The 69,060-nt window shown below is 35.7% G+C and overlaps 3 protein-coding genes across 3 annotated transcripts; 2 read left to right on the forward strand and 1 right to left on the reverse strand.

Moving 5' to 3' along the window:
• Positions 1-20,854: 20,854 nt before the first annotated feature.
• On the forward strand, positions 20,855-21,587 carry LOC144547700 (uncharacterized). Its single transcript, XM_078296404.1, has 4 exons — positions 20,855-20,928; positions 21,029-21,107; positions 21,236-21,331; positions 21,492-21,587. The coding sequence occupies exons 1-4, from the start codon at positions 20,867-20,869 to the stop codon at positions 21,585-21,587; spliced, it is 333 nt and encodes a 110-aa protein (XP_078152530.1). The 5' UTR covers positions 20,855-20,866.
• Positions 21,588-23,576: 1,989 nt separating this feature from the next.
• Positions 23,577-25,083, forward strand: LOC144548123 (coumaroyl-CoA:anthocyanidin 3-O-glucoside-6''-O-coumaroyltransferase 2-like). The gene has a single exon (XM_078296814.1). It carries the CDS (start codon positions 23,615-23,617, stop codon positions 24,971-24,973), a length of 1,359 nt encoding a protein of 452 aa, XP_078152940.1. The 5' UTR covers positions 23,577-23,614; the 3' UTR covers positions 24,974-25,083.
• A 29,671-nt stretch (positions 25,084-54,754) lies between these two features.
• Positions 54,755-56,113, reverse strand: LOC144547932 (coumaroyl-CoA:anthocyanidin 3-O-glucoside-6''-O-coumaroyltransferase 2-like). The gene has a single exon (XM_078296617.1). It carries the CDS (start codon positions 56,111-56,113, stop codon positions 54,755-54,757), a length of 1,359 nt encoding a protein of 452 aa, XP_078152743.1.
• Between the last annotated feature and the right edge of the window lie 12,947 nt (positions 56,114-69,060).

Below are 69,060 nucleotides of genomic sequence, written 5' to 3' on the forward strand. Positions count from 1 at the left end.
GGCTTATGTTGTATTCAAATAAAATTAACTACATTAATAAATTTATTATAGCATCATTCAAAACTGAACTCCCATTTCTTCCTTTATCATTTGGTTAACAGTTATTTCATTTCTACAACAAATTATTATCCTATTAATTTCTATTAACCCATCCATTATACATTATACATACGTACTTTCAATCTTCAGTTTCCGTTCTACATCAGTTAAGATATATCATTATTATAGACTAGACAAGAATTTCTTAAATGATACTAATAACTTGATTCGATCTCACTGACGTTCACTCGACAGTTAATGGATTATTGGCACTGCATAACCATGCTCTGATACCAACTTTGTCACACCCCTGATCCGGAGGTGCGACAATTCTACCGTGTCTATTTACCATTCAGTATACGTAACACAAGGCATGGATCTTTTTATGCATTACCAATAGCATCCATTATATTTTTAGCACATCCCAAATAATTAACAAGAATTACCTGACATTTATAGTGGATAATGCTAGAGATATATTCTTTTCACCCTGTCAGATACAATAAACTCAAATCCCATACCTTTACGTGGCTCTGCTGTCAATTATAACCCAAAAGTGTTTCTCTGACTTCGCATAATGAACCTGTAACCCACAAGGGGAAACAAGTGAGAAATAACAATTTATTTCTCAGTGCTAATTGCCACTTAGATTATTGGTTTTGAAGGAAATCCATATTCATAATGAAATCACCACACGAGAAACAAACAGTTCATTTCATAATGACGAATGCAAATGCTCAATAACAGTATCCAATTGAATAACAAAAATTACATAAATAAATCAAAACTCTGAGAACGTTAGTACTTATTTTTTTATAACCACTAAGTCTGGTAATGTTTGGTTTCCTAACTTTATAATTTCTAGTCTGGTAACACTGACATATATCATAACATGTATCTGTCGTGTATGGCTTATACTGTTTTAACCATCTTGGCAATTTGTTAACATTAACCATACGAAATCACTATCACCATATATACTGTCATTATCGGAAAGAAAATAAATGATAAGACAGTTACCACAGTTCATTAATCTTACCGTCACAATAAATATTTATTCAATATCTCTTATCCAACCGGTACTGGGTTTAGTTGGGGCCATTCACCATATGCGCATAAGGGTCCTGGAGTAAAATCTAGTAGCTAGCTAGACTTTACGATATATTAATCCTTTTTCTCCACTATATGGAGGTTCAAGGATTACAGTATACAATTTTTTTAATCAATTCGGTCACTGTGATTTCAATCAATCATTTGCAATAATAATTAATAAATCAATCGATAACAATATCAACATGACAGTCAACAGACTTACCTGTAATCCAGTTTCAATTGTATTGGGCTATGCATATGATGCAACAGTTTAATAAATGCAGTCAATCAAATATTCAAAATGCACAGCGAGTTATAATTTAATTCCTAGTCATGAATCTCAGACTAATCCAATAACCTCGCACATGATAATGTAGAATACGATGTGATTATAGCCAATTTATCATTATGTAAGTGCATCCGACAAGTCAGCTCGATTTGAATGGTCAACTTCATATCTACGATCTAAAAGAATTTCCGATTCAAAATTAATAACTCAATATCATACAAACTGATATTAGTTCTAAAGAATATACAATATAGAGAAATAAATTAAGGCTCAGGCCGTAGAGTGGCCATATATCATAGACAAAATACACATATATGTTGCAAAGCCTGGTACCCATTTCTACCACTAGTGGAAAAACAGGAATCAGGATCGGCTTATCTGGATCGGGTGTACGAACCAACCGATACTAATACCTATCTGGATCGGTTCTATCACTAAAACCGATACAAAAAGCTAATGAAAGCACAGCACATGAACTAATTAGATCGGTTCTTAGCTTAGAACCGATCCTGATAGTATCTGGATCGGTTCTAAGCTAAGCACCGATCCTAATTATCAACTATCAGGATCGGTTCTAAGCTAAGAACCGATCCCGATAGTGCATATTTAGTTTTTTCCCAAAGTCTGATTCTTCACAGAATCATTTTTCTTTCTTCCTCCATTGCTTGGCGCAGCAGCTATCTTACTGGGCATTGATCAGCTATCTCACTCTTCTTTTCTCAGGTTCATTAATTGATTAATCATCTCTTTTCTCAAATTTGATGTTAGATCTAGCACCATTTAGGCTCTAATTCGGCTCATTTTATAAACCCTAATCTATCTTTTAGGTTTTAATACATTTTTATATTTTAAGCTTTTCTTTATATGTGAAGATGAGCAAATTCATGATATATATGAACTTTTGATATAACTATATTAGCACATGCATGCTATATATGAGCTTTTGATATATACCCATATATACCCTAGCATGCATCATATATATGTTATATAGGATTTGGCTAATATGCTATATAGGATTTGGCTAATATGCTATGGGTTGCATAGAGGCCTCCCGTGCTACGGCTCAATATTTGAGTTTTCAAAATACTAACGGTCGATCTGAACCATTCATCTTGTTCTCCATATTAATATGTGTTTGGAGACCAAATTTTACATTTTTTGGAAATTGTTTGCTATTTTTTTATGGTCCAGATTTGTCTGAAAAACAGCGATTTTCAATAAATCTAAAAAAATAGTAAAAAATTTCCAAAAAATGTAAAATTTGGTCTCCAAACACATATTAATATGGAGAACAAGATGAACGATTCAGATTGACCATTAGGATTTTGAAAACTCAAATATTGAGTCGTAGCACGGGAGGCCTTTATGCAACCCATATATAGCACCGTAGCCAAGTCCATGTTATATATATATACATCTCTTATTTAGGTTCCGATGGTTTAATTTTGTAGTTTGGCTATTATTGAGAGATTTGGTGGAGCGATCTTCATCTCACTCGGTACGGCATCTAAAAAAGTTGTAAGTACAACATAAAACTCATGTTTAATTAGTTTTGTGCATAAATGTGTATTTCGATAGCTAGACTAAATAGATTTGTAGTAAGTATGTAGCTAGAGTATTGTCTTAAGAGCCATAACCGCATGATTAATACCTTTAGGTCATGATACCCGTTCAAAATTAATCCATTAGGGATTAATTTTGAATAGTCCCCGTTTTGGGACTGCTCTTTGAATACTTTGTCTCAATTAGGATGTGACAACTTGTTAGTCGTGTTTTAGTATTTAAGAAAATTTCGGTAGCATTTCTCCTTATTAGTTCCCCGAATACTCGGGGAACTAAGGGGAAATGCTGCCGAAATTTTCTTAAATACTAAAACACGACTAACACGTGGTCACTACTGAGACGAAGTATTCAAAGAGTGGGATAGGATGGTAACCAGACCCCATGTAAGCCTTACTATGAATAGAATTTAGTACCCCAACCTTGTTCTAAATTAATTGTGTTCTACTATAATTGCAGATGGACCGCAGTTGGATGTACGAAACATCACGTCTATCGGATGAATATACGACAGGTGTCGAGGAATTTATCAGAGTTGCTATGGAAGATATGGCGAATAAGGGGAGTACAATGATGTCGTGTCCTTGTCGTGATTGTAACAATGGTAAAAAATTTTCCAACCCGAACCAAGTGAGGAGCCATTTAGTCCGTCGTGGATTCAAGCAAGGATATAAGTGTTGGATATGGCATGGTGAGAGTTTTCCAACCGACATAGGTACTGGTACTGAGCATCAGGAATGCCATACCGTTGGAGATGAGGGGAATGACTTGCGGGGATTGGAAACTGACGTAGGTACTCGTACTGAGCAACAGGAGTATCATACCGAAGAAAATGATGATATAGTGGTAGATAAATGTGATAATTTTGATCAAATGTTACGTGATATAGAAGAGGATTTTGATAATGATAAGCAGTATTGTTTGTTTGAGAATTTGTACGAAGATTCTAATAAGGAATTGTATCCTGGTTGTTTTAAATTTTCAAAATTGAAAGGTGTATTAAAATTGTATAACCTTAAAGCATCTAACGGTTGGAGTGATAGAAGTTTTACTGAGCTATTACAAACTTTAAAAGAAATGCTTCCGGAAGGAAACGAGATACCACCCAATGTTTACGAAGCGGAGAAAATATTGTGACCAGTGGATTTGGAAGTTCAAAGAATACACACGTGCCCAAATGATTGTATATTATATCGAAATGAGTATGAAGACCTTCACGAGTGTCCAAAATGTGGTGCATCACGTTACAAACCAAAGCAGATTGCCAGTGATAAAAGTGATGATTTTAAACCGAATAAAGGACCTCCTGCAAAAGCATTGTGGTACCTCCCCGTAAAACCGAGATTCAAACGTTTGTTCTCAAATGCTAAAGATGCGAAATTAGTGAGTTGGCATGCCAAAAACTGGAAGAAAGACGGGAAATTACGGCACCCCGCTGATTCTCCTCAGTGGAGGAATATTGACAGAGAGTTTTCTGAATTCGGACGTGACCCTAGAAATCTAAAGCTTGGGCTGAGTACAGATGGAATAAATCCGCACAGTAGCATGAGCAGCAAGCATAGCAGTTGGCCGGTTCTATTGTGCATTTATAATCTTCCGCCTTGGTTATGTATGAAGCACAAATACATCATGTTGACCTTGCTCATATCAGGACCCAAACAGCCCGGGAACGACATAAATGTGTATCTAGCGCCATTGATTGAGGATTTAAAGGAATTATGGCAACCCGGAGTGCAAATATTTGATGCATACAGCAAGGAGAAATTCACTTTACGGGCCATGCTTTTCTGCACCATTAATGATTTTCGGCTTATGGAAATTTGTCGGGTTATAGTGTCAAAGGAGAGAAAGCGTGCCCTGTTTGCCTGGATGATACAGTCGATGTGTGGCTACCCAACTCCTCTAAAAATGTGTACATGGGTCATCGTAGATTTCTTCCTGCCAACCACGCACACCGAAAGAGAAAAAAAGAATTAAATGGAAAGACCGAGAATACCAAAGCAAATTATCCGTTGACCGGTAAGCAAGTTTATTCGCGAGTGAAAGATTTGAAAGTTCAATTGGGTAAATTTAAAAAGAAGGTGGTGAGAAAGAAAGGGGCTCCGAAAATATGTTGGAAGAAGAGGTCAATATTCTGGGATTTACCATACTGGGAGCACTTAGAGGTTCGACACTGTCTCGATGTGATGCATGTGGTTAAAAATGTGTGTGATAGCATAGTTGGAACATTATTGAATATTCCGGGTAAAACTAAGGACGGTATCAATGCTCGGAAAGACATGCAATTCTTGAACATAAGGCCAGATCTACAACCAGCAGAGAAGGAAAGAGAAAAAGGAAAAACTTGTACATATCTAAAACCCGCAATGCATACGCTATCGAAAGCAGAGAAAAAAAGCTTACTGGAATGTCTTCATGGTGTCAAAGTTCCATCTGGATATTCTTCGAATTTTAAAAACCTAGTTTCACTGGATGATTTAAAATTGACAGGAATTAAGTTTCACGACTGTCATGTTTTAATGACACAGCTTCTTCCTGTTGCAATTCGGGGCATATTGCCAAAGTGTGTTAGGCAGACCATTAGGAAGCTTTGTTTTTTCTTTAACGCCATCTGTTGCAAAGTAAATGATCCTGATACGCTAGATGCTCTGCATAAGGAGGTTGTTGTCACTCTTTGTCATCTTGAAATGTATTTTCCGCCGTCTTTTTTTGACATCATGGTTCATTTAATCGTTCACCTAATTAGAGAAATTAAGATGTGTGGACCTGTTTTCTTGCGGTACATGTATCCATTCGAGAGATACATGTGATTGTTAAAGGGATATGTCAGGAACCGATATCGTCCCGAGGGCAGCATCGTAAGAGCTTACACTGCCGAAGAGGTTATTGAGTTTTGTACTAATTATATGGATGATGTCAAAGCCATCGGCATCCCTAAATCTCGGCACGAGGGTAGACTTCACGAGGTAGGCACAATCAGTGCGAAATTATTCGTGCCTGATAGTACAACAATGTCACTAGCACATTTTCCTGTTTTGCAACACCTCACTGACGTTCATCCTTTTTGGGACGAGCATATGACTCTCTTGCGGTAACAGAATCCTAAGAAATCCGACAAGTGGTTAATCGGTGAACACAATAAAAAGTTTGAAAGATGGTTTACACGTAGAGTCATGCAAGCTCCGGAGGGAGAAAACATTAAAGAAATTGTCAAATTGTTGGCTCTTTGTCCAGTCCATGTCGTGAGGACCTTCCAAGGATATGACATCAACAGGTACACATTTTACACAAGAAATCAAGATTCAAAGAGTACCGTGCAAAACAGTGGAGTGACGTTAGTAGCTGTTTCGAGTGATTTGTCAAATCCTAAAGGTGCCGGACCATCGCATGGATCGATGTCATATTACGGGTTTATTGAAGAAATTTGGGAGCTCGATTACAGAAGATTTAATATCCCATTATTTATGTGTAAATGGGTCGATAACTGTAGGGGGGTTAAAGTCGACGATGATGGTTTTATTTTAGTGGATTTCAACAAAGCTGGATACAAGGATGATCCATTTATACTTGCAAGACAAGCCGCGCAAGTGTTCTACGTAACTGATCCGGCCGATCATTCAAGACATGTTGTCCTCTTTGGAAAAAGATGTATCATTGGGATTGATAATGTCGAAGACGAAGAAGCGTACGATCATTTTGATGAAATACCATCGTTTTCCACTGGCATGACATCTCTACCGGGCGCTGAGGATAATGAAACAGGTCACATGCGCATCGATCATAATGAAGGAGAATGGGTTGAAGAAGTTTCCATTGGCAAGTCATAATATTGGTATGTCAAAAAATATAAAAATGTGAGTTAATAATCTTTAATATTGCTGACAAAAAGGAATTTTTTTTTTCTTCAGAATGCATTGAAACACCCGACGATGGGAAGCATGCAAGTTATTCTTCAACACTTCTTGTAGCTTATTTTTTTCATGTTATATGTAATTTATTAGCTTATTTTTAAATTTTTAATGTTATTATTTTAGTAGCTTATTTTATTTCATTTTATAAGTAATTTTCAAGGTATTAAGTTAATATAATAGAATAGTTTTTAAAATAGCTTTTGTACTAAAGTAATTTTTAAACTAATAATTATACTAAAGAAATTTTCAAAATAATTTTCAAAATAATTTTCAAGTTTATTTATAAAATATCATACATATAAACATCCTTTTTTTATTTTTTAAAATAACATACACATACAAAAATATAAAACAACACATAAACATCCTTTTTTTTATTTTTTAAAACAACATACACATACAAAAGTATAAAACAACACATACACATCCTTTTTTTTATTTTTTAAAATAACATACACATACAAAAATATAAAACAACACATAAACATCCTTTTTTATTTTAAAAAATAACATACACATACAAAAATATAAAACAACACATAAACATCCTTTTTTTATTTTTTAAAATACAAAAATATAAAACAACACATAAACATCCTTTTTTTATTTTTTAAAATACAAAAATATAAAATGAAAGCGTCTAATTGTCCACAGCCTTTTGTCCACCATTTGTCCACAGCTTTGACTTGCGTGAATACTGTAAAATTACTTCTACATGCTGTATAATTATACAATATATCACATAAAATATATCAGTTAATCACAAAACATCCAGCAACTATTTGAAGTGGTCCCATGATAGTTAGAAAAATATTACAACTTGCACAACAGGACAAAATAAATGTACTTTCAAACTGTACTTTCGGAAATTACAGTTATAGGAAGTTATTGGCAGTTAGAGTTAGTTATTAGCGGTTATTGACAGTTAGAGTTAATTATTAGCGTCCGCACTGGGTTGAATCTTGTATACTGTAAAATTGAATCTTGTATACTGTAAAATTGAATCTTGCATACTGTAAAATTGAATCTTGTATACAGTAAAATTTTCAATTGAATCTTGTATACTGTAAAATTGAATCTTCTACACAGTAAAATTTACAATTGAATCTTGTATACTGTAAAATTGAATATTGTATACTGTAAAATTAAATCTTGTATACTGTAAAAGTTTCAAATAATACTGTAAATTTTCAATTGAATCTTGTATACTGTAAAATTTTCACATAATACTGTAAATTTTCAATTAAATCTTGTATACTGTTAAATTTCTAAAACTAAACCATAAAATAATACCATCTATACTGTAAGATAAAATGTAACAAATGCTACATTTCAGTTTAAACTACAACCTACAAAGAATCATGTATAATGTAAAATTGCAAAATATAAACCATAAAATAATACCATGTATACTCTAAAATTGCTAAATCTATACATACATCCATCATCACACAAAAAATTTGTTCACCACAAAACAATATATGTTCACCACAAACAACATCTGTTCAACACAAAATAAAAATATTCACCGCAACATTCAGAATATCATAATAGCAACAAAAAAACTATGGACAAATAACTTTTACATTAAAAACCTCTTGTGTTCATTGTTCGGATGAGTAAGAAGCCTCATCACAAGAACAACACGCTCTTTTGAGATGTCATCCTGCATAATAATAAAATAAACAATGAAACAAATTCGATTTATAACAAATGAGAATTACAAAATAATCTTACAAGTTATTTACCTAACTGAAAAGCATATACAGTGTAATCATGCATACAAACCTGTATCTTACAAGATAAAACGCATTAAAGAGTACTCAAGTATTTTAACAGCAAAAATAAAAAGATTAAATTAATAAAGAGATAATAAAATAAAAAAGCAAAAAAAAAATACTTACAGACAAATAAGGATTAATGAAGAACCATTTATCCCTGACAGGCGTCTCAAATTGCATGACACTCAGAACCATTTCAACCAACTACAAAAATAAACGATCAAAAACATTCAAATCAAAAGCACTGATGTATCCAGTAAAGTAAAATTACTTCATATATCCTGTAAAATTACTTATATATCCAGTAAAATTACTTGATATATCAAATTACTTCATGTATCCTGCAAAATTACTTCATATATCCAGTAAAATTACTTGATATATCAAATTACTTCATGTATCCTGCAAAAACATTCAAATCAATGATCGAGGCTGCTGCTCCTCTTCGTTTGTCACCTATGCATTAATTAGGAAAATCAAAATTCAAAATCGGTTTGATCAAAAGAGAAAAGAACTGCATTTAATTACCTTGAGAGGTGATGATGCAATAGACTTGGCCAAGCAAGACGTCTCTCCTTTGATTTGAGCAATTTACACCTTGTTACACCGAGATTAGATTTCTCTGATTTTATTTGATTGTTTTTGTTCAAGTACTTTTCTGACCTATCACACTCGGAGTTTGTCGCTTTAGTGAGCGCTCGGCTCATTCAAATCTGCAGTCAATCGTTGAGAAGTTAAAAGAAGAAAAACCATGGCAAAGGAAAGGAACGAATTCTCATTTTAGAAATTTAATCAGCAAAAAAGTAATGATACAAGAACCTCCGAGTACAGCGATGAGTCGATCAGCGAGAAACAGTGAAACAATAGCGTGGATATTAGTCGATCGTCGAGAAACAGCGATTTCGTCGAGAAATAGAGAAGAAATCGCGATGGTTTTGAAAACCTAGGCTCGATCGAAGAACTCGCGACTAGGAACTCTTGAATTGACGAAAGAGGAAGGAAATCGCTGAGAAGATCTGATCGGAAATGGAAGTTACTTTGACTTTGATTCGCCAATAAGTCTGCTCTCTTGGTAGACTAGATTCTTTGGATGCGGAGGTGGGAAAAGGCAAAGAGCAGAGGGCAAAGCGGCTTCTTATAAAGGAAAGGTCGGAGGAATTGGATAAAATCCGTTAGAAGTGGACCAATTTGTTAGTTGTGGACAGACCGTGGACAAAGGTCTGTGGACAAAAACATTTTCTCATATAAAATAACACATAAACATCCTTTTTTTTATTTTTTAAAATAACATACACATACAAAATATAAAACCTCCACACAGTTACTAAACACTATCTGGATCGGTTCTTAAGCTAGGAACCGATCCTGATAATATTCTGTATTATTTTAAATAAATAAAACAACAGGATCGGTTCCTAGCTTAAGAACCGATCCTGATAACTATCATAATCGGTTCTTAAGCTAGGAACCGATCCTGATAGTGCTCCCACTCCAACCGGCGCCTCTATATTCTCTAAAACTTACTAAGTTTTCAAAACACTCAAAACACTCAAAACCTCAAAACCCTCTCCTCCGCCGTGACCTAGCCGTGATTTGAAACCTCAAAACCCGGTCTTGTCTTCTCTTCTCCTCCGTCGTGACCTAGCCGTGACCTAGCCATGCGTTTTGAGGTTTCATTGCTCTTCTTCTCCGCCGGCTCCGTTGGCCCGGTCCTGTCTTCTCCTCCGTCGGCTCGTTGGCTCCGCCTCCCTCTCCCTCTCAAATCGGGTAATTGTTAGATTAATTGAATAAATAATTGTTTTAGTTAATTAGTTAGTTACCAACCCGAAATGATTGTGAATGTATGTATGCTTAAATAATTGTTAGATTAATTTGGGTATATTCTTGTGATACTTGCATAATTGTGAATGTATATGATGGTTTAGGGTTTAGGGTTTGCAAATTTAATTCTTGTGAAACATGTATATGCTTATAGATTCGGGTATATGCTTAAATAATTGTGAATGTGTGTATGCTTAAATAATTGTGAATGTAGTAAGTCCCCTCTCCCTCTCCCTCGGTTTATTATGAATTGATTACAAAATTGGTTAGAAATTATTTAGAATTTCGGATTAGAAATGTTTAGAATTTGTTTAGACCATTTCGGATTAGAAATTCTTGAAATTGTTTAGAAATGTTTAGCAAATTGTTTAAGAATTGTTTATAGATTCATACAAATGTTGAATTTGTATGAACATATATATTCTTGTGATACTTGGGTAAATTATATTCTTGTGATACTTTGGTAAATTATATGAAGGTGATCCTTGTTTGAAATTGTTAGAAATTGAGTTTAGAAACTCGAATTATTAGAAATTGTTAGAAATAGATAAATGTGATACTTGTTATATTGTCAACCTATTTGCAAATTCAGATATGGAAATCAATAGTGAGACAGCCTTGGCTAAGAAACGAGGAAGAGGGCCTAATGCAATCAAGGAGAAGTTTAACGAGAAAGGGAAAAAGCTGGGCACTGTTCGTAACGATTGCAATGTAATAGTTTCTATTGCGATATGATTATAATGACCTAGATGAGCACATTTGTGAATATACATATAAGCCATTTGTATGTTCGTAATACAAACATTTTATTTTTTTGAAACTTGTTATATAGTGCCCACAACAACCAGCCGGCTGGGAATGTGCATATTATACCATGTTGCTCATGCAAGACATAATAAAGCACTGTCTCGATGTTTTTCCGCAATTAAAGGTATATATGCATTTATAAATTTTTCAAAAATAAGCATTGTTGCTTCAAATATAATAAAATACACAATTTAATTGTATATATATGCTCTTCTCAAATTCTAAAAATGCAGGATATTCCCGCTAAATATACGGTACAACGCTTGGCCGACTTTCGCCAAATGTGGGTTCAATTTTTGCTGAAAGAAATTAAGTCGAGAAGAAGTACAACAATTTAGAGTGTTTTATCCGAATTTTCATGCATATATGAACATGAATTTTTTGTAATAAGTTAGGATGTGTATGATATATAATTAATTTAGGATGTGTTTTATTGATAATTAAATTAGGATGTGTTTTATTGGTAATTTAGGATGTGTGATAAATTAGAATTTTGGCCAGCTAAATAAATATGGAAGCTGGCCATTTAATAAAAAATATTTTTTAAAAATTCAATAAAGCATCAGGATCGGTTCTTATCTTAGAAACCGATCCAGATAGAATTTTTTACCAAAAAAAATTTAGAAAATAATTAGCAGGATCGGTTCTTACGTAAGAACCGATCCTGATAAATTTAAAAAAAAATCTAATTTAAAAGATACATCTGGATCGGTTCTACAGTACAACCGATCCTGATAATTGTTTTCTAAATTTTTAAAAAAATCTAATTTAAAATATACATCTGGATCGGTTCTACAGTACAACCGATCCAGATAGTAACTATTAGGATCGGTTGTAACAACCGATACAGATTTGTTTAGTATCTGTATCGCCCTGATCAGGATCGGTTGTGAACCGATACTGATATCTGTATATAACCGATCCTGATTTTATTTTTTCCAATGGTGTACCAATCTCTTCTAATTTAGATATAATTAGTTAATTAACCTATTATGTCTCTTTAAGATGCTATCTAAATCTCTCTATAATTAATGTTATGCATCTCTAAGAATTTACAAAATAAAACATTGCATAAAGGATTAAGGTTTCGATCAAAAACCCTAGTAACCCAACCAAATAACAAACTTCCCTTGAATCTTCTTTAAAACAAATTAATATCACACCATTTCAACTCTCCATTCATACCTATGCAACACTTTATTTTTATAAATCATATTAGGAAAGGAAGAATTTACAAATTAACTTAGATGACATTCAACACATGTTTTAACACAAATATATTTCTTGATACTCAAGATATATTTTAAAACGTGTAGTATATGTTACCTACATGTACCCAGTTAAAACCAAACTGTTGGTATACCACTGACGCCAGTTTTGTAAATAAAGCAAACTATTCAAGAATAAAATTTATTCAAAGGAGAAAACATGTATAACTGTCACATACTCATATAGATTTTCGTATAAATATGAATTACTAGGAACTCATAATCATATTCTAACATAACTACAGTACTAATGAACATATTACACGTTAACCCCATATAATTAGTATATTTGAAAATAGCTCTATACATCCAAAGTTTATATCAACACAATCATTTTATAATTAAGCATAATATGAGTAAAAAGTCTACTACAGTTTTGTAAACAGATGCATTTTCCTTTTCGAATTGAACTAGAATCAAGTAATTAAAAGACTCAGACATACACATATACACAGACAAAATATTTAACTAATTAAGCAAGGAGTGGTACAAACAGAACATGGGAACAAAACCATTTCTAACTTATTCCTTCTAAAGAAACTTAAGAGAAATGAAATTATTTTATACCATGAGGCTCGATGTAATCAACAGAGAAGGAAGAAGAAAAATAAAGAGCTTGACATGCATGCGTTTATTCCATCAATCATCACTCACTAGTACAAAAAGGTTAATTACTAACATATTATTAGTCACGGTTCCGAATTTTTTTAATGAACCGTGGGTAAACAAGGAATTGAGATGGTCGGAGGACATATATACACGGTTGGACCGTGGTTGTTGTGGTTCAAAAAACTTTACCGTGAGTAAAGAATGAGGATTCTATTTACCCACTGCTTGATTGGATGAACCGTGGCTAATGAGGTGTGAGTAGAAAAAAGTTCGCTATTCAACCATGACATGGATCGGTGAGTAAAAGGGGTGTGAGTAAATGTTACGTTACGAAATTTCTATAATTAAATTCAAATGATTTGAAAGCAAGAATCGAAAATCGTGCTAACAAATGGAGGTTTAAACCTTAATTAAGGTTCCTCTAAATGAGTAAATTACGTATGAATCGAAACCGCGTCGAAATTTCGAAGTTCTGGACCATTATAGGTCCAGTGCGTCCGCACTGGTGGTGAGTGCGGGTGACTGACCCGCACTGGATTCTGTTTTCCTTGGTTGTATTCTGAATTTCTTCTTAGTGCGTCCGCACTGAGGTTGAGTGTGTCCGCACTGAGAAATTCTGTGTTGACTGAAGTTTCCAGAATGGGACTAACTACTGAGTGCGTCCGCACTAGAGTATTCTTCTGTGTTGATTGAATTTCTTTCCAAAATCCGTCTAACTACTGAGTGCGGGTGACAGACTCGCACTGAAATTGAGTGCGTCCGCATTACGCTCAGACATTTCCTTTGTTCAGTGCCGTTTTCATGAAAATTTGACTAAGTACTGAGTGCGTCCGCACTGAAGTATTTTTTTCTGTGTATTTCAACTACTGAAAATTTGTTCTAAGTGCTGAGTGCGGGTGGCCGACCCGCACTGAATTGAGTGCGTCCGCACTCAGGGGATCTTTTATTAAAGGCCCAAAATTTCTTTCTTTCTCTCTCTTCCCCTGGGCCCCTTTCCCCATTATTGTGTGATTTTCGCCCAAAGAGAAGAAAAAGAGCGTGAGAACTTTCCGTTCCTTTCAAACCCCAGATTTTTGCGAGAAATCGAAATCGGAACCGAGTAAGCTGCCGAGGATCTCTCCTAGCTCTCCTATTTGGTATTTCTTTCTCTCCTTCTCTCTTTCAAAACCTTGAATTTTCTCGATTTCTCATATTCTCGTTTTAAACTCGAGATTTGTGTTCGAATTGCTCGAGGATTAGTTCCTCTACACTCCTTACTGGTTTATTTGTCAATCTTTTCCCCGATTTCCTCCGATTTGTGGATTTTGGATTTCTAGGGTTTCGTGCCAAAACTGAAATTGGCCATAATCGTGAATTGATTTGCTTAACCCAACCAATTAGACTTATAATCGGTAAGGTTACCCTTTGATCTTGAATTTCTAGAACATTTAACGGCTGATTTGAGGTTTTGACCAAATTAGGGTTTAACCAATAGGTAAATTGAATTGATCCGAGAACCAAGGTAGTGAAACGGTGATGGATTGTTACCTAAGTGGAATTGTATATGGTCAAGAGGACCTAGAGGCAAATGTATAAGATTTTTAATAAGAAAGAAGGAACCGAAAAGAATCGATACCAAAACATAAGAATTGATTTAGGACCATACAAACCATAAGTAAACGTATAGACCACTGAACCCGAATTAAACCAAGTAAAGGTATAATATAGGTGTAGGCTCGGTCGAGCAAGATATCGCGAGGCAATTCGAGACGCCCGATCCGTAACTAAGCGGTACGCTCGTCTTAAACAGGTGCGGGATTCTTGGACTTGTTTGATACTTTATTTTCAGGAATTAAACTGTTTATTCGTTTGTCATGTTGAGTGCTTAATTGTTGCATATTTTGGAATTCATGTTGTATATTGATTCTTGCATAAATGAGAATGATTTGAATTGTTCGGTTAAGGTTATTTGGCATGTTGGTATGGTTATTATTTGATTAGTTCTATTAATTGTTCTTGATGTGAATGAATCTGCCAGACCGACCTGTTTAGGTGGCTGGATCGGGTGACGGTGACCTATCCGTTGATCTGTTTATGAATTTGCCAGGCCGACCTGTTTAGGTGGCTGGATCAGGTGACGGTGACCTATCCGTTGATCTGTTTATGAATTTGCCAGGCCGACCTGTTTAGGTGGCTGGATCAGGTGACGGTGACCTATCCGTTGATATGTTTATGAATTTGCCAGGCCGACCTGTTTAGGTGGCTGGATCAGGTGACGGTGACCTATCCGTTGATCTGTTTATGAATTTGCCAGGCCGACCTGTATAGGTGGCTGGATAAGGTGACACGGCTTATGCATTGACCTGTTATGAGTTTGCAAGGCCGACCCGTATGGGTGGTTTTAATATGATTGCTTGAAATTTGCAAAGTTGACCTGTATAGGTAACTTTGATTCCATGTGAATGAAATTGTCGAGTTGAGCTGTATAGCTGACTTGGAACCAGACATTAGGAAACGGTTAAGCCACAACAGCTACAGATAGGTGTCAGATAAAGGGTCCAGCTTGAAAGAACATCTGTAGTTGCTACAAGCCCTAATGAATTGAGTTAAACCAAAATCTCTGTTGTTTTTGAAATTCATCTTGGAAATTCCGTAAACTGTGATTCATCTGATAAATTATTGTCGAGCATTGGCATTCTGTTATTTATGAATATATATCTGTTAGAACTGTTGTGGTTTGGGTTTCATTGTTGAATATAGAGTCTGATTGCAAGTCCAATAATCTAAACTGTGGCAAATTTCGCACAGGGAATTTATTCTCACCCGCACCCTTCGGGTTATATTACAGGTACTGGTGCGACTGATTCCGGAGAGGCACACGAGTAGTAGGCCCTAGTAGCTTACCATTACATGACCCTAGATTCGTTTTGTTGTATAGATTTAGGGTAGGCCTCATGGTTAGTATCCGGATTAGATACTTTTGTTGTATTATATTCTGACCAGACTGTGTACTCTGATTATATATTTAGAAACTTGCTTTGTATTACTTGTTGTTATGTTTGAATTGTGAGTAGCCTTGTAAGTATACACGGCGTTGTATGCTTACGGCGGGGGACTGTTGCGACCCGTGGCCGCGGGGTGTGACAGTAAAGGGGTGTGGCAAAATGTTTGTGCCGTGGATAAAGAATGAAATAAAATTTTGGTTCTGTCAAAAATAAAAAAATTTATTTAAAAAAAAATGATTATGATCTAATTGGATAAGTAAAATGAACTGTCACCAAATCTAGCTACACGTGTCACAGTTTTATTCAGACTTAGGTGCTTATGTGCTAAATTTAAAAAAATAAAATACAATATATATGATTCATTCGTATATATCATGTCATGTGACATAAATAAATAAAAGAAATTAATGACTTTGATATTATAGCAAATAAATAAATATAACAATTTTCAAAAATAATAAATTAAGAAAAAAATTACAAAATGGGTCATGGCCCATTTCAGTAAGAAAATATTTATCTAAATATATATTTTTTTGTATATGTCAGATTTTTTTTTTTGTATTTTGGTTATTTGCCCATTTTATGTAATTACTTTTGTAATATGACAAAGTTAATTTTGAAACAAAGTTGCTATTTTTCACCCTCTCATACTTTTCATAATATTTTTATAAAAAAAAATCTAAAAAATAACGAATTAAAAAAGTTTCCATTTTTAACATATAAAGTCCTATACAATTAGAGGGACTGATCAAGTTGTCTTATATTAATTGGTGATACACAGAGTAAATTTGTGAAAAAAAGGTGATTCTCGTTATTGTAAAGAAAATTACCATTATATTTCATGGTGAGTTCCTCATTAATTTTCATTATTTTAACTTTTAGTCGGAATATTTTGTCTTTTTCATTTAAAACTTGTTATTTACAATTAAATTGGCTTGCATTTGTAATTGATAATACCAGTAAATTTGTAAAAAAAAGGTATTTCTCACTAAAAAAAAAACTACCATTAGATTTCATGAGTGAATTATTTAATATTTTTTGTGTTTTAATTTTTAGTGGGAATTTTTTTGTATCCTCCATTTAAAACTTGTTATTTCTAATTAAATTGACATGTATTTGTAACTTTCATTTTTTTCATCAATAATTTTTTAATCTGCACAAAAAAAGATATATATATTTTTTTTTGGTTAGAAAATTCACCTTCCAGTTCTCAAAATAAATAAAATAAGAAAAAAAAATATAAATTTGTGCAAACATCCAATGAGAAAAAGAAAATAAATATATCGTAATTTTGGAAATGTGACAAATTAATTTTGCCAATATAATATATCACTAATTTTGAAAAATATAATATATCGTTAATTTTGGTAATGTTACAAGTTAATTTTAGAAATAAAATATTTTGGTAATTTTAAGAAATACAATATAATATATATATATATATATATATATATATATATATATATATATATATATATATATATATATATATATTGTATTTTGGTTCTTGGCCCATTTTATGTAATTATTTATGTAATATGACAAAGTTAATTTTGGAAAGAAGTTGTTATTTTTCAACCTCTCATATTATTTTATAGTAATTTTATAAAAAGTTCAAAAAAATAAATAATTGAAAAAAGGTTTCCATTTTTAACATATAAAGTTGTCTTGTGCTAGACACAATAAATTTGTCAAGAAAGGTGATTCTCACTATTGTCAAGAAAACTACCATTAGAACTCATCTTCAATAATTTTCATTATTTTAACTTTTAGTCGAATTTTTTTGTCTTCTCCATTTGAAACTTGTTATTTCTAATTTAGTTGACTTGTATTTGTAATTGGTAATACACACTAAATTTGTGAGAAAATGTAATTCTCATTAAAATAAAACTACCATTAGATTTCAGAGGTGAGTTATTCAATAATTTTAGTCGAATAATTTTTGTATCCTCCATTTAAAACTTGTTATTTTGAACTAAATTGACATGTATTTGTAACTTTGATTTTTTTACATCAATAATTTTTCAATTTGCACAAACAGTTTTTTTTAAAATTTTGTTGTTAGAAAATTCACCTTCTAGTTCTCAAAATAAATAAATAAGAAACAAAAAATATATAAATTTGTGCAGACTTTCAATGAAAAGAAGAAAATAAATATATTGTTATTTTGGAAATGTGACAAACTAATAGCGGAGTCACATTAGTAGCTACGTCCAAAGAATTTGTTAGAGGAAATGATGCTCGGGCTGTAATTGCCAAAAATTCATATTATGGTGTTATTGAAGAAATTTGGGAGCTCAATTACAGAAAATTTAAAATCTCTTTATTTCAGTGTCAATGGGTCGAAAACAAACGAGGTGTTAAAGTTGATGACACCGATTTCACACTCATCGATCTTTCCAAAGAAGGATATAAAGATGATTCATTTATCATTGCCAGACAAGTCATCCAGGTCTTCTTTGTCAGTGACCCGAATAACGATAAATGGCGTATCGTCCTTCCTGGGAAAAATTATATCGTTGGAGTTGAAAATGTAGTAGATGAAGAAGAGTACGATCATTTTGACGAACTTCCCCCATTTTCTATTGGCATGCAATCTGACCAACCTTCAAATGATGATACTAACAAAACAATTTACATGAGATCTGATCACGCAGAAGGAATATGGGTTGATCAATGATCATACTTGATGAAGCTTGATAGGTACATTTAATAATAATAAAATTAAAAAATATTTTTAATTTATGAATTTACAATGATTATTTGTTATTGTGTTTTTTGATGCAGACTGAATAATATAAGCCGCAAAGTATTGTACGTTCAATAAGTGTTAATTAAGTTTTCATGTGTTAGACAAGAAAATTTAAAAAATGATTTTATACTCTAATATGTAAATTTAAAAAAAAAGTGATTTATACATCTCATTTTATATTTCTTGTAATTTACATTTATCATAATTAAGCAAAATTCAAATTTTCTTCATTTAATACACTTCCATTTTCATATACTTTTTCAATATTTAATCTTTAAATAAAAATCAATTGCATTTTTTTTTAAATATTACTTTTTGTATAATGAATGGAAACACAAACATAATTGTGTATATATGGTGACAAACAAATAATTCGATTTTGGTTTGGCGGTGTAAATAAACACGAATAATTCGCAAATATATAGAACCATATTAATATATTACTATGTGATTGCATGAAATTTCTTTGTTACATAAATAAATCAAATATGCAAATCCAGTTTCTCTGATTACTTATTTTCATATGGATTATTTATGGTTGACACAGATTTATTGTGAACAAAAAATAAATGCCTTTTGTGTAATAGCTCAAAACTTTAAACATACTTCATTCGTTACATGATATTTCACAAAATCCTCTTTACATCTAGTATCTAGCAAAATTTTCACGAGTCCTCCATCTCCCCACGCAAAAATTGAATACAAAGGGTTTTTCAAGGGTTTTCAAAAACTGATTTCTTCGCCCCTCCACCGTTCAGCAACTTCGTGCTTTTCAAAATCAATTTCTCTGCGATCAGCGATTCCGCCGCTCTCCTTCGGTTCTGCCCCTCAGCCGCTCTCCTTCAGTTCTGCCCCTCCGCCGCTCTCCTTCGGTTCTGCCCCTCCGCCTCTCTTTTCGCTGCTCTCCTGCTGCCGCAACTATTTGATACTTAGCAACCTCGGTTCAGCCCTCTCCTTTTGCCGCTCAGCGTAACTCTGTCCCCCGTCTCTCTACTGGTGAGTATCAATTTTTCTGTATTTTCATTCAGTAACTGTCTAAGATAGGTTATTCTAGTGGTCAAATAATTGTTAAAATGATAGTTAGATCATACTATTCAGTTGTCTTGATGAACCATTTTAAATAATTTAAATAGTATGTTGAATTGGAGTATGTTATGGTTTGGTTTAGAAATTGTGTGGTTAATTGATCTAAATATATGTATTATGCCATTGATTTGTTCTATTTATGATATATGCTTGACGAAACAGACTGATCCAACCATGATCTCGTCTATGTGATCCCTGTTATAATTAGTTATTTTCAGGACAGTTGAATAAAAGTTTTCAATTGAAATTTCACTGTAACCAGAAAAAGGATTATACACCTTATAAAGAAAACCATTTCAATATCATGATTTCAGTAGATATAAAGGCCGGAGCAAACAATTTCAATCAGACTTGGTCGATATTCGTATTTAGAAATTTAGGCCTCAAAATAAGACAGATTTGTTTTGGGTGTTGCTGTCTTATAATTTCAAATATATTTGATCAGTTATAGAATTTATTTTTAAATTAAAAAATTGGCCAAGCCCCTAATATAATACTATCTATTAAAGATACAATATTTCACAATAAGTAAATAGAAAAGAAATCTTTTTCTCAATCATTAATTGAGTATCTTATTGTAAGCTGTTAAATCTGTCTTGTCTTATTAAATTGCAGATTGGTTAAACCTAGATCAGATCCATGTCAAATCAACCTAGAAATAAAGAAAAAAGAGGCCCTTCCTTGCGCAAAAATAGATCAGGTGAATTAATGCCGGATGAGGGTTTCAGTGATCAAGTTAATAGAGCACAACCTAGAAATAAAAAAAAGAGGCCCTACCCTCTGCAAAAATCAACCCGATGGAAAGGAATTTGATATTGAGTGGGACAAATATTGGAGATCCGTGGGAAAAATAGTGTGTTTGTGATGGATCCAAACCAGCCAACAGATAATAAAACAGATTATAAGATCATGAAGTATTACAAGCAGTAAGTAATCAATTAAACTATCTTTTATTTCCATTCTTTTAAATAGTTATTCTTCTAATCTCTGATTAACACTATTTTACTATCCTTTATTTTTCTTAAGGGCTTTTCTAAAGTACACTAAAGAAGGAGGACCGCATGCTAAAGAGCTTAATTTGAAAATACATTGGAGAATGCTCAAGGTTAACACACTAATTTAAATATAATATAGTTGTCATATTTACTTTTAATCTGAATTGGTTTGTTTATATTCCTTTGTACAACTACCAAGAAAATTCAAACTAATAACCTTTCTACTTTTGCAATTCAGTGCCAGCAGCAGTACTTGGGTTGGGAGTGCGGATATTATGTGATGAAATTCATGCACTCATTCATCACAAGGCATCAAAAAACAATTCCAAAGAATGTATGTTAGTTCTATTATACATCATTTTATCTAAGGGCATGCAGTGGCCTTGCTGTTGCACAATATCCCTCTTTAGTTCATACTTAGGTTTCCCAAGAAAATTATGGGGTTTTTCTAAATTTACTTGAATTCATTTAACATTTTATAATCTTGCATGCAGTTTCCCTCACCAGGTGTTGCGCGTCTTCCAATGGATCCCCTCCATGAAATAAGGGGCATGTGGGCTAGAGTGTTCATGGATGAGCACTTCAAGTGATTAGCTTAATTCTAGTTATAGTTCTAAATACTTTATAATTCTTACTGTTTAACTGTCTAGTTTAGGTATGTGGGTTATATAGTGTAGGGCAGTGTTTATGTAAGTGCAATTATGATGTTGTCTTGAGAATTGTCTAACTCTAAATAGTATTATGTAGTGATATATTGTTCAAATTGCGTGATTTTTGGTATTTGCAATTGCTACTAAATATTGATATTGTTAGTCATGAAAAATAGATATTAATATTAAAACTAAAAGAACAACCACTGTTAAGGGTGTGGCTAAAAGGTGAAATGAGTTAGAAATGAGTTAGCCGTGGGTGAAGGGTGTGGTTAAAAGGGTGCAAGGGTGTGGCTAAAAGGGTGAAATGAATTAGCCGTGGGTGAAGGGTGTGGCTAAAAGGGTGAAATGAAACGCTAATCAGATTGGAGAAAGGGTGTGGCTAAAAGGTGAAATGAGTTAGCCGTGGGTAAAGGGTGTAGCTAAAAAGGTGAAATGAAACGCTAATCCGTGGGTATCCAGATTGGAGCGCTAATCTTATCACGGTTCGGCAACTGTGGTTATAAACCTTCACTTTTACTAACGCCCACATTACTCACGGTAGAGAATCCGTGAGTAATTTTAATTTTTGACTGTGATTAATTTGTTATTCTGTACTAGTGACTCCAGTTATTAACCCACATGCTTTACAAAGCTTAATTTCCAATAAACTGTCTAAAATCCTAAATCCGGTTCAAGATGAATATCAACATAAAGCGGAGAGAGAATAGAATACAACACTGCAAATATTATCCATACGCAATATGAAAGAGAGACTTAGGTGCAGTAAGGAAAGTATATGTAGCTCACTCATCACCTTATGCTTAGCAACGTTGGCATGATGAGGAATTGCCACGTAAAGAGAGAGTGAGCAATCAGAGAGATCAGGTGAAAATAAGAATGAAGAGAGATATAGGAAGCAAAGTAAGAGTTAGAAAGAAGGGGCCATACATGTGCCCCACGTGTCCCTCTAGTTTTTATTTAATTAGTTTAATTTTTAATTCACAAATTCTTATCAGTCGCATTGTATTAATTTCAGTTTTTTTTTATATTTATTTTCGGGATCTATAAATTTCTGAATATCTCACCAAAAGTTTCAGATTAATTTATATATTAAAAATTGTCATGACCGCTGCCGGGCCATGAGTCGCGACTCGCGACAAGAGAGGCACCCTCGCATCCATCCATCGTCCCGTCAACCTACCATTTATTGTCCCATTTTTTTTAAGAACAGATCCCTCATATCACAACACTGGTACCAGTTGATCTGCACCGGTATTCTGTGGCCATGGCGTTCCTACAACTACAAGTTGAAGCAACAAATAAAACAAATAAAAAAGAGCAGCTAGAGTTCTTCTGAAAAGTACAGCAATACAAAATCATATTTTAAACTGCCTATCCTTTATGAAACATATACAACACGAGCGGTCATAGACTCATACAGATTAGATTAGATTAGATTAGGCATCTGCAAAGCTATAGGAAAAAAAAAATACTCTAATTAAATGCTAACCCGTGCATGCATGTGCTAGCTGAGTAGCTGTAGATGCCCATATCTGGGTGTAGAGAGCAGCTGGCTGGCTGGCTGCAGATGTAAAATCTGACCTGGACTAATTAAATCAATTGAATTAAAGATATCTCTAGAGATATGGGCATTGAGTTTGACTAGTAGAGAAAAATATTAGTAACTGAAAAAGATTTCAAGTCAAGTAATCCGAGCATTCCTCTCTTCCAAATCCTCCACTAACCAAATTGCATCCTCTCTTCCAGATCGATTGACCGCTGCCAACCCTAGCCTCTTGCTTTTCTCTACAAAATCCTCGGAGATAAACCCTAACCTCACACTTCTTTCTCTCTATTGATCGGAGATAAACTGGTATGTAAAACGGCCCTTCAGTTTATTTATCGAATTTGTTTGTTAATTTTGAGGAAAAATTGTTCAATCCAGGGTTGTAATTTGGGGAAAACTGGTTCGACTGTTTGGACTTATGGCGTTAATCAAAGTCCTAGACCAGATCCACGTGTCTCCTCCTGCAAACTCATCGTCGAACCTGGCCGTACCTCTCACCTTCTTTGACATTGCATGGCTCCACACCGGTCCAGGCGAGCGCCTATTCTTCTTCTCGTACCATCAATCCACCTCGCATTTTCTCTCTGTCACTCTCCCCTCTCTAACTTCTTCCCTCTCTTTAACCCTTCAAAGATTCCACCTTTTCACCTGCCACATCAGCACTTACCCCTCCGACCCTTCCCAGTACATCTTCTCCCCTTCAAACACCAATTCAATTTCATTAACTGTAGCCGAATCAGACTCAAATACCGACTTCGAAGAACTGGTAACTTCCGATCCGCGGGATTTGAGTAAGCTGGATCAATTAGTACCGCAGTTATGCAAGTCAAATGATGGAACGACCCCACTTGCAGCCTTACAAATCACCATATTTCCAAACAAGGGAATTTGTATTGGGGTTTCAATCCACCATGTAACTTGTGATGATTTAGGTTCGAAGCATTTTATGAAGTCATGGGCTGCGGCTTGCCGGGATAACGGGTTTGATTCAGAATCCGCCCCAGTACCGCCGATCCATGACCGGTCTGTAATACCCGATCCAAATGGTTTATACTTTAAGACTCTGGCTGAAATGAGAGATTGCACATCACATGCGCCGCCACCACCACCACCTGATTTCTCTGTAAAACCACCTGCTTTATTTATAAGCACATTATCTCTCTCTAGAGAACAAATAAATAGACTCAAACAAAGAGTAGTTGATACAGCTGCGTCAAGTGGTGTACTGGTCCATTGCTCATCTTTCACGGTTGCAAGTGCATATTCATGGATCTGTTTGTTGAAATGTCAATCTGGAGAAAGAGTAAAAAACAAAACAGCCCATTTTCTATTTTCAGTTGATTGTAGAAATCGCCTAACACCACCGGTACCAGTGCAATACTTTGGAAACTGCTTGACACCTTGTTTTGTGGAGGCTAATGTTGAAGACCTCTTGAGTGAGAATGGGGTTATAAATGGTGCAATTGCAATAGGAAAATCAATTAAGGGATTAGAAAATGGTATTTTAGATGGTGCTGAGGGTTGGTTGAAGAAAATTCAGAGTATATTACCTAAGAAACCGATGTCTGTTGCAGGATCACCAAGGTCTAGGGTTTATGATGTGGATTTTGCATTTGGAAAACTTAAAAAGGTTGAGGTGGTTAGTATTTCTAAAACACCCGGTACAGTTTCTCTCTCGGAGAGTGGTACGGAGGAAGGAGGGATTGATATTGGAGTAATTTTGCCAAGGGATGAACTGGAGAGGTTTACTTTTTACTTTTTAGATGGGCTCAATTAATTTATTTCTAGTGCATGAATTCCAAGTTTCTGCTTGTGAACTGTGATTTGTTATTCAAACATGTTTTTTTTTTTTTTAATTTATGGTATGCGTATAATAATATGATGTAATGATATGATCAAGACATTGTGGGTCTCAGAATTCCAAGCATTTTCTTGTGAAACTTATACAAAATACCATGCAACCCCAGCAATGAATTTGATTGATAAAATGAAATATAAATTATGGGAATTATAGTTAAAATGAAATAAAAAAACAGCGACTTTCAAACCATCTTAATAAATAGTAAAAAAACTCCAAAAAATATAAAATTTTGTCTCCAACTATATTTTAATATAGATTAAACATCTAACGGTTTGGATCGACTGTTTGGACTTTGAAAATTGGAAAACCGAATCATTTGTTTCTGGAGCCAGAAAAAAACATTTTGAGTTTAGCCATTCTCTCTCTCTCTCTCTCTATATATATATATATAGTTACAATATGTATATTTTGATAAAACTGAACCTAGACCCATCAATCACAGAACTGGCTACACTAGTGGAAAAACTGGAATCAGGATCGGTCTATCTGTATTGGGTGTACTAACCACCGATACTAATACCTATCTGGATCGGTTTTAAAACTAAAACCGATACTAAAAACTAATAAAATCACAGGTCATGCACTATCAAGATCGGTTTCTAGCTTAGAACCGATCCTGATACTATCAGGATCGGTTCTAAGCTATTAACCGATCTTGATTATTAAGTATCAGGATCGGTTCTTAGTCTAAACCGATCCAGATAATATCTGGATCGGTTGTAATCTAGGAACCGATCCTAATTATAAAGTATCAAGATCGGTTCCTAGCTAGAAACCGATCTTGATACTTCATTTAAAGGCACTACCTGAATCAGATTCATCACAGAATCGCCTTTCTTTCATCCTCAGACCTCGCCTCCATTACTTAGCGCAGCAGCTATCTTAATTACTGGTCATTAACCAGCTATCTCTCTTTTTTTCTCAGGTTTATTCATCTTTTTTCTCAAGTTTGATGTTAGATGGTGCACCATTTAGACTCTAATTCGGCTCATTTTGTAAACCCTAAATCTCTATTTTAGGTTTTTATACATTTTCTATTTCAAGCTTGGGTATATATATGGAGATTAGCAAATTAATTGTGAGATATATGAGCTTTTGACATAATTATATTTGCATGTGCATTCTATATATGAGCTTTTCATATATACCCATATAAACCCTAAACCCTATACCCTATACCCTAGCTAGCATATATGCATCATATATATGTTATATATATATACATCCCTTAATTAGGTTCCGCTGGTTTAATTTTGTAGTTTGGCTATTATTGAGAGATTTGGTGCAGCGATTTTCATCTCACTCGGTACGACATCTGAAAAAGTTGTAAGTAAAACATAAAACTCATTTTTAATTAGTTTTATGCATGAATGTGTATTTCGATAGCTAGACTAAATAGATTTGTATTAAGTATGTAGCTAGAGTATTGTCGTAAGAGCCATAACCGAATGATTAATGCCTTTAGGTCATGATACCCGTTCAAAATTAATCCATTAGGGATTAATTTTGAATAGTCCCCGTTTTGGGACTGCTCTTTGAATACTTTGTCTCAATTAGAATGTGACCACGTGTTAGTCGTGTTTTAGTATTTAAGAAAATTTCTGCAGCATTTCTCCTTATTAGTTCCCCGAATACTCGGGGAACTGAGGGGAAATGCTGCCGAAATTTTCTTAAATACTAAAACACGACTAACACGTGGTCACTACTGAGACGAAGTATTCAAAGAGTGGGATAGGATGGTAACCAGGCCCCATGTAAGCCCTATTGTGAATAGAATTTAGTACCCCAAGCTTGTTCTAAATTAATTGTGTTCTACTATAATTGCAGATGGACCGCAGTTGGATGTACGAAACATCACGTCTATCAGATGAATATACGACAGGTGTCGAGGAATTTATCAGAGTTGCTATGGAAGATATGGCGAATAAGGGGAGTAGAATGATGTCGTGTCCTTGTCGTGATTGTAACAATGGTCAAAAATTTTCCAACCCGAACCAAGTGAAGAGCCATTTAATCCGTCGTGGATTCAAGCAAGGATATAAGTGTTGGATATGGCATGGTGAGAGTTTTCCAACCGACATAGGTACTGGTACTGAGCATCATAAATACCATACCGTTGGAGATGAGGGGAATGACTTACGGGGATTGGAAACCGATGTAGGTACTCGTACTGAGCAACAGGAGTATCATACCGAAGAAAATGATGATATAGTGGTAGATAAATGTGATAATTTTGATCAAATGTTACGTGATATAGAAGAGGATTTTGATAATGATAAGCAGTATTGTTTGTTTGAGAATTTGTACGAAGATTCTAATAAGGTGTATCCTGGTTGTTCTAAATTTTCAAAATTGAAAGGTTTATTAAAATTGTATAACCTTAAAGCATCTAACGGTTGGAGTGATAAAAGCTTTACTGAGCTATTAAAAACTTTAAAAGAAATGCTTCCAGAAGGAAACGAGATACCACCCAATGTTTACGAAGTGAAAAAAATATTGTGTCCAGTGGATTTGGAAGTTCAAAGAATACACGTGTGCCCAAATGATTGTATATTATATCGAAATGAGTATGGAGACCTTCACGAGTGTGCAAAATGTGGTGCATCACGTTACAAACCAAAGCAGAGAGCCAGTGATAAAAGTGATGATTGTAAATCGAATAAAGGACCTCCTGCAAAAGCATTGTGGTACCTCCTCGTGAAACTGAGATTCAAATGTTTGTTCTCAAATGCTACAGATCCGAAATTAGTGCGTTGGCATGCCGATAACCGGAAAAAAGACGGAAAATTACGGCACCCCGCTGATTCTCCTCAGTGGAGGAATATTGACAGAGAGTTTCCCGAATTCGGACGTGATCCTAGAAATCTAAAGCTTGGGCTGAGTGCAGATAGAATTAATCCGCACAGTAGCATGAGCAGCAAGCAAGCAATTGGCCGGTTCTACAGTGCATTTATAATCTTCCTCCTTGGTTATGTATGAAACGCAAATACATCATGTTGACCTTGCTCATATCAGGACCCAAACAGCGCGGGAACGACATAGATGTGTACCTAGCGCCATTGATCGAGGATTTAAAAGAATTATGGCAAATCGGAGTGCAGATATTTGATGCATACAAAAAGGAGAAATTCACTTTACGGGCCATGATTTTCTGCATCATTAATGATTTTCCGGCTTATGGAAATTTGTCGGGTTACAGTGTCAAAGGAGAGAAAGCGTGCCCTGTTTGCCTGGATGATACAGTCGATGTGTGGCTACCTAATTCCTCTAAAAACGTGTACATGGGTCATCGTAGATTTCTTCCTGCCAACCACGCACACCGAAAGAGAAAGAAAGAATTCAATGGAAAGACCGAGAATATCAGAGCAAATGTTCCATTGACCGGTAAACAAGTTTATTCGCGAGTGAGAGATTTGAAAGTTCAATTGGGTAAATTTAAAAAGAAGGTGGTGAGAAAGAAAGGGGCTCCGAAAATATATTGGAAGAAGAGGTCAATATTATGGGATTTACCATACTGGAAGCACACTTAGAGGTTCGACACTGTCTCGATGTGATGCATGTGGTTAAAAATGTGTGTGATAGCATAGTTGGAACATTATTGAATATTCCGGGTAAAACTAAGGACGGTATTAATGCTCGGAAAGACATGCAATTCTTGAACATAAGGCCAGATCTACAACCAGCAGAGAAGGAAAGAGAAAAAGGAAAAACTTGTACATATCTAAAACCCGCAATGCATACGCTATCAAAAGCAGAGAAAAAAAACTTATTGGAATGCCTTCATGGTGTCAAAGTTCCATCTGGATATTCTTCGAATTTTAAGAACCTAGTTTCACTGGATGATTTAAAATTAACAGGAATGAAGTCTCACGACTGTCATGTTTTAATGACACAGCTTCTTCCTGTTGCAATTCGGGGCATATTGCCAAAGTATGTTAGGCAGACCATCACTAAGCTTTGTTTTTTCTTTAACGCCATCTGTTGCAAAGTAAATGATCCTGATACGCTAGATGCTCTGCAGAAGGAGGTTGTTGTCACTATTTGTCATCTTGAAATGTATTTTCCGCCGTCTTTTTTTGACATCATGGTTCATTTAATCGTTCACCTAATTAGAGAAATTAAGATGTGTGGACCTGTTTTCTTGCGGTACATGTATCCGTTCGAGAGATACATGGGATTGTTAAAGGGATATGTCAGGAACCGATATCGTCCTGAGGGCAGCATCGTAAGAGCTTATGCTGCTGAAGAGGTTATTGAGTTTTGTACTAATTATATGGATGATGCCAAAGCTATCGGCATCCCTAAATCTCGGCACGAGGGTAGACTTCACGGGGTAGGCACTACCGGTGCAAAATTATTCGTGCCCGATAGTACAACGATGTCACTAGCACATTTCTATGTTTTGCAACACCTCACTGACGTTCATCCTTTTTGGGACGAGCATATGACTATCTTGCGGCAACAGAATCCTAAGAAATCCGACAAGTGGTTGATTGGTGAACACAATAGCAAGTTTGAAGAATGGTTTACCCGTAGAGTCTTGCAAGCTACGGAGGGAGAAAACATTAAAGAAATAGTCAAATTGTTGGCTCTTGGTCCAATCCATGTTGTGAGGACCTTCGAAGGATATGACATCAACGGGTACACATTTTACACAAGAAATCAAGATTCAAAGAGTACCGTGCAAAACAGTGGAGTGACGTTAGTTGCCGTTTCAACTGATTTTTCCGATCCTAAAGTTGCCGGACCATCGCATGCATCGATGTCATATTATGGGTTCATTGAAGAAATTTGGGAGGTCGATTACAGAAGATTTAAGATCCCATTATTTAAGTGCAAATGGGTTGATAACCGTAGGGGGGTTAAGGTCGATGACGATAGTTTTATTTTGGTGGATTTTAAGAAGGCTGGTTATAAGGATGATCCATTTATACTTGCAAGACAAGCCATGCAAGTGTTCTACGTAACTGATCCTGCCGATCATTCAAGACATGTTGTCCTCTTTGGAAAAAGACGTATCATCGGAATTGATAATGTGGAAGACGAAGAAGCATACGATCATTTTGATGAGATACCACCGTTTTCCACTGGCATGGTATCTTTACATCCAGCCGCTGAGGATAATGAAACAGGGCACATGCGCATCGATCATAACGAAGGAGAATGGGTTGAAGAAGGTCCCATTGGCAAGTCATAATATTAGTATGTCATACATTTAATATTGGTATGTCAAAAAATATAAAAATGTGATATAATTTTCTTTAATATTGCTGACTTAAGAAATTTATTGATTTTTTTCTTCAGGATGCATTGAAACACCGGACGATGGGAAGCATGCAAGTTATTCTGAAAACACTTCTTGTAGCTTAATTTTTCATGTTATATGTAATTTATTAGCTTATTTTTAATTTTTATGTAGCTTATTTTATTCCATGTTATAAGTAATTTTCAAGGTATTAAGGTTTTTAAAATAGATTATGTACTAAAGTAATTTTCAAATTAAGTATTATACTAAAGTAATTTTTAAAAAATAAAACACACAAATATAAACTAACATACACATAAAAAATATAATAAACCAACACAAATATAAAATAATATCAAGAACGGTTGGTAAGTTAAGAACCGTTCCTAATAACTATCAAGAACGGTTCCTCACTTAAGAACCGTTCCTGATATTATAAAATATTTTAAATAAATAAATCATACATATAACTATCAGGAACGGTTGGTAAGTTAAGAATCGTTCCTGATAACTATCAGGAACGGTTCCTAAGCTAGGAACGGTTCTTAACTTACCAACCGTTCCTGATAGTCCTAGGTACATATTTCTTCCATCCGAAATTCAAATCTCATTTTCTCTCCTCCTAAAACCCTCCTCCTTCCTTAGCCGTCTCCTCCTCCTTCCTTAGCCGTGACCTCTGTTGGCTCTTCTCCTCGCGCGATCCGTTGGCTCTTCTCCTCCGTCGGCTCTTCTCCTCCGTTGGCTCTTCTCCTTAGCCGTGACCTCCGTTGGCTCTACTCCTCCGCCTCCCTCTCCGTCTCAACTCGGGTAATTATTAGATTAATTGGATAAATAATTGTTTTAGTTAATTATTTAGTTACCAAACCGAAAGAATTGTGAACATATGTTGTATGCTTAAGGAATTGTTAGATTAATTCGGGTTATTTTGACTAAAGTGTATAATTGTGAATGTATATGCTGGTTTAGGGTTTAGGGTTTGTAAATTTAATTCAGGTATATGCTTAAATATTTGTGAATGTGTGTATGCTTAAATAAATGTGAGCGTGTTCATGCTTAAATAAATGTGATATTTGTGTATGCTTAAATAGCGGTTTTAGTTAATTATTTAATTAGTTTACAAACCGAAATAATTGTTAGATTAATTCGGTTATATTCTTGTGATAATTGTATAATTGTGAATGTGTATGCTTGTTTAGGGTTTAGGGTTTGCAAATTCGGGTTTATTCTTGTGATATTCTTGTATAATGCGGGTATATTCTTGTGATATTCTTGTGATACTTGTATATGATTATAGATTCGGGTATATGCTTAAATAATTGTGAATGTGTGTATGCTTAACTAATGGTCAATGTGTTCATGCTTAAATCAAGATGATATTTGTGTATATGCTTAAATAAAGGTGATACTTGTGAATTTAGATAATTGTTGCAAATTTAGACTTGTGAATTTAGAGGTATGTCAAAAAATTTAGAATTGTTGCAAATTTAGACTTGTTGCCAATTTAGATCCTTGTTTGAAAGTGTTAGAAATTGAATTTAGAAACTCGGATTATTAGAAATTGTTAGAAATTGCAAATTTTGATACTTGTTATATTGTTAACCTATTTGCAAATTCAGATATGGAAAGCAATAGTGGGTCAGGCTCGGTTAAGAAACGAGGAAGAGGGCCTAACCAAATTAAGGAGAAGTTTAACGAGAAAGGCAAAAAGTTGGAACTTGACAAGTTTCACAGGCCGATTGTTACTCGGGATACAACGTCTTTTCCAACGGAATTCGGTATATTGGTGATAAGGTAGGTAGGTGGTCCGCAGAAATAAGGTAGGTGGTCCGCAGAAATAAACATACCTCAAATTCCTCCGTCTCTCAGTACTTGACAAATACCTCCCAGTCTTTTTCTTCCATATGGTGCTTTGCAAAATCAGGCGTCTCACCCGCGCGCCACACTTTAGTCATCTCTTGTCGCCACTTCCGGTGACAAGTAGCCATTTTCTGATAATAATAGTCCCTCACCTTTTCGTCCTCTTCTATACCCCAGTCCAGCTGCCAAACAAAGAGAAATCAAAATTTAGAGTTAGTTAATATCAAATGAAATATTGTCAACTTAGTGCCATGTTATTTACCTTCAGCGTTTCCCATATCTTCAGCTTGTTCTCTTTTGGAACGTCTTTCCAGAGTTGGAAACTTATAGGAACATGCTTTCTCACCAATATACCGAATTCCGTTGGAAAAGACGTTGTATCCCGAGTAACAATCGGCCTGTGAAACTTGTCAAGTTCCAACTTTTTGCCTTTCTCGTTAAACTTCTCCTTAATTTGGTTAGGCCCTCTTCCTCGTTTCTTAACCGAGCCTGACCCACTATTGCTTTCCATATCTGAATTTGCAAATAGGTTAACAATATAACAAGTATCAAAATTTGCAATTTCTAACAATTTCTAATAATCCGAGTTTCTAAATTCAATTTCTAACACTTTCAAACAAGGATCTAAATTGGCAACAAGTCTAAATTTGCAACAATTCTAAATTTTTTGACATACCTCTAAATTCACAAGTCTAAATTTGCAACAATTATCTAAATTCACAAGTATCACCTTTATTTAAGCATATACACAAATATCATCTTGATTTAAGCATGAACACATTGACCATTAGTTAAGCATACACACATTCACAATTATTTAAGCATATACCCGAATCTATAATCATATACAAGTATCACAAGAATATCACAAGAATATCACAAGAATATACCCGCATTATACAAGAATATCACAAGAATAAACCCGAATTTGCAAACCCTAAACCCTAAACAAGCATACACATTCACAATTATACAATTATCACAAGAATATAACCGAATTAATCTAACAATTATTTCGGTTTGTAAACTAATTAAATAATTAACTAAAACCGCTATTTAAGCATACACAAATATCACATTTATTTAAGCATGAACACGCTCACATTTATTTAAGCATACACACATTCACAAATATTTAAGCATATACCTGAATTAAATTTACAAACCCTAAACCCTAAACCAGCATATACATTCACAATTATACACTTTAGTCAAAATAACCCGAATTAATCTAACAATTCCTTAAGCATACAACATATGTTCACAATTCTTTCGGTTTGGTAACTAAATAATTAACTAAAACAATTATTTATCCAATTAATCTAATAATTACCCGAGTTGAGACGGAGAGGGAGGTGGAGGAGTAGAGCCAACGGAGGTCACGGCTAAGGAGAAGAGCCAACGGAGGAGAAGAGCCGACGGAGGAGAAGAGCCAACGGATCGCGCGAGGAGAAGAGCCAACAGAGGTCACGGCTAAGGAAGGAGGAGGAGACGGCTAAGGAAGGAGGAGGGTTTTAGGACACTAGTGGAAAATATGGAATCAGGATCGGTTATATACACATATCAGTAACGGAATCCAACCGATCCTGATGAAGGCGATACTGATACTATCAGGATCGGTTTTATATTTTTTAAAGAACCGTTCCAAATAGAAACTAATAGGATCGGTTTTTTCATAAAACCGATCTTAATAGTAGTTATCTAGATCCGTTTTAGAATACGAACCGCTCCAGATTGGAATTATTAAGATCAGTTTTAATATAAAAACCGTTCTTGATAATATTTTCGAATATTTTTTTTTATTAAAAATTTCATATCTAGATCAGTTTTTGAATAAAAACCGATCCAGATAGGAACTATTAAGATCAGTTTTTATATAAAAACCGTTCTTGATAATATTTTCGAATATTTTTTTTTATTAAAAATTTCATATCTAGATCAGTTTTTGAATAAAAACCGATCCAGATAGGAACTATTAAGATCAGTTTTTATATAAAAACCGTTCTTGATAATATTTTCGAATATTTTTTTTTATTAAAAATTTCATATCTATATCAGTTTTTGAATAAAAACCGATCCAGAAAGGAACTATTAAGATCAGTTTTAATATAAAAACCGTTCTTGATAATATTTTCGAATATTTTCTTTTATTAAAAATTTCATATCTAGATCAGTTTTTGAATAAAAACCGATCCAGATAGGAACTATTAAGATCAGTTTTTATATAAAAACCGTTCTTGATAATATTTTCGAATATTTTTTTTTATTAAAAATTTCATATCTAGATCAGTTTTTAAATAAAAACCGATCCAGATAGGAACTATTAAGATCAGTTTTAATATAAAAACCGTTCTTGATAATATTTTTGAATATTTTTTTTATTAAAAATTTCATATCTAGATCAGTTTTTGAATAAAAACCGATCCAGATTTTTTGTTGAATGTAAAAAAATGTAATTTTAATTATTTGGCCAGCTCCCATTTATATATATATGCTGGCCCAATTAATATGCTACCGATACAAATCACAGATTGATAAATATATATGCATACAAATCACAAATAGATATCAAACACATCCTACAAATTAAGTCTACATATCCTAAATTATGTTTACACATACAAATCACAATAAAGTCCGAAATTAAAAATCATAAACATACACATCCTAAATTGTTGTACTTCATGTCTACCGTACCTCTTTCAAGAAAATTTGAACCCACATTTTTCGTAAGTCGGTCAAGCGTTGTACAGTATGTTTAGCGGGAATGTCCTGCATTTTTTAAAAGATAGAAGAGCATGCACAATTAATTGTGTATTTTATTATATTTGAAGCAACAATGGTTAATTACTTTTTGAAAATATATAAATGCATACCTTTAAGTTCGGAAAAGTATATATGTGTTCGTTTATTATGTCTTGCATGAGCAACATGACATAATATGCACATTCCCAACCGGCTGGTTGTTGTGGGCACTACATAATAAGTTTGAAAAAATTGAATTGTATGTCAATGAGCATACAAATGGCTTATATGTCTAGATATTCACAATTTTTTGCATCTAGGTCCTTACAATTATAACTCAATAGAAACTAGTACCTTGCATTCGTTATGAATCGTCAAAGAAGTCTTCATTACCCTGACGAAAACACTGTTGAAATATGCACACATTGAACAATCAGTACTTACGAGGGATATTTAAAATGATAAATGAGAAAATAATAAAAAAATCTAATGCATTCTAAACAAACATAAAATTTAGGATGGCACTTACTCCTCGACCGCAGCAGTGATCATTAGCATTTTTTTACTTTTCTTATCAGAATCGTACACGTACAATGCACTCTCTCCTGGGATAAGCACGGTCAATACCCAATGATTGCTGCATGTTAGGTTTGTAGCATGTCATATTATATAATTTTTATATTTTGACATAAATATAATAAAATTAGAATATATATATAACACTAACATGTGGTGATAAGGTATAAATATCAATCTCTTGTCCCGATTTTCGTTGAGTGCTTGCCCTATGTATTGAAGTACACCTCCTCGATCATCACTCAGCATGTTGGCATTCGTCCGCTGGGGGTCCATGAAACCAACATGCACATCGGGAAATTCCTCCTTGATGTATTTGTGCCAATACCTAAAAAAAAGAAGGCATACAGGTGTTCTCAAATTTGTTTTATTTGAATTGAATGTACTAAATTCTATAATTATTACGAATATTAACTCACAGCATCCACATCTGAATGATTGGTCCAGTGAGCCACTCCCGTGGTGCAACCAAGGCCGCATAATCATCTGCATAAACGTATATGGAGTCTGCTGAACAGAAAAGATCAAGTGGCGGATCGATTTTGAATGGACTGCCATCTAGCTCCGCAAATCGATCACGCAGATTCTTGAATGTTTGTCCCAGCTTGTCAAAGTTGATACCATCGAGTGCCTTGCAGTGACTCATTGCTTTCCCACCTACAGGAAGATGTACCTCTTCGCGTGGTACCTGCAAAATTTCGTAATAAATTGAAATAAAATCCTTAATGAACCATGACTCTGTCATATAGATACAAATTAAGAAGTATAAGAACTTAGCAATAATATACCTCGTCTGAGCCTGTCAATATCATGGGCATCGGCCATGCAGTGAAACTGCCGAGGACCGATCCAAGGGTTAACTGCTCACCATTTGGTACAGGTAAGGGGAGCTCTAGGAAGTCCGCATCTCTAACACCATCCACCGTTACTCTTGCATGGTCGGGCGGCATCGGCCTGTTGTGAATTGTTCCACCGGGTACAACTAGAACATGAATTGTCCCCATGGCCACCACAACAGTATTCTCACCTACTTTCGCCAGGAGTTTGCAGCTGAGTTCTGCCTCCTGTACAAGTATATGTATTTACTCGAATAAAATCCGAATATATATGAAACTAAGGCATAGGCCAACTGATTTAAATATAAATTTGCATTACCTCAGTAAACCCGGAAAGACCGGCATATGGTTTGACTGACTGGCAACTGCTTTGAAGGACCGTTGGGGTAAACGTCTTTCCTTGTTGGGCCATCGTCTCCTGAACTAAAATTGCAAGTTCAGATTTCATTTGCTGCTTTATTTCTAGCCGTAATCTCTCCTCTATTCCTCTTACTCTCTCCTCCACTCTTTGATCCACTCTCGCGTTAATTTCTTCTTCTGATGTCGTCAAGGTACGTGGCCTCCTTATCCGGCCCTTCCCGAATGTTTGTGACTGTGGAATCAGACCTCCCACTCCTCTTACCCTCCCAGGATGTTCCGGATTTGGCAGAGATTTTCCTAGAACATCCTCGTATCGTACGATCGCCAACTGCCCTTGTTTGAAAGCCGCTTCTTGTTCTTCCTGAAATGATAACATGCATGTTACAACATAATAATTTAAAGTTGAATTTCAATGAATAACAATATCTAAATCCTCACAATTCTGTTGATGACCGGTATGTATGTTTCTGGATAAAAGCGTTCTTTGGTCTCGTCTGAGAGCTTCTGTCTGGCTAGTTTCCATGCGACGTGCCTATGCTCAACCGACAAATCAACAAGCTCCTCTGGTGTCAATGCAGTAGCAGTTGACCCTTGGGAAGACGGATCACTAGCTGCTTTCTCGTCTGCAATCACCTGCATAGCATCTTTAAGTCTGTTCTGGAATGCTGCACCATTGTAACCTCTGGATCCCAAGAAATGCGGATACTTGTTGTGGATCTGGTTCTCCGTCCCAATCTGGCTGGCAGCCTTCAATTTCAACAAATAAATAATTGGCCTTAATTATTAAAAAAATTGAATTCTAGATTAGAGATAAGATAGGTGTTTCCTAGAAATAAACATACATCAAATTCCGCTGTCATTCGGTACTCGACAAATTCTTCCCAGTCTTTTTCTTCAATCTGGAGCCTATCAAAATCGGGCGTCTCACCCTCGCGAAACACTTTTGTCAACTCGCTTCTGAACTTCCGGTGACAAGCACCCATTTTCTGATAATAATATTTCTTCACTTCTTTTTTTTCGGGTAATTTCCAGCTCACCTACCAAACAAATTGAAATTAGGGTTTATAGTTAAACTAATCAAATGGTTTTTAATGAAATTAGTACCATGTTATTTACCTTAAGTATTTCCCAAATTTTTTGCTTGTACTCATCTGGAACATCTTTCCATCGTTGGAACCTTATAGGAATTTCCCTTCTTACCAATATCCCAAAATCCGTCGAAAAACTCGTTGTCTCTCGAGTAAAAACCGGCCTGAAAAATTTGTCAAGTTCCAGCGTTTTGTCTTTCTCGTTTAACTTCTCCTTAATTCTGTTAGGCCCTCTTCCTCGTTTCTTAATCGATGCCGACACAATACCATCATGATCACTGCCACTTTCCATTTCTGTTTTTTTTTTAAAACAATTAATTGAACTCAATGCTACATTATCTCTAGAGAACTATAATTAGTAGAACCAAGTTATACCATACAACAATTAATAGCAATGCAATTACCCGATTATACAAAGCAATAAAGAGGATATAATCCAATCCATGCATAAAATTAAAATGAGACCACAAAATTGATCTAAAAAATTACCCGAAGTAACAAAAATAATTAGATAAACCGAATTAAATACCCGAATTAATTAGCAACAATGCTAACAACAATTCTCACAAAGTATATACCATGCATAATCTAATCCAAAATAGAACTAGTCTACGCATAATCTAATCTATGCATAATCCATGCTTAATTTTGTAAAGTATATACCCCATCATATAAAATTCAAATTGACCCAAGTGACGAACTTTAGACTCTAAAGTACCACATCATATAAATTCACATTTGCATTTGAAATTAACATTTTCATTCCAAATTCACATTTGAATTTCAAATTAACATTTCAATTCGGAATTCACATTTGCATTTCAATTTGACAAACCCTAAATCCGAATTCATATTTGCATTTCGATTTGACAATCCCTAAATCCGAATTCACATTTGCATAACCCTAAATCCGAATTCAAACTTTGCTATAAAAAATTAGAAAACAAACCTATTAGGAGAAAGAGTTGATGCTAGGGATTTCGTGGGAGAGAGACGCCGGCCACGGTGGAGATCGGCCACGATGGAGAGGGAGCCACGGCGCCGCTAGGGTGGAGTTGGAGCCGCCGTCGGTTTGGGTTTTGGAGGAGAGAAATAAGGGTTTTGGAGAAGGAGAAGGGGAGAGAGTGGTAGAGGTCACGGTTTTGCTTTGGAGGAGATGAGATACATTTCAAAATATTTGCCTAAGTTCTTAAAACCGTGTATAACACAATCTGGAACGGTTCTCTGTTAAAAACCGTTCCAGATAGTATCTGGATCAGTTTTTAACAGAGAACCGTTCCAGATTATTTAAAAAAAACCAAATCGAAAAATAATTACTCCAATTAGTTATCAATAAAACGATTACAAAAATTTTAAATAAATATACTCCAGATGCTATTTTCCGATATATTTCAATTAATAAGATTTATTTGAGATATAAGTAAGGTAATTTCTAATATAATATATATGGATTGTGTATAATAATTAATAAGATATATTTTATGAAATAATTTATTATCTAATATAAGATATATTTTTCAAATAAATTGCAAGTAATTATTAAAAAAAAATTTGGTATCTTAATATATAATTGTACAAAAAGAATTGTATAAAAATATGTAAGTTTATGTTTATATACATGTGTAAACAAACAACAGTGATCCAATGAAATAGAAGCTTCCTTATATATGTGTATGTGTATGTAAAAAATAAAAAAATGTGCATGTGTATGTGTATATATATGTGTGCGCTAAATCCTTCTTTATATATAAAAAAAAAAAACATATTAAACTTCCGGTTACAAAATAAATTTTTACAAGTTATTTGGTGTTAAATTTTTTCCAAACAGAATTAAAAGGAAAATGACATCTGGAACGGTTATGTATATAAACACCGTTCCAGATACATATCTGGCTCGGTTTTCCACACAGAACCGATCCAGATCACTTTTTTATGTTTTACTTTGAATGATTAGATAGATTTGATTTATTTGTAAGATACAAAAATAATTAAAAAATTAACTGTAAAAAATAAACTGTATAGAAATGTGTATGAGTATGTGAATTTGCAATTTTATGTAAAAAAAGTTGACAATTTTGGTCAATTTACTAATCTGGAACGGTTCTACAGGTAAAAACCGTTCCAGATAGGTATCTGGAACGGTTTTTACCTGTAGAACCGTTCCAGATAATTTATTCTGATTTATTTTGAACAATTAGAGTTATCTGAGATATTATAAAGTTAAAAAAAATAAATAAATAACTGCACAAATTTTTTTGTATCTTAATAATTAACTGTAAAAAATAAACTGTATAGAAATGTGTATGAGTATGTGTATTTGCAATTTTATGTAAAAAAAGGTGACAATTTTGGTCATTTTACTAATCTGGAACGGTTCTACAGGTAAAAACCGTTCCAGATATGTATCTGGAACGGTTTTTACCTGTAGAACCGTTCCAGATAATTTATTCTGATTTATTTTGAACAATTAGAGTTATCTGAGATATTATAAAGTTAAAAAAAATAAATAAATAACTGCACAAATTTTTTTGTATCTTAATAATTAACTGTAAAAAATAAACTGTATAGAAATGTGTATGAGTATGTGTATTTGCAATTTTATGTAAAAAAAGTTGACAATTTTGGTCATTTTACTAATCTGGAACGGTTCTACAGGTAAAAACCGTTCCAGATAATTTATTCTGATTTATTTTGAACAATTAGAGTTATCTGAGATATTATAAAGTTAAAAAAAAAAAATAATAACTGCACAAATTTTTTTGTATCTTAATAATTAACTGTAAAAAATAAACTGTATAGAAATGTGTATGAGTATGTGTATTTGCAATTTTATGTAAAAAAATTGACAATTTTGGTCATTTTACTAATCTGGAACGGTTCTACAGGTAAAAACCGTTCCAGATATGTATCTGGAACGGTTTTTACCTGTAGAACCGTTCCAGATAATTTATTCTGATTTATTTTGAACAATTAGAGTTATCTGAGATATTATAAAGTTAAAAAAAAAAATAAATAACTGCACAAATTTTTTTGTATCTTAATAATTAACTGTAAAAAAATAAACTGTATAGAAATGTGTATGAGTATGTGTATTTGCAATTTTATGTAAAAAAAGTTGACAATTTTGGTCATTTTACTAATCTGGAACGGTTCTACAGGTAAAAACCGTTCCAGATAGGTATCTGGAACGGTTTTTACCTGTAGAACCGTTCCAGATAATTTATTCTGATTTATTTTGATCTATTAGAGTTATCTGAGATATTAGAAAGTTAAAAAAAAAAAAAATAACTGCACAAAATAAGCTATGTTCGGTTTATGGATTATCTTATGATAATATTTTCAAATAAGCTAAGTAATTATTTTAGGATTATATTTACAAAATTAAAAGATAAGCTTAAAAATTTACATTCAACATGAATATAAATAAGCTACAACAAAATTCGAATAATTACTTGCATGCTTCTCACTATCTAGTGGTTCAATGCATCCTGAAAAAAATAATTTATCAATTCAACAATATTAACAAATATTAAGTCACATTTTTATTTTTTAATATTTTGACATACCAATAAGAGCTTTTAGGGATTGTTGCTAGTGGGAACTCCTTCAATCCATTCTCCTTCATTATGGTCATTGCGCGTGTGACTTGTTTCATTTCCATCACCGCTTGATAAAAATACCATGCCAGTGGAAAACGGTGGTATCTCATCAAAATGATCGTACGCTTCTTCGTCTTCCACATTATCAATCCCGATTATACGTCTTTTACCAGGGAGGACAACATGTCTTGAACGATCGGCGGGATCAGTTACGTAGAACACTTGTGTGGCTTGTCTTGCAAGTATAAATGGATCATCCTTGTATCCAGCCTTACTGAAATCCACCAAAATAAATCCATCTTCGTCGACTTTAACCCCCCTACGGTTATCGACCCATTTACACATAAATAACGGGATGTTAAATTTTCTATAATCTAGCTCCCAAATTTCTTCAACAAATCCGTAATATGACATCGATGCATGCGATGGTCCGGCACCTTTGGGATCTGACAAATCACTCGAAATTGCTACTAATGTCACTCCACTGTTTTGCACGGTACTCTTTGCATCTTGCTTTCCTGTGTAAAATGTGTAACCGTTGATGTCATATCCTTGGAAGGTCCTAACGACATGTACTGGACCAAGAGCCAACAATCTGACAGTTTCTTTAATATTTTCTCCCTCCGGAGCTTGCATGACTCTACGTGTAAACCATCTTTCAAACTTTTTATTGTGTTCGCTGATTAACCACTTGTCAGATTTCTTGGGATTCTGTTGCCGCAAGAGAGTCATATGCTCGTCCCAAAATGGATGAACGTCAGTGAGGTGTTGCAAAACATGGAAATGTGCTAGTGACATCGTTGTTCTATCGGGCTCAAATAATTTTGCACCGATTGTGCCTACCCCGTGAAGTCTACCCTCGTGCCGAGATTTAGGGATGCCGATAGCTTTCACATCGTCCATGTAATTGGTACAAAACTCAATAACCTCTTCGGCAGCATAAGCTCTTACAATGCTGCCCTCAGGCCGATATCGATTCCTCACATATGCCTTTAACAAGCCCATGTATCTCTCGAACGGATACATGTACCGCAAGAAGACAGGTCCACACATCTTAATTTCTCTAATTAGGTGAACGGTTAAATGAACCATTATATCAAAAAAGGACGGCGGAAAATACATTTCAAGATGACAAAGAGTGACAACAACCTCGTTCTGCAGAGCATCCAGCGTATCAGGATCATTTACTTTGCAACAGATGGCGTTAAAGAAAAAGCAAAGCTTCGTGATAGTCTGCCTAACACACTTTGGCAATATGCCCCGAATTGCAACAGGAAGAAGCTGTGTCTTTAAAACATGACAGTCGTGAGACTTCATTCCTGTCAATTTTAAATCTTCCAGTGAAACTAGGTTTTTAAAATTCGAAGAATATCCAGATGGAACTTTGACACCATGAAGGCATTCCAATAAGCTTTTCTTCTCTGCTTTTGACAGCGTATGCATTGCGGGTTTTAGATATGTACAAGTTTTCCCATTTTCTGTTTCTTTCTCTGTTGGTTGTAGATCCGACCGTATGTTCAAGAACTGCATGTCTTTCCGAGCATTGATACCGTCCTTAGTCTTACCCGGAATATTCAATAATGTTCCAACCAGGCTATCACACACATTTTTAACCACATGCATCACATCGAGACAGTGTCGGACATCTAAGTGCTGCCAATATGGTAAATCCCAGAATATTGACCTCTTCTTCCAACTAATTTTCGGTGCCCCTTTCTTTCTCACCGCCTTTTTTTTAAATTTCCCAAATTGAACTTTGATATCCTTAACTCGCGAGTAAACAGCTTTACCGGTCAACGGATAATTTGCTCGGGTATTCTCGGTCTTTCCATTGAATTCTTTTTTTCTTTTTTGGTGTACGTGGTTGGCAGGAAGAAATCTACGATGACCCATGTACACGTTTTTAGAGGAGTTAGGTAGCCACACATCGACTGTATCGTCCAGGCAAACAGGGCACGCTTTCTCTCCTTTGACACTATAACCCGATAAATTTCCATAAGCCGGAAAATCATTAATGGTGCAGAAAAGCATGGCCCGTAAAGTGAATTTCTCCTTACTGTATGCATCAAATATCTGCACTCCGGGTTGCCATAATTCTTTTAAATCCTCAATTAATGGTGCTAGATACACATCTATATCGTTCCCGGGCTGTTTGGGTCCTGATATGAGCAAGGTCAACATGACGTATTTGCGCTTCATACATAACCAAGGCGGAAGATTATAAATGCACAATAGAACCGGCCAACTGCTATGCTTGCTGCTCATGCTACTGTGCGGATTTATTCCATCTGCACTCAGCCCAAGCTTTAGATTTCTAGGGTCACGTCCGAATTCGGGAAACTCTCTGTCAATATTTCTCCACTGCGGAGAATCAGCGGGGTGCCGTAATTTTCCGTCTTTTTTCCGGTTATCGGCATGCCAACGCACTAATTTTGCATCTTTAGCATTTGAGAACAAACGTTTGAATCTCGGTTTCACGGGGAGGTACCACAATGCTTTTGCCGGAGGTCCTTTATTCAGTTTGCAATCATCACTTTTACCGCTGGTTACCTGCTTTGGTTTGTAACGTGATACACCACATTTGGGACACTCGTGAAGATCTTTATACTCATTTCGATATAATATACAATCATTTGGACACGAGTGTATTCTTTGAACTTCTAAATCCACTGGGCACAATATTTTCTTCGCTTCATAAACATTAGGTGGTATCTCGTTTCCATCCGGTAACATTTCTTTCAAAGTTTGTAATAGCTCAGTAAAACTTCTGTCACTCCAACCGTTAGATGCTTTAAGGTTATACAATTTTAATACACCTTTCAATTTTGAAAATTTTGAACAACCAGGATACAATTCCTTATTAGAATATTCGTACAAATTCTCAAATAAACAATACTGCTTATCATTATCAAAATCCTCTTCTAAATCACGTAACATTTGATCAAAATTATCACATCTATCTACCACCATATCATCATTTTCTTCGGTATGATATTCCTGGTGCTCGGTACAAGTGTCTATGTCGGTTTCCAATCCCCGTAGATCGTTCCCGTCATTTCCATCGGTATAGTATTCCTGATGCTCACTACCTATGTCGGTTGGCAGACTCTCACCGTGGCATAACCAACACTTATATCCTTGCTTGAATCCACGACGAAATAAATGGTTCCTCACTTGGTTCGGGTTGGAAAATTTTTGACCATTGTTACAATCACGACAAGGACAAGACATCAGTGCACTCCCCTTGCTCGCCATATCTTCCATACCAACTCGGATAAATTCCTCGACACCTGTCATATATTCATCAGATAGACGTGATGCTTCGTACATCCAACTGCGGTCCATCTGCAATTATAATAAACACAATTAATTAAGAATAAGGTTTGGGGTACTCAATTCAGTTCACAATAGGGCTTACATGGGGCCGGGTTACCATCCTATCCCACTCTCTGAATACTTTGCCTCAGTAGTGACCACATGTTAGTCGTGTTTTAGCATTTAAGAAAATTTCGGCAGCATTTCCCCTCAGTTCCCCGAATACTCGGGGAACTCAGGGGAAATGCTGCCGAAATTTTCTTAAATGCTAAAACACGACTAACATGTGGCCACATCCTAAATGAGACAAAGTATTCAGAGAGGAGTCCCAAAATGGGGACTATTCAAAATTAATCCCTAATGGATTAATTTTGAACGGGTATCATGACCTAAAGGCATTAATCATGCGGTTGTGGCTCATAAGACAATACTCAAGCTAAATAGATGTATATATATTATGAGTAAGGCTGGGGTGCTATGGATAGCATAGAGGCCTCTATGCTACGGCTCAATATTCAAGTTTTCAAAATCCAAACGGTCGATCCGAACCGTTCATCTTATTCTCCATATTAATATCTGCTTGGAGACCAAATTTTATAATTTTCTGAATTTTTTTACTATTTATTAATATGGAGAATAAGATGAACGGTTCGGATTAACCGTTTGGATTTTGAAAACTTGAATATTGAGCCGCAGCATAGAGGCCTCTATGCTATCCATAGCACCCCAACCTTACTCATAATATATATACATCTACGTACTCTAGTTATCGAAATACACATTCATACACAAAACTAATTAATTAAACATGAGTTTTATGCATGTTGTACTTACAACTTTCTTAGATGCCGTACCGAGTGAGATGAAGATTGCTGCACCAAATCTCTCGATAATAGCCAATCTACAAAATTAAACCGGAAAATCAGAACCTAATTAAGAGATGTACATATAGCATATATCCTACAAGTTGAAATAAAAAAAAATTGCTCATATAGCATATATATAGCAAACTCAAAATTCTAAAAAGCATGTGCATGCAACTCTTGAAATAAGAAGATCGAGGTATTCAAACTTGTAAAGAAAATCACAACATATAAATAATATATAGGTCATATATAGCTAATATATTTGCTCATAAATTACACATATAGCTTGTGCATCCAAATATCCCTATTTAAAAGAAAACTTGAAATGAGAAGAGGTATATTCAAACTTAAAAGCTTTTGGAACCAATAAAAAAGCTAAATCAAAACTTATAAGGTTTAGATTTTGAGTGGGGCCGGATCATTGCTAGTAACCCACTTGTATAGGCCGAATTTAGGTTTTAGGGTTTGAACCGAATCATAGCTACCTAATAAATGGAGCATGCTTCATTAATATCAAATTTGAGAAAAGAGATGATCAAAAGTACCTGAGATCAGAGAGCTAAGATAGCTGAATCAATGGAGGGCGAAATAACTATTGCGCTAATTAAGAGAGGCGAGACCTAGGGAGAGACGAGATTCTGACAAAAATCGGGCTGATTTCAGCCTTATATGCACTATTAGGATCGGTTTTAGAAACAAAACCGATCCTGATAATATCCGGATCGGTTCTTATACAAAACTGATCCTAATACTCAACTATTAAGATATATCTATTAGTTCAAAATAAATCAGAAAAAATAATCTGGAACGGTTCTACAGGTAAAAACCGTTCCAAATAACAATCTGGAACGGTTTTTACCTGTAGAACCGTTCCAGATTAGACAAATCACAAAGATAATCAATTTTTTTACATAAAATTGCACATACCTACACATACACATACTCAAACACATTTCTATACAATTCTTTTTGTACAGTTAATTATTAAGATACAAAAAAATATTGTACAGTTATTTATTTAATTTTTTTTTAACTTTCTAATATCTCAGATATATATACTAGTTCAAAATAAATCAGAAAATATAATCTGGAACGGTTCTACAGGTAAAAACCGTTCCAGATAACAATCTGGAACGGTTTTTAACTGTAGAACCGTTCCAGATTAGACAAATCACAAAGATAATCAATTTTTTTACATAAAATTGCACATACCTACACATACACATACTCAAACACATTTCTGTACAATTATTTTTGTACAGTTAATTATTAAGATACAAAAAAATATTGTACAGTCATTTATTTAATTTTTTTTTTAATTTCTAATATCTCAGATATATATATTAGTTCAAAATAAATCAGAAAATATAATCTGGAACGGTTCTACAGGTAAAAACCGTTCCAGATAACAATCTGGAACGGTTTTTAACTGTAGAACCGTTCCAGATTAGACAAATCATAACGATAATCAATTTTTTTACATATAATTGCACATACCTACACATACACATACTCAAATACATTTCTGTACAATTATTTTTGTACAGTTAATTATTAAGATACAAAAAAATATTGTACAGTTATTTATTTAATTTTTTTTTAAATTTCTAATATCTCAGATATATATATTAGTTCAAAATAAATCAGAAAATATAATCTGGAACGGTTCTACAGGTAAAAACCGTTCCAAATAATAATCTGGAACGGTTTTTACCTGTAGAACCGTTCCAGATTAGACAAATCACAAAGATAATCAATTTTTTTTACATAAAATTGCACATACCTACACATACACATACTCAAACACATTTCTGTACAATTATTTTTGTACAGTTAATTATTAAGATACAAAAAAATATTGTACAGTTATTTATTTAATTTTTTTTTAACTTTCTAATATCACAGATATATATATTAGTTCAAAATAAATCAGAAAATATAATCTGGAACGGTTCTACAGGTAAAAACCGTTCCAAATAACAATCTGGAACGGTTCTACAGGTAAAAACCGTTCCAAATAACAATCTGGAACGGTTTTTACCTGTAGAACCGTTCCAGATTAGAAAAATCACAAAAACAATCAACTTTTTGTACATAAAATTGCACATACCTACACATACACATACTCAAACACATTTCTATACAATTCTTTTTGTACAGTTAATTATTAAGATAGAATCTGGATCGGTTATAAACAATAAAACCGATCCTAATAAAAATTCAGCAATTCAAAAATAATATATATTTTCTGGATCGGTTATTATGTTCAGAACCGATCCATATAATTTTCTCTGATTTAAATTGATTTATTATATGTGGTTGAGATAAATCAAAGATACAAAAATAATTAAATAAATAAGTAAAAAATTAGTTGAAGGATCATCAAAGAAAGGGGAAGAGATGGATGTAGGATCTTCGGAGTCAGATGAAGGATCTTCGGAGTCAGATGAAGAACCAAATGAAGAGTCAGACTGAAAAAAATTGGTTCTTTGAATTTTGGATGACTGGAGCTCTGAAGATTTTTACTCAGTTTTTGTAATTTAACAGTGTTTCTTAATGAAACTGGACCTAGGCTTTTTACCAAAAAAAAGAATTGTAATCTTATATGTTTTGGAATTCTAGATTTATGGTTCTTGGTGTGTGTTTTGTTTCTTTTGGAGGTTTGTCATCAGTCATGACACTTAATGAGGGGACAGGTGCTGTGATATGCTGCTTGCAATTTAGTTCTCTATTCTCTGGAAATAATGTATCTCTTTCTTTTTCCAATTTGCCAAATGTTACATTGAAATCATTTAAAACTAATATGTTTATTCATGGAATAAAAAAAAAAATTTCTTTTCTAGTTTATTAAAAAATATGCATTACCATCAGGATCAGTTTTATTTAAAACAGATCCTGATAGTATCAAGATCGGTTCTAACCAATAACTGATCCTAATAGTTCAAACTATTAGGATCGGTTTTTGTTGAAAACGGTTCCTGATACTATCAGGATCAGTTTTTAGTAAAACCTGATCCAAATGATTGAACTATTAGGATCGGTTCTAATATAAAACTGATCCTGATAGTATCAGGAACCGTTTCCACAAAAAACCGAGCCTAATAGTATTATACTAGGATCAGTTGTTACTAAAAACCGATCTGAATAGTTTTTAGGATCAGTTTTTTTAAATAAACCGATCCAGATACTTATTAGGATCGGGTGTCCATATAACCGATCCAGATAGGCCGATCCTGATTTCTATTTTTCCACTAGTGGGAGGAGAGAAAATGAGATTTGAATTTCGGATGGAAGAAATATGTACCCAGGACTATCAGGAACGGTTGGTAAGTTAAGAACCGTTCCTAGCTTAGGAACCGTTCCTGATAGTTATCAGGAACGATTCTTAACTTACCAACCGTTCCTGATAGTTATATGTATGATTTATTTATTTAAAATATTTTATAATATCAGGAACGGTTCTTAAGTGAGGAACCGTTCTTGATAGTTATTAGGAACGGTTCTTAACTTACCAACCGTTCTTGATATTATTTTATATTTGTGTTGGTTTATTATATTTTTTATGTGTATGTTATTTTATATTTGTGTGTTTTATTTTTTAAAAATTACTTTAGTATAATACTTAATTTGAAAATTACTTTAGTACATAATCTATTTTAAAAACCTTAATACCTTGAAAATTACTTATAACATGGAATAAAATAAGCTACATAAAAATTAAAAATAAGCTAATAAATTACATATAACATGAAAAATTAAGCTACAAGAAGTGTTTTCAGAATAACTTGCATGCTTCCCATCGTCCGGTGTTTCAATGCATCCTGAAGAAAAAAATCAATAAATTTCTTAAGTCAGCAATATTAAAGAAAATTATATCACATTTTTATATTTTTTGACATACCAATATTAAATGTATGACATACCAATATTATGACTTGCCAATGGGACCTTCTTCAACCCATTCTCCTTCGTTATGATCGATGCGCATGTGCCCTGTTTCATTATCCTCAGCGGCTGGATGTAAAGATACCATGCCAGTGGAAAACGGTGGTATCTCATCAAAATGATCGTATGCTTCTTCGTCTTCCACATTATCAATTCCGATGATACGTCTTTTTCCAAAGAGGACAACATGTCTTGAATGATCGGCAGGATCAGTTACGTAGAACACTTGCATGGCTTGTCTTGCAAGTATAAATGGATCATCCTTATAACCAGCCTTCTTAAAATCCACCAAAATAAAACCATCGTCATCGACCTTAACCCCCCTACGGTTATCAACCCATTTGCACTTAAATAATGGGATCTTAAATCTTCTATAATCGACCTCCCAAATTTCTTCAATGAACCCATAATATGACATCGATGCATGCGATGGTCCGGCAACTTTAGGATCGGAAAAATCAGTTGAAACAGCAACTAACGTCACTCCACTGTTTTGCACGGTACTCTTTGAATCTTGATTTCTTGTGTAAAATGTGTACCCGTTGATGTCATATCCTTCGAAGGTCCTCACAACATGGATTGGACCAAGAGCCAACAATTTGACTATTTCTTTAATGTTTTCTCCCTCCGTAGCTTGCAAGACTCTACGGGTAAACCATTCTTCAAACTTGCTATTGTGTTCACCAATCAACCACTTGTCGGATTTCTTAGGATTCTGTTGCCGCAAGATAGTCATATGCTCGTCCCAAAAAGGATGAACGTCAGTGAGGTGTTGCAAAACATAGAAATGTGCTAGTGACATCGTTGTACTATCGGGCACGAATAATTTTGCACCGGTAGTGCCTACCCCGTGAAGTCTACCCTCGTGCCGAGATTTAGGGATGCCGATAGCTTTGGCATCATCCATATAATTAGTACAAAACTCAATAACCTCTTCAGCAGCATAAGCTCTTACGATGCTGCCCTCAGGACGATATCGGTTCCTGACATATCCCTTTAACAATCCCATGTATCTCTCGAACGGATACATGTACCGCAAGAAAACAGGTCCACACATCTTAATTTCTCTAATTAGGTGAACGATTAAATGAACCATGATGTCAAAAAAAGACGGCGGAAAATACATTTCAAGATGACAAATAGTGACAACAACCTCCTTCTGCAGAGCATCTAGCGTATCAGGATCATTTACTTTGCAACAGATGGCGTTAAAGAAAAAACAAAGCTTAGTGATGGTCTGCCTAACATACTTTGGCAATATGCCCCGAATTGCAACAGGAAGAAGCTGTGTCATTAAAACATGACAGTCGTGAGACTTCATTCCTGTTAATTTTAAATCATCCAGTGAAACTAGGTTCTTAAAATTCGAAGAATATCCAGATGGAACTTTGACACCATGAAGGCATTCCAATAAGCTTTTTTTCTCTGCTTTTGATAGCGTATGCATTGCGGGTTTTAGATATGTACAAGTTTTTCCTTTTTCTCTTTCCTTCTCTGCTGGTTGTAGATCTGGCCTTATGTTCAAGAATTGCATGTCTTTCCGAGCATTAATACCGTCCTTAGTTTTACCCGGAATATTCAATAATGTTCCAACTATGCTATCACACACATTTTTAACCACATGCATCACATCGAGACAGTGTCGAACCTCTAAGTGTGCTTCCAGTATGGTAAATCCCATAATATTGACCTCTTCTTCCAACATATTTTCGGAGCCCCTTTCTTTCTCACCACCTTCTTTTTAAATTTACCCAATTGAACTTTCAAATCTCTCACTCGCGAATAAACTTGTTTACCGGTCAATGGAACATTTGCTCTGATATTCTCGGTCTTTCCATTGAATTCTTTCTTTCCCTTTCGGTGTGCGTGGTTGGCAGGAAGAAATCTACGATGACCCATGTACACGTTTTTAGAGGAATTAGGTAGCCACACATCGACTGTATCATCCAGGCAAACAGGGCACGCTTTCTCTCCTTTGACACTGTAACCCGACAAATTTCCATAAGCCGGAAAATCATTAATGATGCAGAAAATCATGGCCCGTAAAGTGAATTTCTCCTTGTTGTATGCATCAAATATCTGCACTCTGATTTGCCATAATTCTTTTAAATCCTCGATCAATGGCGCTAGGTACACATCTATGTCGTTCCCGCGATGTTTGGGTCCTGATATGAGCAAGGTCAACATGATGTATTTGCGTTTCATACATAACCAAGGAGGAAGATTATAAATGCACTGTAGAACCGGCCAATTGCTTGCTTGCTGCTCATGCTACTGTGCGGATTAATTCTATCTGCACTCAGCCCAAGCTTTAGATTTCTAGGATCACGTCCGAATTCGGGAAACTCTCTGTCAATATTCCTCCACTGAGGAGAATCAGCGGGGTGCCGTAATTTTCCGTCTTTTTTCCGGTTATCGGCATGCCAACGCACTAATTTCGGATCTGTAGCATTTGAGAACAAACATTTGAATCTCGGTTTCACGGGGAGGTACCACAATGCTTTTGCAGGAGGTCCTTTATTCGATTTACAATCATCACTTTTATCACTGGCTCTCTGCTTTGGTTTGTAACGTGATGCACCACATTTTGCACACTCGTGAAGGTCTCCATACTCATTTCGATATAATATACAATCATTTGGGCACACGTGTATTCTTTGAACTTCCAAATCCACTGGACACAATATTTTTTTCACTTCGTAAACATTGGGTGGTATCTCGTTTCCTTCTGGAAGCATTTCTTTTAAAGTTTTTAATAGCTCAGTAAAGCTTTTATCACTCCAACCGTTAGATGCTTTAAGGTTATACAATTTTAATAAACCTTTCAATTTTGAAAATTTAGAACAACCAGGATACACCTTATTAGAATCTTCGTACAAATTCTCAAACAAACAATACTGCTTATCATTATCAAAATCCTCTTCTATATCACGTAACATTTGATCAAAATTATCACATTTATCTACCACTATATCATCATTTTCTTCGGTATGATACTCCTGTTGCTCAGTACGAGTACCTACATCGGTTTCCAATCCCCGTAAGTCATTCCCCTCATCTCCAACGGTATGGTATTTATGATGCTCAGTACCAGTACCTATGTCGGTTGGAAAACTCTCACCATGCCATATCCAACACTTATATCCTTGCTTGAATCCACGACGGATTAAATGGCTCTTCACTTGGTTCGGGTTGGAAAATTTTTGACCATTGTTACAATCACGACAAGGACACGACATCATTCTACTCCCCTTATTCGCCATATCTTCCATAGCAACTCTGATAAATTCCTCGACACCTGTCGTATATTCATCTGATAGACGTGATGTTTCGTACATCCAACTGCGGTCCATCTGCAATTATAGTAGAACACAATTAATTTAGAACAAGCTTGGGGTACTAAATTCTATTCACAATAGGGCTTACATGGGGCCTGGTTACCATCCTATCCCACTCTTTGAATACTTCGTCTCAGTAGTGACCACGTGTTAGTCGTGTTTTAGTATTTAAGAAAATTTCGGCAGCATTTCCCCTCAGTTCCCCGAGTATTCGGGGAACTAATAAGGAGAAATGCTGCAGAAATTTTCTTAAATACTAAAACACGACTAACACGTGGTCACATTCTAATTGAGACAAAGTATTCAAAGAGCAGTCCCAAAACGGGGACTATTCAAAATTAATCCCTAATGGATTAATTTTGAACGGGTATCATGACCTAAAGGCATTAATCATTCGGTTATGGCTCTTACGACAATACTCTAGCTACATACTTAATACAAATCTATTTAGTCTAGCTATCGAAATACACATTCATGCATAAAACTAATTAAAAATGAGTTTTATGTTTTACTTACAACTTTTTCAGATGTCGTACCGAGTGAGATGAAAATCGCTGCACCAAATCTCTCAATAATAGCCAAACTACAAAATTAAACCAGCGGAACCTAATTAAGGGATGTATATATATATAACATATATATGATGCATATATGCTAGCTAGGGTATAGGGTATAGGGTTTAGGGTTTATATGGGTATATATGAAAAGCTCATATATAGAATGCACATGCAAATATAATTATGTGAAAAGCTCATATATCTCACAATTAATTTGCTAATCTCCATATATATACCCAAGCTTGAAATAGAAAATGTATAAAAACCTAAAATAGAGATTTAGGGTTTACAAAATGAGCCGAATTAGAGTCTAAATGGTGCACCATCTAACATCAAACTTGAGAAAAAAGATGAATAAACCTGAGAAAAAAAGAGAGATAGCTGATTAATGACCAGTAATTAAGATAGCTGCTGCGCTAAGTAATGGAGGCGAGGTCTGAGGATGAAAGAAAGGCGATTCTGTGATGAATCTGATTCAGGTAGTGCCTTTAAATGAAGTATCAAGATCAGTTTCTAGCTAGGAACCGATCTTGATACTTTATAATTAGGATCGGTTCCTAGATTACAACCGATCCAGATATTATCTGGATCGGTTTAGACTAAGAACCGATCCTGATACTTAATAATCAAGATCGGTTAATAGCTTAGAACCGATCCTGATAGTATCAGGATCGGTTCTAAGCTAGAAACCGATCTTGATAGTGCATGACCTGTGATTTTATTAGTTTTTAGTATCGGTTTTAGTTTTAAAACCGATCCAGATAGGTATTAGTATCGGTGGTTAGTACACCCAATACAGATAGACCGATCCTGATTCCAGTTTTTCCACTAGTGTAGCCAGTTCTGTGATTGATGGGTCTAGGTTCAGTTTTATCAAAATATACATATTGTAACTATATATATATATATATAGAGAGAGAGAGAGAGAATGGCTAAACTCAAAATGTTTTTTTCTGGCTCCAGAAACAAATGATTCGGTTTTCCAATTTTCAAAGTCCAAACAGTCGATCCAAACCGTTAGATGTTTAATCTATATTAAAATATAGTTGGAGACAAAATTTTATATTTTTTGGAGTTTTTTTACTATTTATTAAGATGGTTTGAAAGTCGCTGTTTTTTTATTTCATTTTAACTATAATTCCCATAATTTATATTTCATTTTATCAATCAAATTCATTGCTGGGGTTGCATGGTATTTTGTATAAGTTTCACAAGAAAATGCTTGGAATTCTGAGACCCACAATGTCTTGATCATATCATTACATCATATTATTATACGCATACCATAAATTAAAAAAAAAAAAAAACATGTTTGAATAACAAATCACAGTTCACAAGCAGAAACTTGGAATTCATGCACTAGAAATAAATTAATTGAGCCCATCTAAAAAGTAAAAAGTAAACCTCTCCAGTTCATCCCTTGGCAAAATTACTCCAATATCAATCCCTCCTTCCTCCGTACCACTCTCCGAGAGAGAAACTGTACCGGGTGTTTTAGAAATACTAACCACCTCAACCTTTTTAAGTTTTCCAAATGCAAAATCCACATCATAAACCCTAGACCTTGGTGATCCTGCAACAGACATCGGTTTCTTAGGTAATATACTCTGAATTTTCTTCAACCAACCCTCAGCACCATCTAAAATACCATTTTCTAATCCCTTAATTGATTTTCCTATTGCAATTGCACCATTTATAACCCCATTCTCACTCAAGAGGTCTTCAACATTAGCCTCCACAAAACAAGGTGTCAAGCAGTTTCCAAAGTATTGCACTGGTACCGGTGGTGTTAGGCGATTTCTACAATCAACTGAAAATAGAAAATGGGCTGTTTTGTTTTTTACTCTTTCTCCAGATTGACATTTCAACAAACAGATCCATGAATATGCACTTGCAACCGTGAAAGATGAGCAATGGACCAGTACACCACTTGACGCAGCTGTATCAACTACTCTTTGTTTGAGTCTATTTATTTGTTCTCTAGAGAGAGATAATGTGCTTATAAATAAAGCAGGTGGTTTTACAGAGAAATCAGGTGGTGGTGGTGGCGGCGCATGTGATGTGCAATCTCTCATTTCAGCCAGAGTCTTAAAGTATAAACCATTTGGATCGGGTATTACAGACCGGTCATGGATCGGCGGTACTGGGGCGGATTCTGAATCAAACCCGTTATCCCGGCAAGCCGCAGCCCATGACTTCATAAAATGCTTCGAACCTAAATCATCACAAGTTACATGGTGGATTGAAACCCCAATACAAATTCCCTTGTTTGGAAATATGGTGATTTGTAAGGCTGCAAGTGGGGTCGTTCCATCATTTGACTTGCATAACTGCGGTACTAATTGATCCAGCTTACTCAAATCCCGCGGATCGGAAGTTACCAGTTCTTCGAAGTCGGTATTTGAGTCTGATTCGGCTACAGTTAATGAAATTGAATTGGTGTTTGAAGGGGAGAAGATGTACTGGGAAGGGTCGGAGGGGTAAGTGCTGATGTGGCAGGTGAAAAGGTGGAATCTTTGAAGGGTTAAAGAGAGGGAAGAAGTTAGAGAGGGGAGAGTGACAGAGAGAAAATGCGAGGTGGATTGATGGTACGAGAAGAAGAATAGGCGCTCGCCTGGACCGGTGTGGAGCCATGCAATGTCAAAGAAGGTGAGAGGTACGGCCAGGTTCGACGATGAGTTTGCAGGAGGAGACACGTGGATCTGGTCTAGGACTTTGATTAACGCCATAAGTCCAAACAGTCGAACCAGTTTTCCCCAAATTACAACCCTGGATTGAACAATTTTTCCTCAAAATTAACAAACAAATTCGATAAATAAACTGAAGGGCCGTTTTACATACCAGTTTATCTCCGATCAATAGAGAGAAAGAAGTGTGAGGTTAGGGTTTATCTCCGAGGATTTTGTAGAGAAAAGCAAGAGGCTAGGGTTGGCAGCGGTCAATCGATCTGGAAGAGAGGATGCAATTTGGTTAGTGGAGGATTTGGAAGAGAGGAATGCTCGGATTACTTGACTTGAAATCTTTTTCAGTTACTAATATTTTTCTCTACTAGTCAAACTCAATGCCCATATCTCTAGAGATATCTTTAATTCAATTGATTTAATTAGTCCAGGTCAGATTTTACATCTGCAGCCAGCCAGCCAGCTGGTCTCTACACCCAGATATGGGCATCTACAGCTACTCAGCTAGCACATGCATGCACGGGTTAGCATTTAATTAGAGTATTTTTTTTTTCCTATAGCTTTGCAGATGCCTAATCTAATCTAATCTAATCTGTATGAGTCTATGACCGCTCGTGTTGTATATGTTTCATAAAGGATAGGCAGTTTAAAATATGATTTTGTATTGCTGTACTTTTCAGAAGAACTCTAGCTGCTCTTTTTTATTTGTTTTATTTGTTGCTTCAACTTGTAGTTGTAGGAACGCCATGGCCACAGAATACCGGTGCAGATCAACTGGTACCAGTGTTGTGATATGAGGGATCTGTTCTTAAAAAAAATGGGACAATAAATGGTAGGTTGACGGGACGATGGATGGATGCGAGGGTGCCTCTCTTGTCGCGAGTCGCGACTCATGGCCCGGCAGCGGTCATGACAATTTTTAATATATAAATTAATCTGAAACTTTTGGTGAGATATTCAGAAATTTATAGATCCCGAAAATAAATATAAAAAAAAACTGAAATTAATACAATGCGACTGATAAGAATTTGTGAATTAAAAATTAAACTAATTAAATAAAAACTAGAGGGACACGTGGGGCACATGTATGGCCCCTTCTTTCTAACTCTTACTTTGCTTCCTATATCTCTCTTCATTCTTATTTTCACCTGATCTCTCTGATTGCTCACTCTCTCTTTACGTGGCAATTCCTCATCATGCCAACGTTGCTAAGCATAAGGTGATGAGTGAGCTACATATACTTTCCTTACTGCACCTAAGTCTCTCTTTCATATTGCGTATGGATAATATTTGCAGTGTTGTATTCTATTCTCTCTCCGCTTTATGTTGATATTCATCTTGAACCGGATTTAGGATTTTAGACAGTTTATTGGAAATTAAGCTTTGTAAAGCATGTGGGTTAATAACTGGAGTGATGATTGATGGAATAAACGCATGCATGTCAAGCTCTTTATTTTTCTTCTTCCTTCTCTGTTGATTACATCGAGCCTCATGGTATAAAATAATTTCATTTCTCTTAAGTTTCTTTAGAAGGAATAAGTTAGAAATGGTTTTGTTCCCATGTTCTGTTTGTACCACTCCTTGCTTAATTAGTTAAATATTTTGTCTGTGTATATGTGTATGTCTGAGTCTTTTAATTACTTGATTCTAGTTCAATTCGAAAAGGAAAATGCATCTGTTTACAAAACTGTAGTAGACTTTTTACTCATATTATGCTTAATTATAAAATGATTGTGTTGATATAAACTTTGGATGTATAGAGCTATTTTCAAATATACTAATTATATGGGGTTAACGTGTAATATGTTCATTAGTACTGTAGTTATGTTAGAATATGATTATGAGTTCCTAGTAATTCATATTTATACGAAAATCTATATGAGTATGTGACAGTTATACATGTTTTCTCCTTTGAATAAATTTTATTCTTGAATAGTTTGCTTTATTTACAAAACTGGCGTCAGTGGTATACCAACAGTTTGGTTTTAACTGGGTACATGTAGGTAACATATACTACACGTTTTAAAATATATCTTGAGTATCAAGAAATATATTTGTGTTAAAACATGTGTTGAATGTCATCTAAGTTAATTTGTAAATTCTTCCTTTCCTAATATGATTTATAAAAATAAAGTGTTGCATAGGTATGAATGGAGAGTTGAAATGGTGTGATATTAATTTGTTTTAAAGAAGATTCAAGGGAAGTTTGTTATTTGGTTGGGTTACCAGGGTTTTTGATCGAAACCTTAATCCTTTATGCAATGTTTTATTTTGTAAATTCTTAGAGATGCATAACATTAATTATAGAGAGATTTAGATAGCATCTTAAAGAGACATAATAGGTTAATTAACTAATTATATCTAAATTAGAAGAGATTGGTACACCATTGGAAAAAATAAAATCAGGATCGGTTATATACAGATATCAGTATCGGTTCACAACCGATCCTGATCAGGGCGATACAGATACTAAACAAATCTGTATCGGTTGTTACAACCGATCCTAATAGTTACTATCTGGATCGGTTGTACTGTAGAACCGATCCAGATGTATATTTTAAATTAGATTTTTTTAAAAATTTAGAAAACAATTATCAGGATCGGTTTTACTGTAGAACCGATCCAGATGTATCTTTTAAATTAGATTTTTTTTTAAATTTATCAGGATCGGTTCTTACGTAAGAACCGATCCTGCTAATTATTTTCTAAATTTTTTTTGGTAAAAAATTCTATCTGGATCGGTTTCTAAGATAAGAACCGATCCTGATGCTTTATTGAATTTTTAAAAAATATTTTTTATTAAATGGCCAGCTTCCATATTTATTTAGCTGGCCAAAATTCTAATTTATCACACATCCTAAATTACCAATAAAACACATCCTAATTTAATTATCAATAAAACACATCCTAAATTAATTATATATCATACACATCCTAACTTATTACAAAAAATTCATGTTCATATATGCATGAAAATTCGGATAAAACACTCTAAATTGTTGTACTTCTTCTCGACTTAATTTCTTTCAGCAAAAATTGAACCCACATTTGGCGAAAGTCGGCCAAGCGTTGTACCGTATATTTAGCGGGAATATCCTGCATTTTTAGAATTTGAGAAGAGCATATATATACAATTAAATTGTGTATTTTATTATATTTGAAGCAACAATGCTTATTTTTGAAAAATTTATAAATGCATATATACCTTTAATTGCGGAAAAACATCGAGACAGTGCTTTATTATGTCTTGCATGAGCAACATGGTATAATATGCACATTCCCAGCCGGCTGGTTGTTGTGGGCACTATATAACAAGTTTCAAAAAAATAAAATGTTTGTATTACGAACATACAAATGGCTTATATGTATATTCACAAATGTGCTCATCTAGGTCATTATAATCATATCGCAATAGAAACTATTACATTGCAATCGTTACGAACAGTGCCCAGCTTTTTCCCTTTCTCGTTAAACTTCTCCTTGATTGCATTAGGTCCTCTTCCTCGTTTCTTAGCCAAGGCTGTCTCACTATTGATTTCCATATCTGAATTTGCAAATAGGTTGACAATATAACAAGTATCACATTTATCTATTTCTAACAATTTCTAATAATTCGAGTTTCTAAACTCAATTTCTAACAATTTCAAACAAGGATCACCTTCATATAATTTACCAAAGTATCACAAGAATATAATTTACCCAAGTATCACAAGAATATATATGTTCATACAAATTCAACATTTGTATGAATCTATAAACAATTCTTAAACAATTTGCTAAACATTTCTAAACAATTTCAAGAATTTCTAATCCGAAATGGTCTAAACAAATTCTAAACATTTCTAATCCGAAATTCTAAATAATTTCTAACCAATTTTGTAATCAATTCATAATAAACCGAGGGAGAGGGAGAGGGGACTTACTACATTCACAATTATTTAAGCATACACACATTCACAATTATTTAAGCATATACCCGAATCTATAAGCATATACAAGTTTCACAAGAATTAAATTTGCAAACCCTAAACCCTAAACCATCATATACATTCACAATTATGCAAGTATCACAAGAATATACCCAAATTAATCTAACAATTATTTAAGCATACATACATTCACAATCATTTCGGGTTGGTAACCGGGTTTAGGGTTTAGGGTTTAGGGTTTAGGGTTTAGGGTTTAGGGTTTAGGGTTTAGGGTTTAGGGTTTAGGGTTTAGGGTTTAGGGTTTAGGGTTTAGGGTTTAGGGTTTAGGGTTTAGGGTTTAGGGTTTAGGGTTTAGGGTTTAGGGTTTAGGGTTTAGGGTTTAGGGTTTAGGGTTTAGGGTTTAGGGTTTAGGGTTTAGGGTTTAGGGTTTAGGGTTTAGGGTTTAGGGTTTAGGGTTTAGGGTTTAGGGTTTAGGGTTTAGGGTTTAGGGTTTAGGGTTTAGGGTTTAGGGTTTAGGGTTTAGGGTTTAGGGTTTAGGGTTTAGGGTTTAGGGTTTAGGGTTTAGGGTTTAGGGTTTAGGGTTTAGGGTTTAGGGTTTAGGGTTTAGGGTTTAGGGTTTAGGGTTTAGGGTTTAGGGTTTAGGGTTTAAGGGTTTAAGGGTTTAGGGTTTAGGGTTTAGGGTTTAGGGTTTAGGGTTTAGGGTTTAGGGTTTAGGGTTTAGGGTTTAGGGTTTAGGGTTTAGGGTTTAGGGTTTAGGGTTTAGGGTTTAGGGTTTAGGGTTTAGGGTTTAGGGTTTAGGGTTTAGGGTTTAGGGTTTAGGGTTTAGGGTTTAGGGTTTAGGGTTTAGGGTTTAGGGTTTAGGGTTTAGGGTTTAGGGTTTAGGGTTTAGGGTTTAGGGTTTAGGGTTTAGGGTTTAGGGTTTAGGGTTTAGGGTTTAGGGTTTAGGGTTTAGGGTTTAGGGTTTAGGGTTTAGGGTTTAGGGTTTAGGGTTTAGGGTTTAGGGTTTAGGGTTTAGGGTTTAGGGTTTAGGGTTTAGGGTTTAGGGTTTAGGGTTTAGGGTTTAGGGTTTAGGGTTTAGGGTTTAGGGTTTAGGGTTTAGGGTTTAGGGTTTAGGGTTTAGGGTTTAGGGTTTAGGGTTTAGGGTTTAGGTTTTAGGGTTTAGGGTTTAGGGTTTAGGGTTTAGGGTTTAGGGTTTAGGGTTTAGGGTTTAGGGTTTAGGGTTTAGGGTTTAGGGTTTAGGGTTTAGGGTTTAGGGTTTAGGGTTTAGGGTTTAGGGTTTAGGGTTTAGGGTTTAGGGTTTAGGGTTTAGGGTTTAGGGTTTAGGGTTTAGGGTTTAGGGTTTAGGGTTTAGGGTTTAGGGTTTAGGGTTTAGGGTTTAGGGTTTAGGGTTTAGGGTTTAGGGTTTAGGGTTTAGGGTTTAGGGTTTAGGGTTTAGGGTTTAGGGTTTAGGGTTTAGGGTTTAGGGTTTAGGGTTTAGGGTTTAGGGTTTAGGGTTTAGGGTTTAGGGTTTAGGGTTTAGGGTTTAGGGTTTAGGGTTTAGGGTTTAGGGTTTAGGGTTTAGGGTTTAGGGTTTAGGGTTTAGGGTTTAGGGTTTAGGGTTTAGGGTTTAGGGTTTAGGGTTTAGGGTTTAGGGTTTAGGGTTTAGGGTTTAGGGTTTAGGGTTTAGGGTTTAGGGTTTAGGGTTTAGGGTTTAGGGTTTAGGGTTTAGGGTTTAGGGTTTAGGGTTTAGGGTTTAGGGTTTAGGGTTTAGGGTTTAGGGTTTAGGGTTTAGGGTTTAGGGTTTAGGGTTTAGGGTTTAGGGTTTAGGGTTTAGGGTTTAGGGTTTAGGGTTTAGGGTTTAGGGTTTAGGGTTTAGGGTTTAGGGTTTAGGGTTTAGGGTTTAGGGTTTAGGGTTTAGGGTTTAGGGTTTAGGGTTTAGGGTTTAGGGTTTAGGGTTTAGGGTTTAGGGTTTAGGGTTTAGGGTTTAGGGTTTAGGGTTTAGGGTTTAGGGTTTAGGGTTTAGGGTTTAGGGTTTAGGGTTTAGGGTTTAGGGTTTAGGGTTTAGGGTTTAGGGTTTAGGGTTTAGGGTTTAGGGTTTAGGGTTTAGGGTTTAGGGTTTAGGGTTTAGGGTTTAGGGTTTAGGGTTTAGGGTTTAGGGTTTAGGGTTTAGGGTTTAGGGTTTAGGGTTTAGGGTTTAGGGTTTAGGGTTTAGGGTTTAGGGTTTAGGGTTTAGGGTTTAGGGTTTAGGGTTTAGGGTTTAGGGTTTAGGGTTTAGGGTTTAGGGTTTAGGGTTTAGGGTTTAGGGTTAGGGTTTAGGGTTTAGGGTTTAGGGTTTAGGGTTTAGGGTTTAGGGTTTAGGGTTTAGGGTTTAGGGTTTAGGGTTTAGGGTTTAGGGTTTAGGGTTTAGGGTTTAGGGTTTAGGGTTTTTAGGGTTTAGGGTTTAGGGTTTAGGGTTTAGGGTTTAGGGTTTAGGGTTTAGGGTTTAGGGTTTAGGGTTTAGGGTTTAGGGTTTAGGGTTTAGGGTTTAGGGTTTAGGGTTTAGGGTTTAGGGTTTAGGGTTTAGGGTTTAGGGTTTAGGGTTTAGGGTTTAGGGTTTAGGGTTTAGGGTTTAGGGTTTAGGGTTTAGGGTTTAGGGTTTAGGGTTTAGGGTTTAGGGTTTAGGGTTTAGGGTTTAGGGTTTAGGGTTTAGGGTTTAGGGTTTAGGGTTTAGGGTTTAGGGTTTAGGGTTTAGGGTTTAGGGTTTAGGGTTTAGGGTTTAGGGTTTAGGGTTTAGGGTTTAGGGTTTAGGGTTTAGGGTTTAGGGTTTAGGGTTTAGGGTTTAGGGTTTAGGGTTTAGGGTTTAGGGTTTAGGGTTTAGGGTTTAGGGTTTAGGGTTTAGGGTTTAGGGTTTAGGGTTTAGGGTTTAGGGTTTAGGGTTTAGGGTTTAGGGTTTAGGGTTTAGGGTTTAGGGTTTAGGGTTTAGGGTTTAGGGTTTAGGGTTTAGGGTTTAGGGTTTAGGGTTTAGGGTTTAGGGTTTAGGGTTTAGGGTTTAGGGTTTAGGGTTTAGGGTTTAGGGTTTAGGGTTTAGGGTTTAGGGTTTAGGGTTTAGGGTTTAGGGTTTAGGGTTTAGGGTTTAGGGTTTAGGGTTTAGGGTTTAGGGTTTAGGGTTTAGGGTTTAGGGTTTAGGGTTTAGGGTTTAGGGTTTAGGGTTTAGGGTTTAGGGTTTAGGGTTTAGGGTTTAGGGTTTAGGGTTTAGGGTTTAGGGTTTAGGGTTTAGGGTTTAGGGTTTAGGGTTTAGGGTTTAGGGTTTAGGGTTTAGGGTTTAGGGTTTAGGGTTTAGGGTTTAGGGTTTAGGGTTTAGGGTTTAGGGTTTAGGGTTTAGGGTTTAGGGTTTAGGGTTTAGGGTTTAGGGTTTAGGGTTTAGGGTTTAGGGTTTAGGGTTTAGGGTTTAGGGTTTAGGGTTTAGGGTTTAGGGTTTAGGGTTTAGGGTTTAGGGTTTAGGGTTTAGGGTTTAGGGTTTAGGGTTTAGGGTTTAGGGTTTAGGGTTTAGGGTTTAGGGTTTAGGGTTTAGGGTTTAGGGTTTAGGGTTTAGGGTTTAGGGTTTAGGGTTTAGGGTTTAGGGTTTAGGGTTTAGGGTTTAGGGTTTAGGGTTTAGGGTTTAGGGTTTAGGGTTTAGGGTTTAGGGTTTAGGGTTTAGGGTTTAGGGTTTAGGGTTTAGGGTTTAGGGTTTAGGGTTTAGGGTTTAGGGTTTAGGGTTTAGGGTTTAGGGTTTAGGGTTTAGGGTTTAGGGTTTAGGGTTTAGGGTTTAGGGTTTAGGGTTTAGGGTTTAGGGTTTAGGGTTTAGGGTTTAGGGTTTAGGGTTTAGGGTTTAGGGTTTAGGGTTTAGGGTTTAGGGTTTAGGGTTTAGGGTTTAGGGTTTAGGGTTTAGGGTTTAGGGTTTAGGGTTTAGGGTTTAGGGTTTAGGGTTTAGGGTTTAGGGTTTAGGGTTTAGGGTTTAGGGTTTAGGGTTTAGGGTTTAGGGTTTAGGGTTTAGGGTTTAGGGTTTAGGGTTTAGGGTTTAGGGTTTAGGGTTTAGGGTTTAGGGTTTAGGGTTTAGGGTTTAGGGTTTAGGGTTTAGGGTTTAGGGTTTAGGGTTTAGGGTTTAGGGTTTAGGGTTTAGGGTTTAGGGTTTAGGGTTTAGGGTTTAGGGTTTAGGGTTTAGGGTTTAGGGTTTAGGGTTTAGGGTTTAGGGTTTAGGGTTTAGGGTTTAGGGTTTAGGGTTTAGGGTTTAGGGTTTAGGGTTTAGGGTTTAGGGTTTAGGGTTTAGGGTTTAGGGTTTAGGGTTTAGGGTTTAGGGTTTAGGGTTTAGGGTTTAGGGTTTAGGGTTTAGGGTTTAGGGTTTAGGGTTTAGGGTTTAGGGTTTAGGGTTTAGGGTTTAGGGTTTAGGGTTTAGGGTTTAGGGTTTAGGGTTTAGGGTTTAGGGTTTAGGGTTTAGGGTTTAGGGTTTAGGGTTTAGGGTTTAGGGTTTAGGGTTTAGGGTTTAGGGTTTAGGGTTTAGGGTTTAGGGTTTAGGGTTTAGGGTTTAGGGTTTAGGGTTTAGGGTTTAGGGTTTAGGGTTTAGGGTTTAGGGTTTAGGGTTTAGGGTTTAGGGTTTAGGGTTTAGGGTTTAGGGTTTAGGGTTTAGGGTTTAGGGTTTAGGGTTTAGGGTTTAGGGTTTAGGGTTTAGGGTTTAGGGTTTAGGGTTTAGGGTTTAGGGTTTAGGGTTTAGGGTTTAGGGTTTAGGGTTTAGGGTTTAGGGTTTAGGGTTTAGGGTTTAGGGTTTAGGGTTTAGGGTTTAGGGTTTAGGGTTTAGGGTTTAGGGTTTAGGGTTTAGGGTTTAGGGTTTAGGGTTTAGGGTTTAGGGTTTAGGGTTTAGGGTTTAGGGTTTAGGGTTTAGGGTTTAGGGTTTAGGGTTTAGGGTTTAGGGTTTAGGGTTTAGGGTTTAGGGTTTAGGGTTTAGGGTTTAGGGTTTAGGGTTTAGGGTTTAGGGTTTAGGGTTTAGGGTTTAGGGTTTAGGGTTTAGGGTTTAGGGTTTAGGGTTTAGGGTTTAGGGTTTAGGGTTTAGGGTTTAGGGTTTAGGGTTTAGGGTTTAGGGTTTAGGGTTTAGGGTTTAGGGTTTAGGGTTTAGGGTTTAGGGTTTAGGGTTTAGGGTTTAGGGTTTAGGGTTTAGGGTTTAGGGTTTAGGGTTTAGGGTTTAGGGTTTAGGGTTTAGGGTTTAGGGTTTAGGGTTTAGGGTTTAGGGTTTAGGGTTTAGGGTTTAGGGTTTAGGGTTTAGGGTTTAGGGTTTAGGGTTTAGGGTTTAGGGTTTAGGGTTTAGGGTTTAGGGTTTAGGGTTTAGGGTTTAGGGTTTAGGGTTTAGGGTTTAGGGTTTAGGGTTTAGGGTTTAGGGTTTAGGGTTTAGGGTTTAGGGTTTAGGGTTTAGGGTTTAGGGTTTAGGGTTTAGGGTTTAGGGTTTAGGGTTTAGGGTTTAGGGTTTAGGGTTTAGGGTTTAGGGTTTAGGGTTTAGGGTTTAGGGTTTAGGGTTTAGGGTTTAGGGTTTAGGGTTTAGGGTTTAGGGTTTAGGGTTTAGGGTTTAGGGTTTAGGGTTTAGGGTTTAGGGTTTAGGGTTTAGGGTTTAGGGTTTAGGGTTTAGGGTTTAGGGTTTAGGGTTTAGGGTTTAGGGTTTAGGGTTTAGGGTTTAGGGTTTAGGGTTTAGGGTTTAGGGTTTAGGGTTTAGGGTTTAGGGTTTAGGGTTTAGGGTTTAGGGTTTAGGGTTTAGGGTTTAGGGTTTAGGGTTTAGGGTTTAGGGTTTAGGGTTTAGGGTTTAGGGTTTAGGGTTTAGGGTTTAGGGTTTAGGGTTTAGGGTTTAGGGTTTAGGGTTTAGGGTTTAGGGTTTAGGGTTTAGGGTTTAGGGTTTAGGGTTTAGGGTTTAGGGTTTAGGGTTTAGGGTTTAGGGTTTAGGGTTTAGGGTTTAGGGTTTAGGGTTTAGGGTTTAGGGTTTAGGGTTTAGGGTTTAGGGTTTAGGGTTTAGGGTTTAGGGTTTAGGGTTTAGGGTTTAGGGTTTAGGGTTTAGGGTTTAGGGTTTAGGGTTTAGGGTTTAGGGTTTAGGGTTTAGGGTTTAGGGTTTAGGGTTTAGGGTTTAGGGTTTAGGGTTTAGGGTTTAGGGTTTAGGGTTTAGGGTTTAGGGTTTAGGGTTTAGGGTTTAGGGTTTAGGGTTTAGGGTTTAGGGTTTAGGGTTTAGGGTTTAGGGTTTAGGGTTTAGGGTTTAGGGTTTAGGGTTTAGGGTTTAGGGTTTAGGGTTTAGGGTTTAGGGTTTAGGGTTTAGGGTTTAGGGTTTAGGGTTTAGGGTTTAGGGTTTAGGGTTTAGGGTTTAGGGTTTAGGGTTTAGGGTTTAGGGTTTAGGGTTTAGGGTTTAGGGTTTAGGGTTTAGGGTTTAGGGTTTAGGGTTTAGGGTTTAGGGTTTAGGGTTTAGGGTTTAGGGTTTAGGGTTTAGGGTTTAGGGTTTAGGGTTTAGGGTTTAGGGTTTAGGGTTTAGGGTTTAGGGTTTAGGGTTTAGGGTTTAGGGTTTAGGGTTTAGGGTTTAGGGTTTAGGGTTTAGGGTTTAGGGTTTAGGGTTTAGGGTTTAGGGTTTAGGGTTTAGGGTTTAGGGTTTAGGGTTTAGGGTTTAGGGTTTAGGGTTTAGGGTTTAGGGTTTAGGGTTTAGGGTTTAGGGTTTAGGGTTTAGGGTTTAGGGTTTAGGGTTTAGGGTTTAGGGTTTAGGGTTTAGGGTTTAGGGTTTAGGGTTTAGGGTTTAGGGTTTAGGGTTTAGGGTTTAGGGTTTAGGGTTTAGGGTTTAGGGTTTAGGGTTTAGGGTTTAGGGTTTAGGGTTTAGGGTTTAGGGTTTAGGGTTTAGGGTTTAGGGTTTAGGGTTTAGGGTTTAGGGTTTAGGGTTTAGGGTTTAGGGTTTAGGGTTTAGGGTTTAGGGTTTAGGGTTTAGGGTTTAGGGTTTAGGGTTTAGGGTTTAGGGTTTAGGGTTTAGGGTTTAGGGTTTAGGGTTTAGGGTTTAGGGTTTAGGGTTTAGGGTTTAGGGTTTAGGGTTTAGGGTTTAGGGTTTAGGGTTTAGGGTTTAGGGTTTAGGGTTTAGGGTTTAGGGTTTAGGGTTTAGGGTTTAGGGTTTAGGGTTTAGGGTTTAGGGTTTAGGGTTTAGGGTTTAGGGTTTAGGGTTTAGGGTTTAGGGTTTAGGGTTTAGGGTTTAGGGTTTAGGGTTTAGGGTTTAGGGTTTAGGGTTTAGGGTTTAGGGTTTAGGGTTTAGGGTTTAGGGTTTAGGGTTTAGGGTTTAGGGTTTAGGGTTTAGGGTTTAGGGTTTAGGGTTTAGGGTTTAGGGTTTAGGGTTTAGGGTTTAGGGTTTAGGGTTTAGGGTTTAGGGTTTAGGGTTTAGGGTTTAGGGTTTAGGGTTTAGGGTTTAGGGTTTAGGGTTTAGGGTTTAGGGTTTAGGGTTTAGGGTTTAGGGTTTAGGGTTTAGGGTTTAGGGTTTAGGGTTTAGGGTTTAGGGTTTAGGGTTTAGGGTTTAGGGTTTAGGGTTTAGGGTTTAGGGTTTAGGGTTTAGGGTTTAGGGTTTAGGGTTTAGGGTTTAGGGTTTAGGGTTTAGGGTTTAGGGTTTAGGGTTTAGGGTTTAGGGTTTAGGGTTTAGGGTTTAGGGTTTAGGGTTTAGGGTTTAGGGTTTAGGGTTTAGGGTTTAGGGTTTAGGGTTTAGGGTTTAGGGTTTAGGGTTTAGGGTTTAGGGTTTAGGGTTTAGGGTTTAGGGTTTAGGGTTTAGGGTTTAGGGTTTAGGGTTTAGGGTTTAGGGTTTAGGGTTTAGGGTTTAGGGTTTAGGGTTTAGGGTTTAGGGTTTAGGGTTTAGGGTTTAGGGTTTAGGGTTTAGGGTTTAGGGTTTAGGGTTTAGGGTTTAGGGTTTAGGGTTTAGGGTTTAGGGTTTAGGGTTTAGGGTTTAGGGTTTAGGGTTTAGGGTTTAGGGTTTAGGGTTTAGGGTTTAGGGTTTAGGGTTTAGGGTTTAGGGTTTAGGGTTTAGGGTTTAGGGTTTAGGGTTTAGGGTTTAGGGTTTAGGGTTTAGGGTTTAGGGTTTAGGGTTTAGGGTTTAGGGTTTAGGGTTTAGGGTTTAGGGTTTAGGGTTTAGGGTTTAGGGTTTAGGGTTTAGGGTTTAGGGTTTAGGGTTTAGGGTTTAGGGTTTAGGGTTTAGGGTTTAGGGTTTAGGGTTTAGGGTTTAGGGTTTAGGGTTTAGGGTTTAGGGTTTAGGGTTTAGGGTTTAGGGTTTAGGGTTTAGGGTTTAGGGTTTAGGGTTTAGGGTTTAGGGTTTAGGGTTTAGGGTTTAGGGTTTAGGGTTTAGGGTTTAGGGTTTAGGGTTTAGGGTTTAGGGTTTAGGGTTTAGGGTTTAGGGTTTAGGGTTTAGGGTTTAGGGTTTAGGGTTTAGGGTTTAGGGTTTAGGGTTTAGGGTTTAGGGTTTAGGGTTTAGGGTTTAGGGTTTAGGGTTTAGGGTTTAGGGTTTAGGGTTTAGGGTTTAGGGTTTAGGGTTTAGGGTTTAGGGTTTAGGGTTTAGGGTTTAGGGTTTAGGGTTTAGGGTTTAGGGTTTAGGGTTTAGGGTTTAGGGTTTAGGGTTTAGGGTTTAGGGTTTAGGGTTTAGGGTTTAGGGTTTAGGGTTTAGGGTTTAGGGTTTAGGGTTTAGGGTTTAGGGTTTAGGGTTTAGGGTTTAGGGTTTAGGGTTTAGGGTTTAGGGTTTAGGGTTTAGGGTTTAGGGTTTAGGGTTTAGGGTTTAGGGTTTAGGGTTTAGGGTTTAGGGTTTAGGGTTTAGGGTTTAGGGTTTAGGGTTTAGGGTTTAGGGTTTTAGGGTTTAGGGTTTAGGGTTTAGGGTTTAGGGTTTAGGGTTTAGGGTTTAGGGTTTAGGGTTTAGGGTTTAGGGTTTAGGGTTTAGGGTTTAGGGTTTAGGGTTTAGGGTTTAGGGTTTAGGGTTTAGGGTTTAGGGTTTAGGGTTTAGGGTTAGGGTTTAGGGTTTAGGGTTTAGGGTTTAGGGTTTAGGGTTTAGGGTTAGGGTTTAGGGTTTAGGGTTTAGGGTTTAGGGTTTAGGGTTTAGGGTTTAGG

Source organism: Carex rostrata, chromosome 32 (genome assembly GCF_964058835.1).
Source record: "Carex rostrata chromosome 32, lpCarRost1.2, whole genome shotgun sequence".
Lineage (NCBI taxonomy): Eukaryota > Viridiplantae > Streptophyta > Magnoliopsida > Poales > Cyperaceae > Carex > Carex rostrata.

Bases quoted from the DNA above. Each gene is read 5' to 3' on its own strand.
- LOC144547700 (XM_078296404.1), top strand. From the start codon at position 20,867: ATGGATCCAAACCAGCCAACAGATAATAAAACAGATTATAAGATCATG. The intron at 21,108-21,235 runs GTTAACACACTA...TTTGCAATTCAG, and splicing joins TACATTGGAGAATGCTCAAG to TGCCAGCAGCAGTACTTGGG. The intron at 21,332-21,491 runs GTATGTTAGTTC...TCTTGCATGCAG, and splicing joins AAAAAACAATTCCAAAGAAT to TTTCCCTCACCAGGTGTTGC.
- LOC144548123 (XM_078296814.1), top strand. From the start codon at position 23,615: ATGGCGTTAATCAAAGTCCTAGACCAGATCCACGTGTCTCCTCCTGCA.
- LOC144547932 (XM_078296617.1), bottom strand. From the start codon at position 56,113: ATGGCGTTAATCAAAGTCCTAGACCAGATCCACGTGTCTCCTCCTGCA.